The sequence below is a fragment of the Hydra vulgaris genome, chromosome 04 (assembly GCF_038396675.1).
Source record: "Hydra vulgaris chromosome 04, alternate assembly HydraT2T_AEP".
NCBI classification, from domain to species: Eukaryota; Metazoa; Cnidaria; class Hydrozoa; order Anthoathecata; family Hydridae; genus Hydra; species Hydra vulgaris.
This window is the reverse complement of record NC_088923.1, coordinates 50945247-51017335: the sequence shown is the minus strand read 5'-3', so window position 1 is coordinate 51017335 and position 72089 is coordinate 50945247. Positions and strand designations below refer to the sequence as shown.

The following is a 72089-nucleotide window of genomic DNA, read 5'->3' as shown; positions in this document are numbered from 1 at the left end:
ACAGTTTTCAAAAGTTCAATTATATTCACCGATGAAAAATTACACTCATTAACCTAAAAACATCCCAAGGAGAACCAGTCTCCCCTATTACTGCTAACATAAATTCAACTGCATTATCTATCCTTCACCTTAATATAAGGAGCCTCCAAAAAAATTTTGAGAAAATTAAACAGTTTTTATTTAGTGTCAAAATTAACTTTCAAATTATGCCTAACCGAAACATGGTGCCGCGATAAGGAAATTGAAAACAATTCTAATTTCCAACTTAATAATTATAAAGTTTTTTATCAAATTAGAGACTCTGAAAAAACAGGTGGAGGATTATGCATTTTTATCTACAACACGATTTCAAACTACGGAAAATTATTTTGCTGTTATGCATGATTTTGAATTGTTATCAATTGAAGTTTTAAACAAAGCTTGCAGTTGTACACGTCTTATAAAGACCGCCTTCTGGTAATAAAAAAGCATTTAACAAACAGATTAAAAGTCTTATTAAAAGCGAAGATTTGTGTGGCAAATGCGAGATTTATGTGGCAATGCAGACAAATGTGGCAAATGCAAGATTTATGTGGCAAAGATCGCTTACTTCGTTTTTTAGATTTACTTGAATACAAAAACAAAGACGTCAGAACTTTTTTCAATATTACGTTTTAAAATGGATTTATTCCAACTATAAATAAACCTACTCGAATTACAAAAAGTACTGCTACTTTAATTGATCAAATTATAATTAATAATTTCAAAAACATAAAAATTAAAATTGGAATAATTATTACAGACAATTATCTGATCATTTTCCGGTTTTTATAACAGCACAAAAATCGTTAAATCAACCTTCTAAAAAAGTAAAAACTAAAAAACGAGTAATTAAGGACGCTTCTCTTGTGACATTTATTAGCCTTTTATTGACAAAAACTGGGAATCTGTTATGAAAACAAAATATGTTACAAAATATGAAGCTTATGATAAATTTTATCATAATTTTACCATATGTCATGTCACTACAATAAAGCATTCTCAATAACAACTAAATTTATTAAAACAAAAACTTTACAAAATCCCTTGATAACACCCGGAAGCATATTTTGAAACCCTATACAGACTCAGAATAGGCAGAGATATGCGCAATCTGATTCGCTGATTTTGAAAGAGAGGCATTTTGCGCGTATGTTTTAATCAAAACAAATGTCAAAAAACATATTGAATAATAAAAGTGAATTTGAGTAATTTCATAAAAAACCAAATAATAACAGCAAAAAAAAGTTATGATTTTTCTATCCAATTTTGTGCAATATAATAAAAATACTTATACAAACCCTCACAACTCAAAACATCCGTAATTTTCAGAATTTTTTCTTAAAAATAAAGATTTCAAAAAATAAGTTTGTTTTTCTAATTGTTTTTCTAATTCTAAGATATAAAAAAGACAACCATTGTAACAAACTATAAACCAGATGGTGAAACTTGACTATGCTGTGATTCTCATACAATAGATTTTTTTAAACAGTTTTAAAATTTATTTACTAATATCAATAGACTATAATTAACTTGGTATAATTTTTTTCAAATTAAGTTCCCATTTATCCAATCATTTAGCAAGAAAAGTATTTTGAAACAATAGCCTAAATTCTTTTTAGAACTTTACACTTATTACTCCCATATATAAATTATATACAACACTAAAAAAATTTGAGAATATTGCTTATTGGTTGTTATAGCTAGCCCAGATGATTTGCAACACTCTTAAATTAAAAGCAATTGTAAGCAAGAGCAAATTTAGATATCCTTTGGTAATTTATAGTAATAAAAGATCACAAAGCATTGTAAGCTATTAGAAAAAATCTATAACCTGATGTCCACATGTGTGTTTTGATATAGGAAACTGATTACTGAAAAGCAATAACTCTCAACTTACCACACCTTTATGAAAAACTAAGTGTAAAAAGGTAGAAACAAGAAAGATTGCAAACATGCAATTTCATGTTGTTGTTTATTTCAATTTCAAAACTCAATACATTTTTGTTGATATATAGCCTTTAACCTGAACAAAATACTCATTATTGTATTCTATAATTAATATAAAATGTGTTTCCTTTAATAGCAACTGACGGTAAATAATATTAAATAAAGCAACAAACTTTGATAAATTTTATAAATTTATAATGCTAATAATTTATTTTACATTATATATTCCAGAAAAAAAAGAAAATATGTCTGCTCTAAAAAAATTAGAAAAAAAATCTTAAATAAAATGCACTTCATATTTACAATTTTTATTCATAGTTTTATTATGTAATTTTAGCCAATAAAAACAAGTGTTCTTTTTTTAAATTTCTGTTAATATCTCTTGTTTATTAATATAAAAACAGAGATGCGTTATGTTTTATTTTGATGTAATATTAATAACTTTTTTTTAAAACTTGCTACTTCAAATGTAAAAGCTAATTTTGATGAAGTTATTTTTATTACAAAAATTGCCATAATTCACCTTTATTTGGTTAAATTTTTTGACTTTAATACTCAGTACAGTTTTAATGTTCAGTGAAAAAACAAATATCACTTTTTTTGTTAAATTTTCCAATAGATTTTTATCCAATTTATTATTCAAATTATTTCCATTAGATTAATATCCAATTTTCATCCTATATAATATATATAAAGAAAAATATTGATGTACGCCTTATTAGCCTTCTCAAAATTTAGGTTGAACAGTAACTTCTTCAGGGTTCATAGATTTATATGGAACATGTAAGCTAGTTTGGCAAAACATCTGTAAAAATTTTCTTTTTCCAAAATTTTAAATGTTAAACTGTTTATAATTAGCAAGTTGGTATAAAGATGCAGTAACGAGCTTAGAACAACCTCTACCTCAGCTAGTTTTGCAATTAGTAAAAATTTTCTATTTTAAAAAACTCTAATTTTCAACTCTTTATAATAAACATGTAAATCAGTTTATAAATAAAGTTCTTCCCCAGTAGTCACATAAAACTTCACTTCAGTAGTCACATAAAACTGCATATAAACTTTGTATGCAAAAGTGCTTCACTATAAGTCTCGTACAACATAATTATATAAACTATGTATTTGAGAATGCTTTAAGGCCAAGAGCATATTTTAAGAGAAACACATTTGTAGATTTTTTCAAATTTACTTCAACACATTTTTTTTTCGTTTCTTAAAATTAACAATAGATAAAATCTTCATCACCAAGATAAACTTTATTGAAATTTTTACGAGTGAAAATTCTCTTGTACAAATAGATTTTGATACATTTTAAATACTCTGAAGAGTACTAAAAAAAAATGAATTTCCTGTGTTAATAGTAACACATGACTTGTATTGATAAACTTAGTATATCATAACTTTGAAATTTATTTCAAAAATCTGTTTGTTTTGATTTTCATTATATTTTTCAACAAAATCGCACTTGCCTCTCTTTTAAAATCAGCGAATCAGATTGCTCATTTTTCTGCCTATTCTGAGCCTGTATAGGGTTTCAAAATATGCCACCCGGAATCATAAAATCTTCGAAAAAAAAGCAACGATTGTATGTGAAGTTCATTAAAAAAAGAAGTATTAAAAATGAAACAAACTATAAAAACTATAATCGCCTTTTTGTGACGATTGTAATGCGCTCAAAAAAGTTTTACTATAGTAGCCAATTGCTAAAATACAAAATTGATATACAAAAAACTTGGAACATAATAAAAGAGGTTATAAGTAAAAAAAATATGAATATTCGTCGTTTACCAAAAAAACTAATTATAAATGACTGTGAAATTATTAACGACGCAATAATTGCTAATTCGTTTAACTATGCATTTGTTAGCACAGGTCCAAGTTTAGAATCAAAAATAAATAAAAGTAAAACTTGCTTCAAATTATACCTAAACTCTAATAATAATACAATGGACAATAATATGCTAACAGAAACAGAATTGCTTGATGCCATATACTTACTTAAACCAAATAAAGGTAGTGGAGTTGATGATGTAAGCAGTAATGTAGTAATTAAATCAATGCCTTATTTAAAAATTCCGCCTTTGCATATATTTACGCTCTCTTTAAACCAAGGAATCTTTCCCGATAAACTTAAAATTGCAAGGGTGATATACTAAAATAGTACTAAATACTAAATAATACTAAAAACCTATACTAAAATCAGGAGATGAGACTAGTGTCTCCGATTACAGGCCTATCTCCATACTATCATGTTTTTCAAAGTTATTAGAACACATTATGTATAAAAGATTGTATTACTTTTTAGATTTAAACAATATTCTCTATAGTAAGCAACTTGGGTTTAAAAAGAGCCACTTTACTGATCAGGCTATTGTTCATCTTGTTCATGATATCTTTAAATCATTTGATGAAAATAAATATACATTAGGTGTATTTATTGATCTCAGTAAGACTTTTGACACTGTCGATCATTATATTTTATTAACAAAATGAGAAAACTATGGTATTAAACATATAAATATTGCATGGTTTAAAAGCTATTTGTCAAATGGAAAACAATACATTTCTTATAATGAAGGTAAAACAACCAACATGAACATAACATGTGGGGTTCCTCAAGGATCTATATTAGGGCCACTCCTATTTCTTATTTTTATTAATGATTTAAGCAAAGCTTGTACTGAACTAGATACAATTTTATTTCCAGATGACACAAATCTATTTTATGCACATAACGATATAAATATTCTGTTTAAGTCAGTAAACAAAGAGCTGTTAATTCTTACTGAATGGTTTAATACAAACAAATTATCTCTAAATTTACCAAAACAAAATATACTTTTTTCCATCGTTTTCATGACCAAGATAAAATTCCTTTGAAACTTCCAAAACTTTGTATTGCCAATCAGGACATAAAAAGAGAAACCACTTTAAAATATCTCGGCATGCTTCTTAATGAAAATGTGACGTAGAGAGATCACAATATCTCGAAAAAACAATCTCAAGGAACATAGGCCTGCTATGCAGAGCTAAGCCTTTTTAAATCAAACTTGCTTAAAGCTTTTATATTTCTCGTTCATTTATTGCCATCTTAATTATGCAAATATTGCTTGGTGCAGTACAAATAAAAATAAAATAAAAAAACTATTTAATAAACAAAAGCATGCAATCAGAATCATTTCCAATGTGGGCTGTTATACACACTCCCAAGCATTATTTGTTAATTCAAATATAACGAATGTTTATTAATTAAATGTCTATCAAATTCTCATATTTATGTTCAAAATTAATAAAAATATATCTCCTAAAATATTCTACCAATTATTCAAAATAAATCAGTATAGGTATCTCACCAGATTTTCAAATAACAGTTATATTCAACCCAAAAGTTATTTTGCGCTGACCGAATTTTCAATCTCTACTAGAGGGCCGAAATTATGGAATAAAATATTAATTAATGAACTTAAAACAATTTCTACGCTTAATGAGTTTAAGAATTAATTGAAGCAAAAACTATTAATAAACGAAGTAACGCTCAGCTTTTTCTGAAATTTTAATGATTGTTATTGTTAAACTTATCCAACAATTAGAGGTTTGTCATTATGGGCTTGACGATCTTAGTAAAGGATTGTGCCATTTGTTATTGCCTAAATTCTTCCTTTTTTTTTTTTTTTTTTTTTTTAAATATATATAAAAAATTATGGCTTATAAGAATTATTCTCATATTTCAAGGTATATGCTGGTGTAAAAGGAAAGCTTCAGGATTATGCGTATTTGCTTGCTTGCTTTTTAGTAAAATAGTTTCTTTGTACTAATTCTTTTTTTTCTATTTTTTAATTTTTCTTAACCAATAGAAGAACAAAAAGTTTAAGTAGGACTTTAGGACCGATGATTTTTATTTTATTAAGCCTTTAGAAAAACGTTTTATATTATATAGTGTTACGTTTTTTAATTTTTGTTGTCTTATATTTACGGTATAGACTAAGGGGATTGGTGATGAGACCAATTATGTCTTCTTCTTGCCCCTGCTATTTGTATTTATATTATGCTTTACGACTTTAATAAATTTATAAGGCAAAAAAAAAAAAAAATTTGTTCAGATCATTATTCAAAAAAAAAAATGTTTGCAAAATTAAATAAATGATAAGGTTGAAATGCATACACACATATATAATTTTTCAGCTACTTCCATGTTATATATCTCCACATGTTATAAGTGTAGTTTCAATTGATGTTAAAAATGCGATATGCATATAACACTTTTTTGTTTTATGTTTATTGTCGTTTACTATTATATTGGGCCTTGAGCTTATCGATAAATTTATTTGATTAACTGATTTATATATATATATATATATATATATATATAAATATATATAAATAAATATATATATATATATATTTTTTTTTTTTTTTTTTTTTGTTCCTTATTTGTTAATGTTGTATTGCAAACTAGTTTACTTTTAAAATCGAAAAATATACTTTCAGAAAAATAAATAACATCAAGTCTCAATTAATTTACAAAAACCTTAAACGCGAAATGTTTTATTTTTGTTTAAAGATTTCCGTAAAAACGGGGGTAAGCTAAGATTTCAATAATATTGTTTATTTTTTATAAACACGACTATATTTGTACTTTATATAGAGAATTATTACATTTTATGTTTATATAATTTTTAAGGAAGTAAACAAAATCACAATTTTTAATATTTAAAGAAAAGTACATTGTTGTTATTCACATCCAAATAATTTCCGGAGGTTAAAAATCGATTAATGTTAGACCGTTTATACCATTTTAAATCATATTTGGCCTCCTGACATTTTTAACTTTTTCGTTTGCTCGAAAAAATATATTTCGTGAAGTTGTTGGGCCGTGGTTAGTTTTAGTTACTTTTTTTAGTCATACTTAGAGGAAATTTTTTATGAAATAAGGGCTCTAACAATACGTTTTTTTTTTTTGTTTTGTTTTGTTGTTGTTTTTTTTGGGGGGGTGTTCTCCCACCCACTAGCCACGGCGCTGTTTATATTGGAACTGTTTATATACATAGACTTTATTTTAAAAAAAGTACTTTACATGCGATGTTTATATATTTATCTAAATATTTCTTCAAAAAAAAAAAAAAAGGTTCTTTAGAAAAAAAAAAGAGGGGGAGGGCTCCGGCACCAGGTGTTGTTGACCCTGTTGGCTCTCTATATATGACATTCGGTGTAGTTTAGGTATTTTTAAAATATTATAGCGTCAGTGATCAGGTCTGTGAATTATAAAAATACGAAAAAAATTTAAAATGACAAATTTTGCGGTATCATAAAATATAAATGTTACATACAAAAAGCGAAAAAACCCAGACCGAACATTTTTTTTTTTTTTAAATTTTCTTAAAATCACAATTGCTTGTCCAAATTTGAATAAGATTTTAAATTAATACGTTTTTTAGGTGAAATGAACATCATTGTTTAACTTTTTCAAAAGATTTTAACTAAGTTTACATTAACGTCGATGAGCGAAATTGACTCTGTAGATTTACTATTAGGGGAAGTAAAAAAGTTTTAAAAATTATATAAATAAAAAAAGAAAAGTTTCTTTAAATATTAAAAAAACCTGAAGCAAAGAAAATTATAACATGTAAAGGGGTCATCCATAAATGATGTCAGTAAATATAGGGGGAGAGGAAGTGCTGGAAAGTTTGACACTAATTGACAATGGGGAGGGGGTGTTGAGGCCAAAATGATGTCAATTTAAATTAATTTTTTAGTTTTTATGAGCAGATTTAAACGGTAGTTACATCTACTAAAAGATATAGAAATGATGTTTTGTTTGTGGGGAAATTAATATTAAATGCGGGTGTTTGATATTATATTTTATTAAATTATTTATAATATAATATTCTAAATTATTATAATAAGTTTCCCAAAGACATTAAATAAATAACAACTACAAACGTAAAATAAAAATTACTATCGTTTTATTAATATACCGTTTGACTGCGAATCAAATTATGATAGAAATATTAACTCTTCGTATATAAAATTCACAATCGTTATTCGCTCCCTAGCGGATTATAAAATGTGGTTCAAAGTAAACTCATAAAAGTAAACTCATAAACTTGTCCTTTTTTGAAATTAAATTGTCATTATTTCAAATGCGAAACTCTAATTGCTCTCTAGTTGATTGTAAATCGTGATGCAATGCAAACACATAGAGTCTATTGAAAATTCGAAACGCTAATTTCTCCCAAGCTGGTTGAAGAAACTCTTTTAAAAAGCTTGCGCTAACGATGAGCAAAATCATTATTCTGATTGTGATGTAAACAATACTAATAAATCAATATCAAAATATGGATGGAAAATATGGAAACCGCATTACTTAACTTATTGATGGTCGCGTATGGAAATACTCATCCTGATTTAAAAAAATGCTAATATCCAGAAAGAAGTTCATAGTATATGGAATTCATTAAAAGAAGAAAAACTGGTGCATAAGGATCATAAGAATCAAGAGTAATGTATTTAATCAATTTATTTAATGAAAAGGCAATAAAGTTCAAGAGCAAGCAATTATCATTTTGGGCCAATACTCCAAAACAGTCTGCCCCAACGTATACTCCAAAAAAAATATGATTAAGCTCAACAGAAGAAACCTGAGAACTGAAAAAAGCTAGAATGAAGGAAATCTGCTTGGAGCATCCAGAAGTCAAAGAAAAACTAAATATCAGATAGAAGCCTGGTCGACCGCCATTAGAAGTAGATCAACCTTTTCTTTAAAAAGCGAATCTGGATATTGCTCTCCATGGTTCGTCCGCTGATGAAAGACGTCGGTCAGAGGTTCTTCGGTTAATGATAGCTTAGCTATGTTTGTTAATATTGTATTTGTTAGAATTTTACTTTTAATTAGTACTTGCACTATTGTAAATATCCTTGAGATGCAAACAACTAACTTCAAGATTTGATTTGAATATAATTTACGAAATAAATCCCGTTTTCTATAAAAAAGTTAATTATATCCAAATATATTTCTTTATTATTTAGAGCATTAAAACTCTCGACGAATTGACATCCGAGATGAACAAAATTGGATTTGCAATCAGCAAGAGCGCCCTCTATACTCGTCTACTTCCGAGAAGTTACGGAACATTAGAAGCCAAAAGGCACGTCAAAACAGTTAGATTGATCAGTCCTCAGAATTAATCTCATTTAAAACATGTTGACGGACTCTTTTGCAGTTCAACTATAAAATATGTGGAAGAAGTTTGTTCTAATTTAGGGCCAGATGAAGTGTGTTTCATTAGCCAAGACGACAAGGCTAGAGTGCCAATTGGAATCACAGCAGCCAAAAAACAGGCGCCGTTGTTGATGATGTTGATTTGGAGTACCGGGTAACTCTCCCGGATTACTACTGGGTCGTGGCTGCTAAATACAAGCCATCTGTACCATCTATACCATCTGTATACGCTGGAATTACGATATAAAAAGATGGTATCAGAAAAATAGATGCTGTTACTTATTCTGGACCTACCTACATTGCTGATCGATCAGGAAAACACGCATTCTCGACCGCCTTCGCTCATGGATTAGACTTTCAGCGGCTCTTGGATATCAAAGAATTTTACTCTATTACCAGAGATCCTCAAACTAATATGGTTAAGCCTATCGTTGTGTTTAGCGTCGATGGAGGACCGGAAGAAAATCCCAGATACACGAACATTACGGAACTCATCTTGATTCTCAAGGTAATTACATTGACAAAAGTTAATTTGTAAAAATATTAATATAATTTTTAACATAAAATAATAAACATATCTTTTTAAATCAGGCAGGACAATAGATGAAAATTTAAAAAAACAGAACTTTGGTTTTGCTGGACAGCCTTTGGCTGATATTTGGTCTACAAAATGACGGTTATCCAACCATTGCAGAGTATATTGATCCAGACAAATCAGAGCTTAAGTCAAGGAGCCTTTTATTACAAGCTCAACGTTGGATTGCCGATCATCTTCGTACAAGTCAATATTTTACTCAAATTGTGAAATGTGAAAATCGCTCTTGTTGTCGGACTATTAGAAGCTCTTACTTTACTCTAATTAGAGCAAGATTTCTTCCGCCACCTGTCCCTGTTAACCAAACGAGAGACGGGCTCAAAGCAGTAGATGTCTCAGAAGGAGCAAAAGAATTGTTTCCATCATCTTTATGCTCATCGCATCAAACATTGAAAGCAGTAGATGTCTCAGAAGGAGCAAAAGAATTGTTTCCATCGTCTTTATGCTCATCGCATCAAACATTGAAAGTATTCTTCCTCGTACTGCCAAAGGATTTCCAATTTTGCCGTATGATGCGTTTTGTCCATCAATTCAGTCTAGCCTAGCTGATAGAATCTGTAAAAGGTGCAATATCTACTTTGCTTCTCAAGCTATGTTGAAAAAGCACGCTTTTATCCATTCTTCTGCTATAACACTCCCTCTAATCAAAAGGGTCCAAGCCTGGTTGGCGCAGTTGGTTAGCGCGTCAGTCTCATAATCTGAAGGTCGTGAGTTCGACCCTCACACTAGGCAAAGTTTTGATATGTTTTGTAAAAGAATGTCTACCTAGTTCAATAATATTAATTAAATATCCATTTAATATCAATATTGTATCTATTTTAATAATAGCTTTAATAGCCAGGGCACAGTAATAGGAAAAATCAAAATGTATCATAAATTCCAGATTTGCGAAAATCCGGTATAAAAAGTTTTGTTTATGTAAAACCATAATGCAAGTTGATAATATTTTCATATTCAAGATTTTTTTTTATTGGTAAGCTGGCGCTTCTCCGCTACTGGTCAAAGTAGTTTTTTTGAAAATATATATCAATCGGAAAAATATTAAACCAGCTTTCAGAGTTAAATAAAAAACATTTCTTTAAATTACATTTCTTACCGTAAAATGTAGTGGAAAATAATTTTTAGACTATGATATAATAGCTTACTCGAACGTGTGTCATTACAGTCATTTTTAACAGTCATTTAGTTACAGTCATTACACAATGTGTAATACACATTACAGTTATTTTTACTCAATGCTAAAAATCAGGCTCCAATTTTATTATTATTTAATATATTCCTAAACATAAATGAAACAAAAATAAAAAAATAAAAATTAATTTTCAAAAAGAGATTTTTCCGAATAAAAAGTCGGACGGAGTGTGAACAAGTATGCAAAATTTTCATTTAATAAGAGTTTTAAATGACTTGAACTAATAGTATATTCTATAGTGACTGGTCAGCCTTTGCCATTGGATGAATTTATCGACTTCTATATCAACGCAATCTAGTTGTCGATTTAAATCAAATAATTCATGTCAAACCTTTTCGTTAACATCCTTACTTATAGTACAATTTTTAATTTGTAAAAGTTGCAACAACTCTTCTTTAAGTATAGTCTACATATGTTTTTTGAAAATCGTTTTAAAACAATACCTGAGGCTTCTTACATACTTTTTAAAACAATATCTGATGCTTAAAAAAAATATTTGTTCAGTTGTCAACCCTTAAAGTTTTTCTTGCATAATCTAAACGATGTGACATTAATAAAATTATTTTCAAGCATTTTCGCCCAAAGTTCCAACTAGCAAAATTAATTCAACCACAATTTGAGCTCCGTGAGTAAAATCTTTATAAACACGATTAGAATTTTTCAAATATTTCTCATTAAAACTGTTTGTAGACAATACCTAGGAAAAAAATTCTATAGAATTGCTATAAACTTTTGAAACATTTGGCCTTTAGAAATTCTTTAGAATTTCTTTACAATGTCAATGTCAATTAATTTCTATAGAAATTGCTATGAAACTTTTAATTTTTATGAAAAAAAAAGTAGAAAAAAAAGTTCTATGGGAATTTCTATAAGAATTAACAGAGATTCTATAGAAATTTTATAGAATTCTATAGAATTTCTGCAGGCCGTGTGTTTCAAAAATTTAAGAAATTCTATAGAACTTTTTTACCTGGGTAATTTTCAAATTTGAATGAAATTTGCCAAGGCAAAAGTATTAGTAATAGACTTTAGTGTACAATAAGATTTATATCTATATCCAAAATTTCTGATAACAATTTTGGATCAGAAAACGCTCGCTACTGGTTCAAATAATGATTACCGTAATTAGATTAACCAGTGCTGCCTGAATAGAGTTTGTGTAGATGTAAATTAATTTTTTTCCAAAAAAATCTTTTTTGTATAAGACTTTTTCGAGCTGATAAAAAATATTTACATATCTTTTTTTTTGCCTGCCGTTGCCTAATATCCAATTTATATGACAAATGAAGGAGATATTCCATGAAACACATCCAGCGATGAAGTATCCCAAAGAGTAAAAATCTTTTCTTAGTATTAAATAATTTCATTTTGTAACTTTCGATGAGACTCATTTCAGTATGTGTTGCTTTACACGACACGATCGATAAGATGATGTTTTAGTGATTTGCGCTTAAATTTTTTCACCGATGGCTGTAAATAAAGACCTTTTGATATTTATTTGATGACTGTATTGTAACAAAAAAAGCCAATAATGTGTTTTACTTCCCAAAACACATCTCAGTCATATTGCGACGTTAGAGTTATCTTGTTGACATTTATTGAGTTATTGACAGTGTTGTGCAATTCAGAATAATTTTTTTCTACTGTATCGAAACCTAAGTTATAAGTATAAAAGTTGCGAAGAAAACATAAGTCATAAAAAAAGTTGCGGAGAAAACATGTCATAAAAAAAGTTGCGGAGAAAACATAAGTTATAAAAAAAGTTGCGGAGAAAACACAAGTTATAAAAAAAGTTGCGGAGAAACATAAGTTATAAAAAAAGTTGCGGAGAAAACATAAGTTATAAAAAAAATTTTATATGCCGTCTCCTAAAGTTATTCTTTTACAAATTGTTTCATCTTAAAACTCAAAAATATGAAGATAGAACAAGATAGTTCAAAATAAGGAGATAGAATAAGATAATTCTAACGTCGCGATATGTTTAAAAGAGTCCTATTGTAACAGAAAAAAGCTAATCGTCAGAAAAAATTTCAGATTAATTGAAATGTTAGTTTGCACGCATCAAACTTTTGATTAAATTGAGAATAAAGACTGGTCTTTTTCTTTAGTAGTAATAATAGAGAATGTTCGCGCTTCTTGTGATTCTACTATTTTTGTGATTCTACTATTCTTGTGATTCCTCTTGTAATTCTTCTATTCTTTGAAATCTCTAAGAGTCAGAAGACTTGTAATAGCACATTTGCCTCCTTTTCGGAGATATCGGAGATTTCGGGTACTATTTGATCTACATTTTCTTTTAGATTCCAGAATATCACTGTAAAGCGAATAAATAAATTTACCTCTCTCTTTTCTTTCCAATCTATTTGCCATTTACTAAGATTCAGCAAAACCTTAATTAAATAGATGGGTAATGGTGACTGTTTGACAGGGAAATTATTTTTAAAAGTTTTAGAGCATATAAAAAAGTTAGTTAAGTGTTTGAAAAATGATCTGGTTTAACTCTTAATGGACAATCATGAATATCATTGTTCATTAGATGCCATTAACTATTGTTGTGAAAATGGAATAGTAGTTTTAACATTTCCTCCCAACTCCACTCATCGTATGCAAATTTTAGACGTGGCAGTTGATGCTTTTTTCAGGCAAAAAATTGTCTACGTGTCAAAATTATTGGCTTTTATCCAATCCGTGGAAACCAATAAGAATACATGATTTAGTTGGCACCAGCATAAACCACTATATATATATATATATATATATATATATATATATATATATATATATATATATATATATATATATATATATATATATATATATATATATATATATATATATATATATATATATATATATATATATATATATATATATATATATATATATATATATATATATATATATATATATATATATATATATATATATATATATATATATATATATATGTGTGTGTGTGTGTTTATGTATTGCCAGAAATATTATTTGTGGTTTTTCCACACCTTTTTTACGAAATGATTTATATATATATATATATAAATATATATATATATATATATTTATATATTTATATAAATATATATTTATATATTTATATAATTATTTATTTATATATTTATATAATTTATATATTTATATAATTTATATATATATTATATATATTTATATAAATATTATATATATATATATATATATATATATATATATATATATATATATATATATATATATATATATCTGTGTGTGTGTGTGTGTGTGTGTGTGTGTGTATGTATTGCCAGAAATATTATTTGTGGTTTTTCCACACCTTTTTTACGAAATGATTTCTGTGACAATGACTTTCAATGTGCCAAAGTAACTAATCATACTCTGACAGAGACATTTAGTATATCTAACTGTGAGGATCTTCATAACGTTATTATACATCAAGTTTCAAGCACATCTAACAGCGTAATTGTTAAAAAACAAGATGATATGATCAATGGCCAAAACTAAAAAGTCTCCAACAATTAAACCACACTATAACAACTGAATCCGTAAGACAATTTCTAAAAGCTCTACCTCGCAAAAAAACAATTAAAGGCAGGAAAAGTGATAAATCTAAGGTTCTCAAGAAGTCCGAAAGCACTTCAAAACAAGAAACTTCCAAAATCAAGCTAACACGAAAGTAAAAATTGTATTTAATTATTTTGGCTTTTCATCAGAATTATAAAATATAAATTTTAAATTTATAAAGATTATTATAAACCTTATTTAAATGTTTATTTTATTAAGTTAAAAGTTTATATTTTTACTAGCTCTAATAGTTTTGCATAAGTCTTGTTTAAATAAAACTTGTTTAAATTAAACTTGTTTAATCTATTCTAATCTAGTGATAATAACATTAGACTTTATATGAAAAAAGTGAACAAAAATTGTTACAAATAAAAGTCAATGAAGCTTAAAAATATAGTTATCCTTTATATCTTAAACTTCTTATATCTTAAACTTCACATCCTAAACTTCAGTTGTTTTAATTTATTGGTGATGATTCAAAGCTGCATCATCATGCATTATTTTATAGAACAAAATAATTTTACAAAATATTACTGAGGATTTTATTCATCAAAGTAACTACTTTTTTTTTTAATGGAAGCATAAAGAACTCATTTTTACTATTTAAGATTTAATAATATACTTCTAATATTTTTTAGTGAACTTCCTTTTTACCCTCTATTTAAAAATGAATTTATAAAAAATACATATTTATTATAAACAACTGTAATCTGGAGCAGAGTAATCCATGGCAAACTTTTGGTTTTTGCTTCGTAACAATTTGTTAATAGGTCTTTTTTTTAGTCTATTTGTTGAATTTGTAGAACAAATTGATCCCTACAAAGTTAAATTTATAAATTGTTAAAATATAAAAGGTTAAACTTGTAAGACTATTTAAAGTAAAATTAGAAATTTATTTCAAGGTACCCCTTCCATGGGGTACCTTGATACACACTTTGAGCATCATTAAAAAAATTATTTAAAAGTATAAATCATAGAGAAAAGACAGATTTTAACTTTAGACAGATTTTTACTTGACGCTTAAGAATGACACTTACGTTGTATGTGTCATTCTTAAGCGTCAATAAATATTGGCTTTGTATCGAATTTTGGATCTCCTTGTATTAAATTTAGATAAATTTCTTTAAAATTGACTGTAAATATTAAAAGAAATGATTTTTAGCATTGTTTATGACACAAAAAAGTACTATTCTAAACTTCTAGGGCCCCCCACAAATGCTATATCAAGTAACCCTTGCTTGGTAATAGGAAAAACCTCTTTATTTTTAGTATCAACTTGCTTTTTCAATGATTTTGTTTAATGAAGTAAAGAGCTTACGGATTGTAGTTTTCAGATAAATGTTAGTTACCGATCGACGCATTGAATACGATACCTTAAAACTTATGAGCTTTAAAAATTAATAAGTAACTTTGTTATCAAAAAAACGCAAATTTCAACCCCGCGCATGCCTAACGATGTTAAATGAAATAATTTTTTTTTAAATATAGCTAATGGTAACTGTTTCACTAAATGAAAGTGGTTGTCACAACTCTTAAGATGCCTCCACATTTACAATATTTCATGGTACCCCACGCTCCCCTTTTCTTACCTTATTGTATAGAGTAATGTGCTCTATACAATAAAAAGGGTTGGAGAACATCTATTTAGATAAAATTGTTTTCTAGAAATTTATCTATTTAAATAAAGTTGTTTTATAAATTTCACTCTTTAAGGTGCATACAAACAGAGAGCAAGAAAATTAGTTGAACCAACTTTTTTTATCAAACTTTTATACAATGGTGCAATTAAAACTTTTATACAATTAAAAAAATAATATGAAGCAACAATGTTTCCTGTGCAAAAAACTAAAGCAACCACAAAATGATATGAGTTTAAGTTTTAATATTTTTTTAATTTATTACCTAAAAATAAACAATACAATATCAAACAAGTTTAAACAAGTTTCTTATGATATGATTAAAACAAAATTTTTTTTAAAAAATAATTCACAGTCAATTTTGCAATATATGAAGAAAGTACTATTAAAATTAAACTCAAAATTTAAACACTATTGCAATATTTTGGGAGCATAAACTCGAATAAAAATGCTTCAATAAAAAGAATCTTAGGAACAAAAAGAAGCCGCACTAGTACAAATAAAGTTAACAAATCATACAATAAAAACAAGTTTTTAAAGCACAAGATAAAATGACAAAATTTTATAGTTTTATGATAAATAACTTTAGTTTTAGTTTTATGATTAACAAAAACCAACTTTGTATTAAATATAAGAACCAAAAATTCAGAGTTAATATTAAAAAATAGCCTCTTTAAGTAAGTGAACGAAGTATTTTTTAAATGTTTTTTTTTTGTTTTAATAATATATTATTTATTAATTACATATATTATATATATATATATATATATATATATATATATATATATATATATATATATATATATATATATATATATATATATATATATATATATATACATATATATATATGTATATATATTATACTTATATATACATATATATATATGTATATATATTATATATATATATATATGTATATATATATTATATTTATGTATATATATATATATATATATATATATATATATATATATATATATATATATATATATATATATATATATATATATATATGGCTAATATTTCATAAATAAACAAAATAGCTCTTTTTTGAATATCATGGTTTGATTCCATCTGACGAGGTTTGTGTCTTTACTTTTGCTAAAAATGTGTTTGCCAATAGAACAGTGCTGTCAAAAGATTCTAGACATTTCCGTAGACATTCTGTTCGTTCTGCTGCTGATTTCCGTAGAGATTCCGTTCCGTCAGTTGCAGATTTCCGTAGACATTCTGTTCTGTCAACTGCAGATTTCCGAAGACATTCTGTTCCGTCAGCTGCATATTTAAGTATTGACATTCCACTAGTACTAATTGTGCTTCCCTGCAATAAGAATTTTTGTTCGGACGTTACTATAAAATTAATCATTTTAGATTTTTATGAATACATTAAATAACTAGTTTTATTGTTAGCTTGAAGCGCACGCACTGCATTTTAGGAAATCACTTTCCCACATCAAAGAAAGTGACTTACTGTTAATATATTTTATTTTTAGATTTGTAAAATTAACAAATCACAGCTAGACACTCTCACAAATCATTCGCGCCACTTAAAAAGTATTGTAACGCATATACGTCACGTTAAAAGCATTGTACTTTTTTTATCAAGTTTTGTACACAGTATAATTAAATATTGTTTCTAAAAGGTCGTCCATAATTTACTTCACGCAATTTTTGACAATTTTAGACCCCTCTCATTCCCTCACCTCCTCCCTAGTAACAGATCGTCAAATTTTAATGACCACCTACACCAAAAATGTCGCAGTAAATTTGTACCTCCCCTCTCCTTTTAAAGTTGGTTTTTTGGTTTAGGTACAATTGTTATTTTAATTTTCTTGGCTGTTTTTAGTTATCTAATGAATAAATTATAAAACACATAAATTTTAATTATTATTATTTAATATTACTTATTTAGAATTTAAACTTATTATGTCATTATTTGTCCGCGCTAACAATTAAAAAGTTGACAAAAGTTCGATTTAAAAATGTTTAAATTTTCAATATTTAACATAGACATGTAGGTGTGGATGATCATAATTGCATATTGAGGCGCGGCTAGTAAAGGTTGAGAGTGCAATCTAAGGGTGCAATCTTTATAAAGTTCCCCCCCCCCCCCCTCAAATTGATGGGGGTGTAAACTTTATAAAGTCATAAAAGCCGATCTAAAAGAGATTATTGAATTAAATTTGAAATTTGTCGATGAATATAAATAAAGTTTAACATTGCATAAAAAAAAACTTTGACTCATTGCCCTCATATTTGGGGCTTGGGGGGCTAACGCTTTGGGGTTTTTGTTGTTCCCGGTATCTAATCACCGCAACTTTTTGCGTAGCATCCTCGTTCCTCATACATATGAACATACTTAAACATGGAGTTTTCTTTAGGTTTCAAAGTTGCTTAGCTCAAATATCAAAAAAAGTTGTTCACGGTCTTGCAGAACAAACAAAAAAAAAACAATTTATAAGCTGGAAAATGTGAGAATAAGGACGAATAAATGCATGGACGTTTAACGCATAGTTATAGATCAAAGGCCTTGCCAATTACTGATACGTCAGACAAATACGTCCTTGGTGAAATTAAATACCTTTCTGGTATTTACTCTCCCATATTTCAATTAAGTTGAGTCAGCGGCGGCTGGATTTTTTTCAATGTAAAGATTGTAAAAGAAAATAAACATATTTTTATTTTTCTTCTTTTTATAGCATGGCTTTTGAATACAGTGCCTTTTTTTTTGTTAACTAACACAGTTTTGTATGTTGCATATACTTTTCTATAACCACAACTTTTTTAGTTGCGGTGCATATAATTTTTTATTTATAATGAGAGTGGTTAGTATCTAGTTTTTCTGACGTACCTAGTTCCTAATTTTTTTTTTAAGAATGCTTTTAAACTTTATGTTCGTTTGTTATTGTTAAACAAATTGTAGTTTTAATCAACAACATAAATAATCAATCTAAATATCATCAGGTTGGACCATAAGCCCTAAATTATTTTATAACAATGCGATACTTATTAGTTGCAGATGTTTTATTGAAAAAAGTTCAGTGTCCAATCGAGAAACCTATACATTTTCTGGATCGGATAATGATACCTGAAAATAATATTGAGACATTCTACACTCGTTTGGATATTGTTTCTTATTCTGATTTTTTTTTTTTTTTATTTGGTTTCGTATGCAGCTAATTCTAAATTTAAAATATATTTTACAATCTTTGAATGAACACCTTGTTTAGGTTTAAAATAATCTTTGTTGCCCAAAAATGAATATTTTTAAAACATTTATTTTTTTTTGTGCATTGTGCAAATCAATTTAGCATATCCAGTTTAACAAGCACCTGGTTGTTACCAAGTATCTTTGTTAGAAATAAATTTAAAAAAAGTTGCTAGAAATAAGTTTAAAATAAGAATACAAGACTTACACAATGGCACCTGTCACCGCAATTACGATTATTTTTATTCTCTAAATTGGTGTTTGATGACTGTACTGCGGTAGTCGATGACAGTAGCACTCTGGTGGTTGACAACTGTAGTGATTCTTTACTTTCTAAATTGGCGGTAGATGGCTGTCTAATCGTGGTTGATGGCTGTATGATGGTGGTTGATGGTTGTAGCGCTTCTTTAATTTTATTATTTCCAAAGTGATTATGACTCGTCTGATTTGCATGAATCTCATTTGAAAGATTTTTTAAATTTTCTTCCGAGACCAAAATGTCAATTAACTCTGTATTGCTCTCCTCAAATTTGATATTATATTTTAAAGACCTTTCATTTAAAGGTGACATATTTGAGTAAAGGGCATGATCAGTTGTATTTGAACGTGAATTTAAAATACCGTCATGATTAACATTATTGCTTTTTGGTTTGTTCTGAGTTTTAATATCGTTGAAATTTTCATTTCCATTTAAAGCTTTTTTTTTAGTTTTACTTCTCCGTATATCATCCATCTCACGTCCAACCTGACCTAAAGATGCCATTTGCTGTAATATTAAAAGAAAAACTTTATTAGGATATTTTTAACTTTAACCAAAACTCAAAATAAAAATTTGACAAAGCGCAGAAAACTTACGTCAGCGTTTTAAAGGTAAAACTAACAGATTTAAACAAAAGCGTAATATGCTTTCATTTTAATTTAAAAAATCAGTTTAATATTCCCATTTGATTAATGAAATATTTTTTAAATTAATCTAAAATTATTATTAATTTAAGGATAAGTTTTATGTTTTTATTTTTTAAGATTTTAATATTTAAACTTTCGTGTTAAGCATTTGACGTTTAATGATCGACGTTAAAATTTCAAAGTTTTCTTTAAAAGTAACGTTTAATTCGCTACACAGTTTATCTCTTATTGTTTTCGCTTTAAATTCAGTCGTAATAAATGAACATATAAAAACTTTAAGCGTGCAAGAAAATTACAAAAAATATGAAATAACTTACTTTTGCAATAACGACACTGTATAATCGCACGTTACTAGCATAAATTTCTCTATATTCTTTGGATGATGTAATATCAATTGATTTCCTATTGGTGCGAGGACTTGAACGAGACAAATTTGGAGATGTTTCATGACTGGCAGTATTTTCTTTATTACAGTTAAAAAAAGAAATTCGTTTCTTTTTTCTATTCATAACCGGAGTTAGTGTTTTACAAGTATAATCGTCTTGAGTGCGGTTGCGTGGAGTTTCAAATAAATTATGGCTGCTTTGAGATAACTTCAGTTCAAAGTTTTTGCGTAGAGGGTTAGAGCATGACTGGTTTTCAAAATTTTTTAATAAGAACTCTGATTTACTTGCTGGTAACTTTTTTTTGGTTAAATCTCCAAAAGGTGGACTTTTCATTGTACACTTATTTTTTTCCAAAATTAAATCTTCGTCACTTTCATCAGAGCTGTTTGTGTCGTTGTGTTCATAATAAAGCCTGTCCTTGAAGCAATGCATCTAAATAAATCACAAACAATAAACAAAACGTTTGTTGAAGCAAATTTTTTTTTCTAAAGCAAAGGTAAATTAGTAGTCATTAAAAATTTTAATAAAAACATAACTAAAAATAAACCTCAACTGAGTTCTGTCTGATTGCTGCGTATTTTTTTATGAACAGATATGAGGGTAATTAAAAAAAAAACTGTTCACTGTTTTGTATTCTTTGATAATAATGGTCCTGCAAATAAAAAAACTAAATAACAGATGTGGAAAAATTTACTTAAACAAGTAAATATGTAAAATGAATATGAAAAGCAATAAAAAATAAAATAATAAAAAAATGAGATTTATTTTAAAAACATTTTTATATTACTTTATTGTTAACAGTTTTACTTATTCAATTTTATTTTCTTGTTTTTAAAAATGTCGATTTCTATTTTGCTCTGTGATAGTTGACCTGTTTAAATTTAAAATATCAATTTAAATCGATAATCCTTGTATTTTATTATCTGCTCTGAGTAAACCTTCTATGATGGTAACTCAAAGTTAGCTTTAAAGCGGCCCTTTAAAATGAGGGGGTTGTAAATATCTTTCATGGTTATAGCTTTCAAACATTAATAAAGTGTTTAGATTTATTTCAAAACCTGTTGATATATTTAAATTGAGTATAAGATAATGAAATATTTTGTTAATTCACTGCACTCACAATAAGGTAAAGAAGGGGATAAAATTTTGGGGGTATTTTTGATTTCAGGTTTAAATCGCATTAACTATTTCCAAAACACAATAATTCCACAATGCCCGAATGTGCTATATTTAAAACAACATAAAATCGTGTAAGCGCCTATAACTCCTTTTAGTTTTGTGTCGTCACAGTTTTATATATGGATAACTGAGATAACAAGAAAAAGTAACAAGACAATGGATAACTGGAAATGCACTTGGAAATTTTTGCAGCAAAATAGAAATAACAGAATTTAAATAGCAGAATATGATTTCTTTCAGATGGGATCAAAAGTTTTTTCAGAAAAAAAAAACGTCATTTAACAGTAGCTTGCTTAAACTCAATTTTAATAAAAAATTTCATAGTTTAATTTAACTAATAAATACATTAAATTTTTATGATTTGGTAATTTAAAGTTTCACCACAGTTTTTTACTTAACTTTTCATTAAATGAAACATGTCAAGGTAATTAAATTTTATTGATTATTTAAATATATTACCTCAAGTTGAAATAATATATATACAAAGTAATAATTTTTAATTTAATTTACATTATAAAAAATGTAAACCTTACAATAGATTTATAAACAAAATAACAGTTGCAGTTGAATCCTGGTGTACTTACCTGTTTTTTTATGGAAAATCAGTAATACTAGTTACTTCTTGAACGATCAGTTGTACCTTTTTCTTTTTTTTTTCTTCTAATTTTTTTTTTCTTTTAAGATTAATATGATCTAAATCAAATAAAATCTTTTAAAATAACCACTGCAGCATAAGATGTTACGTTTACGTTTCGAACATTTTTAATTGTTTTCAATGACATGCTATGCACATTAAAACATTTTGTTCAACATGTTTGCTTAGTTCGCTAGTGTTTTTTTAAACATTCATAAATTAAGCTATTCCAGACATAGTATTCCAATATACAATAAGCCGTTACAAGAAGCCGCCAATACATTATGAAGTCACACCGTTTTGCAAATAAGTTGTATTTAAATTGTTTTGTTTAAATTGTTTCTTTTCTTAGAGCTTATATAATACTATTTTTTTAAACACGTTTTAGTATCAACCATGTTTTTTAAAACACTGTTCATTTTTTTTCCGTGCATGATAACTTCAATAACTTTAATTCTTATATTACTATATATATATATATATATATATATATATATATATATATATATATATATATATATATATATATATATATATATATATATATATATATATATATATATATATATATATATATATATATATATATATATATTCTAGAGAACAAGGTTTTAATAAAGATTTTAAATGTTTAAAATGCCTTAAAAATAAATTTAAGTTAATTGTCGCAGCAAGTATTTATTTTTTATTTTATTTACACTTTGCCGATAAAAAAAAATTTACAGTCGTAACTTATAAAAAAATAATTACATGACCCGGGCTAGAAGAAGACAAATTTAGTCTTATCATTAAGCCCCAAAAAAAATGCGTCATTACTAGACAAAATATAGTTTGACAATAAAATAAAGTTTCAATGTATATATCTCTGATATATATTATAAAAGAAAATTTAAATATATCGCATATCGTTTAAAATTTATAGTTTTTCAAAAAATAAGATACAACAGTTGCCTTGTAAAATAAAAGAAACAAAATTTATTAAAATATTAAATGACAAAAATAACATTTAAGAATTGGTTTGAAAAATAAGAAGATATGATTTTATATAAAAACATTTTATTGGTAGAGCATTTTATAGTTTAACTTATTTAATTATATTTATAATACTTTTCATTGCCAATTAAGTAAAAGCAAATAAACAGTATAAAATAAAAGTAAAAGATTAATAAATAACGCAAAAATAAAAAATAAATTTCTCAAAAAAAAGATTATCATTTAAAATGATAAAAATATATGTACATTTATTGATTAATTATGTATTAATAATCTAAAGTAATTAATTAACTATTAATTATTGATTTCTAATATAAAGAAGTTTTATTAGAAAAAATTTAATTCATTTTCAGTTAACAAAAGTAATTGCTTAAGTTTTGTTTTGAATTGGTTTAGAGAATAATTAGTTTTCATTTCATTATTTAATATTATGTTCCACAACTTTGGTCCTCGGTTTACAATAGAGAATTTAGTAGCGGAATAATAAGTTTTGGATTGAATGTAGTTGTATTTTGAAAATCTAGTAGGGTATATGTGATTTATTTTTTCAAAAATTGAATAAAATAAGATTGGTAATATATTTTTATCAAGTTTGAACATGAAAATAAGAACTTGATAGAGGTTTAGTTTATATACATTTAGGATATTGAGTTCATTAAATAGTGTTTGTGTGTGTGAGTAGCGATCTACGTTTGAAATTATCCTTATAGCCTGTTTTTGTTTGCTAAGCAATTTTTTTATTTTCGTCGCGTTAGTGCTACACCAAGCAATGTTCGCATAACTTAAGTAGCAATGAATAAAAGAAAAGTAAATGTTCTTTAAACAAGATTGATGCAATAACTGCTTTGCTTTGTACATTATACCTAAATTTTTTGATATTTTATCTTCAACTACACCTATATGTTCCCTCCAGGTTACATTTTCGTCTAGAAACACGCCTAAAAACTTTATTGATTGCTCTCTCTTTATTAATTGATTGTCAATAAAAAGGTCCGGAAGTTCTAAGGGAATATCTGATTTTTTATGTAGGCGATGGAATAAAGTGTATTTTGTTTTAGTAATATTTAAAGATAACTTGTTTGATTTAAACCATTGGGTTAGTTTGTCTAGTTCTTTGTTTAATGTTTGGAATAATATATTGATATCTTTATTGGAATAAAACAAGCTGGTATCATCTGCAAATAAAATTGTATTTAAAATGTTAGAAAATTTATTTAAATTGTTTATATAAACAAGAAATAGAAGTGGCCCTAAAATTGATCCTTGAGGAACACCACATGTAATTGTCTCATAATTAGTTTTTCCTTCATCATAAACTATATACTGCTTCCTATTAGTCAAATAACTCTCGAACCAGGACAAGTTAGTATTTTTTATACCATAACTTTTGAGTTTCGATAGAAGGATTTGATGATTGACTGTATCGAAAGCTTTACTTAAATCGATAAGTAGAGTACAATACTTTTTGCTATCGTCGATCACTGTGTTAATAATTTACAATTAGTGTCATTACACAATTTTTTTTAAATTATATAGTATAAAACTGACAAATAAATAGATATTAAAAAAATAAAAAGAGCAAAATGAGATCATATGAACTAATAGATAATACTAAAATTAGTTCGATAAAATTAGGTAAAAAAGCTTTACAGATTGGTAACACCTAGACATTGCAGTTTCAGTATGGAGTCCGAGAAATTAATAAGGAAGATTCAATACCCGCAACAAAAGATGATAGCTGTTTGTCTATAGACATTGGGGCATTTCTAACACGTCAGGTAACCGAACAAGATAAATACCGAATATCGAAATGCAATTGGTTTCCTGGTCCAAATTAAAAATATCCATATTCTGTGCATTTAAAGAAGGGTAAGAATGCTAATTGCTTTTTGTCCGAGAAACGTATACATAAATTTCCGTGGATCATGATTTCGGAATGCCTTTATGGAATTTTTTGTAAGTTTTGCTTTCTTTTTGCAAAAGTTGGGGGTTACACGGTCAAGTGCAATTACTCAAATTAGTAACTTTACCTATTAAAAGTTATTCAAAGCTTTTGGGTAAGGATGGAGACTTACATGGTTGCAATGCGTATCACAAAGTTATTATATTGGCAGCATCAGATTTCATCCGAACATGTAAATGTCCGTCTACAGATGTACGTAATTTACTTAACGAAGGAAGACTTAAACAGGCTAAAGAAAAGAGAACGATTAAAGCCTATAATTGAATCTATAATATTTCTTGGTCGACAGAATATAGCTCTGCGAGTTCATCGCGATGATGGACAGATTTTTGAAATAAATCAAAACTCTTGAGTAATTAATGATGGCAACCTTCGGAACCTTCGGAAATTTCTTCGCTTTCGAGTGAGCGTTGGGGACAACGGATACCAGTCATAGTTCTTAAATGACAGTCGTGTTAATATATATTGGTATTAATACTTGTTAAATCCGTGAAAATTTTATTTTTTTGCAAACTGCCGTATTAAAAACATTCTAATTTTACTTATGAATCTGTATAAACTTGAGAATTGCTAGCAAACACAGTTGCTAACAAATTGACAAAATTTGGCTTCAATTTGATGGATTGTGTTGGAATAGGTACTGATGAATGCAGCCTTATGTTATTAAAAATAACGAAGCAGTCACGAAATTACAGAAGATCCAATGAAACGCAATAAATATTCCATGTTATAACCATGCTTTAAAATTATCAATTTCCAAATGTTCGTCTGTGCGAGCTTTAAGAAATACAATTAGCACAATGAAAGAAGTAATACCATTTTTTAAAGTTTCTCCGAAGCAAAGTAACGTTCTTAAATATATAAATAAGGCAATGCTTACAAGCTCATGCGAAACGAATTGGATTAGACGTCACTTCTGTGTTAAGCTTTAAATCTTGTTTAATAAATGTAGTAGAAACACTTGATTTCATATCTCAGTGGAATGAACAGGATTATTTAGCAAAGGCCGCATCACCAAAAAATGTAGTATCTGAGCCCTTATTTTTAATAACACTTTGTTCGTTAGCCAATGTGTTAAATACCACAATCTCTTTAAGTAAGGCTTTTTAAAAAAAAGGTATTGGATAAAGAATATGCCAAAACTATTCTTAAACATACCATAAAGATATTAAATAAAAGACGATAGAATAAAGAAAACTTTAATGCTATATATATGACTGCATCAAAGTTACTAGAAGACTTAGGTTTAAAAATCCAGATTCCACGAATTACATGAAAACAAACTAATCGCGCAAACCTCAACGCAAACGTCCTATGATTTAACCGAATCGTAAATTTCAATTTAGTACCGAATATGAAAAATTTATTAACAACCGAAAATATTCACGAAAAAAATTAGAAGCGAAATAATTTCGATCGAATTTTCGATCGAAAGTCATAATTGTATTTAGAAACGAAAAAATTTCGATCGAATTATCAATGAAATGTCATAAATAATTTTAGAACCGAAAAAATTTCGATCAAATTTTCGATCAAAAGTCGTGAAATAAAGTTTTTAAATTAAATTAAAATATAAAAAGAAAGGATTTTGTAATTCGATCCAAATTTTTTTGGTTGTAAAATTCGGCGCAAGAAAGGATTTTGTAATTCGATCCTGCAATGAAAGTATACTTTTCGGTTCTAAATTTTTCGGTTGTGAAATATTTCGGTGATATTTTCGAGGATTAATATTTTCGGTTCTATCATGTGACCAATGATCCTTTAACTTACTATAGAGTCAAAGTTTATTTACCGTTACTTGATAGCATACTTCTAGATTTACAGTTCAGATTTTCTAATGAAATTTTGAACTCTATTGAATTAAATGTTGCAATACCTAGAAATTTATTAAATAAAACAAAGACAGAGTTAACAACATCCATAACTAATACATTTAGTTTTATGAAAGGGCTGCCTAACATAAATGCTGTTGACGAGAATGTTCATTTAATGAAAGTTTTTTCAGAGTTTAAATTTTGGGAGCTAATATGGAAAGACGCAATCAAAAAGCAACAAGACATACCTGAAAGTGCGCTGGAGGCATACAAGCAATGTGATGGTAATGTCTTCCCTTTAAATGTATTTTGCAACTGCTATGCACCCTTCCTATTAGCGTTGCTTCGGGAGAAAGAAGTTTCTCGGTTTTAAAAATACTTAAAACTTGGTTAAGATTCACTATAGGACAAGAACAATTAAATGGCTTAGTTATAATGCATATCCATAGAGATTGCATCATAAATGTTGAAAAGATTATTGATAGTTTTTCATCTTCAAAAACTAGAAGGCTCAATTTAATATTGTAGTTTGTTAAATTTATAAAAGCCTTCATTAAAAAAAGATTATACTAAAGATATTATTTTATTTTTTGTTACGGGGTCAAGTTTACCTTTGGCAGACAAGACTGCAGCCTGTGCACCATGATTTCAGCAAGCTCAATTTTCAAATGGGGTATCGTAGAAAAACAATTGTGGTATTTAGAAGTGTTTAGGGCCCCCAAAGTTTTTTCTGCCTAGGGCCTTCAAGGATATAAATTCGTCTCTTATTACAGACTAAATATTTATTTTCAACGTTTGATTTTTAGATATTTATATACTGATACATTCAATATATTCATTAGCAAACTTTTCTAAAAACATTCAAAATAATCAAATAAAAAGTGGTTTACTTGAAAGAAAAAAAGGCGGATTTTTTTTGTTGGTCAAATTACCCCCCTAGAACAATGACCTGGATCCGCCACTGGTCCAAGTAATAAAAAAAAACGGCAGTGACTTGGATAAAATTTAAAGACGTGCAACAAAACTAGCACCTGCACTAAAACATTTAAGTCATCGTAAGAAATTTTTAAATTTGGGTTTCACAACACTTAAAATATGACGTATAAGTGATGAACTTATTGAATTTTACTAAATAAACACTGGGATTGATAGGATTAGGTGGTATAAAGAGCTTCATAGGGTTTTTAGAAAAAATTGTATCTGCAAAGGCAGTAAACTCCTTCAAAGCTAGGCTAGATAAACGTTTATTAATGGCTAAAGTATAAAGTTAAACTTTATAAATAAAGTGTAATGATGAAACTTTATGCTTTGTGACAACAGGAAGTTACAACTGGAAAAATACGATTAGTCTTCAAGATACTTGCAAAGAAATTTTTAATTTTTTTTTTAATATGGTATATCTTTAATTGATTTTATCTTATTGATCTATTTTTAAAGAAACTTTTATAAGAAGATAAATCAAAATCTGCGCATACCCGGTGGAAAATGAGCTACCCAGTAGCACGCGACTCAAAAAAGACGTCTTGTGAACGTTCAAAAGATGTTCAAAAGACATCCGAAACGTTTAAAAGACGTCTTTTTTTTTGTCCCGCGCCCACTGAGTAAAGACAATCTAGCTTTTTATTGATTTTTTAGCGGGGTTTTTTTCTCTCGCATTACCATTTTTTTTTTTTTTTTACGTCAAAATAAATTTGATTTTTATTATTGGATCTAATATCTTTCAGGGTTTTAGTTTTAATTATATATTTATAGTTAGGCAGCCTTACTGTTAGGAATTTACACCACCATCTGTTTAAAAAAGATTTTACCATTATAATATTATTTTAGCAAACTTAATATTAAAAAAGACATAAGTACGGTTGGTATAAATAGAAATTTAGATTTTATATTAATATTGCAGGTTGTTTCAACTTAGTTTGTTTTTTTGTTTTTTTTTTTTTTTTTTTTTTTTTTTTTTATTAAGGTTTTACAATAAATTGTGTAGGCATAAACTGCCTGTCAACCTAATTATATAATACTTGACAATTACAGAGTTTGTATAACTAATAGAAAATAAAATGTGGATTAGTCATAGAGAAGCCATTCATTTTTTAGATGATTGTCTAGAAGCAGTTTAAACGTTTTTAAAGATAACGCTGATGCAATGTGATTAGGAAGAGAGTTCCATTTATTTATTATTCTTAGAGAAAAAAAATTCATACGTAAATTTAATCGCGAAGATTGTTTTTTTAGTTTATATATATGACCACGAGTAATAAATTTACTATCTATTTCAAAAAAACTTCTGTCACTATTGTTGTTTTTGCACCATTTGTAGACGTTGATTAGGTCTGCACGAAGTAGCCTGTATTTTACAGTTGTCATATTTAATGCCAACAATCTTTGTTCATACGGTAGATCCTGTAATCCATTGATTCGTTTCGAAGCTCTTCTTAACACATTTTCTAGTTGCCGTTTGTCTTTGAGAAGTCCAGGGTTACAGATTGATCCACAGTATTCTAGGTGAGGGCGGACTAGTGCTGAAAATAGTTTTTTGAAGGATAATAAGTCTGGATATGATGTAAATGTTCTTTTTATTATTCCTATTATTTGTGTGGCTTTGTTGACTTGAATAGTTGTGTGTTTGGAAAATAATAAGTTCGAATCTATGTGAACACCTAAATCTCGTTCGCAATTTGTGGTTTTAATGTTTACTCTTATATTTTTTTCTGGATCATGCATATTATAAGTATGGGATTTGTTGTTGTTTCCTAAGTGCATTACAGAACATTTATCAATATTAAATTTCATTCCCCATTTTTGAGACCATGTAACAAGAGCGTCGATGTCATTTTGTAATTCTTGCGCAGATTGAGTATTTTCAATAGAACGGAAGATTTTGGTATCGTCAGCAAAAAGAGCAGCTTTTGATTTGATTACTTCAGGGATATCGTTGACATATATAATAAAAAGTAAAGCTGAAAGGACGGAGCCTTGGGGAACTCCACTTTTAACGGGTACCCAGTTTGAATAATTTCCATTAACAACAACTCTTTGTCTACGGTTTTTCAAAAAGTTTTTAATCCAATATAGTATTGATCCATTTATACATTGATCCATTTATATATTTAGCCGTTTGCGAATATTGTAAGTAAACAAGTTTATAGTAAATATGTATTAATATGATATATTAATTAATATTCTTATAAATATGTAAATATGTAATAATCTCTTTCATAGATATAATCTTTTTTTCGTTAAAAAATTTTTTCAAAATTGTTAACGTAAAAAAATTGACTGAAGGAAGCAGAAGACGATAGTCATATCATCTTGCCCCTTTAATTTCAGTTTATTTTACAAAAACAAATTATAAGATATTTGTAGCACATAAATATAAATATATTTATAAATATATATAAATAAACTCGCATAATTAAAATAGTCAAGTAAATGTAATTTTTCAAATATAAACACAAATAAATGCATTTTTATAAATGTAACCATAAACATTTCCAGCTATTGTCTAAATGAAAAAAATTTTGAGACGTGTAAAAGTTTTTTTTTTATTAATTTTTTCGTTCTTTAATCTTTACAAATTCGTAATATATAATAGAATCTTTACAGAGTAAGTAAAATTTAAAAAAAAAATCATAAAGTTACGTTATACAAAAAGTTTATAAAATAAAACTGTAAAGTGTTAGAAATTATCACAAAGAACGCGGAAAACTTGCAGAAGACCGACGGTCTTGTCATCAAGAAACCGCTATGCATTACTAATATTTTTGGATACTTCAATTTAAAATAAGTTTATATGTAAAAAAAAAAATGTTATCAGTTTTCGGCAGAATGAAAATAAAAATCCAAAATGCAAAAAACAAAGAATACAGACAAAAAGAAGTTTTTCATTTTTTTAATTTTATTTCAATACACATAAATATTGATAAATAAGCCTATTATTTGTTTTTGTATTTTTGTTATTGCTGTTGTTTTTGAGTTATTTAGAGTTTTTAGAGTTATTAGAGTTTACATCGGTTATACATAGTTTTAAATGCTTTGGGGTTAATAAAAATTCATAAAATTGTTAGTGTTTAAAATGAGGTCTTTTAGTAACGTTTTTAGAGTATTTAAGTTATTCGATTTTTCCAGTTGAGTATTTTTGGATATTAATTTGTTATATAGACAAGAACCACGGTAAGAAATGGAGGATCTTGTTTTTTTTTAAAAGGTACGTTGAAGTTTCCAGTTCTTCTGGTGTGGTATCTATTTTTGCTATTTTGGAAGAAATTTTTTGAAAAGTGAGAAGGAACAAGCCCAAGTTTATATTTGAGCATAAATAACAAATTTTGGAATTTATTGATTTGATATACATTTAATGCTTTCAAATTTTTTAAAAGTGGCTCAGCATGCGAGAATCTATCCTTATTAAAAACTTTGGATCTATGAGTACTCGCCCATGCAACATAAGCGTATTAGTAGTAGCTTTGTATAAACAAGAAGTATAGGAACTTTAAATTATCAGGAGACATTGGTATCCTCTACAAAGCTAGTATAGAACTAGCTTTGTAAGGATACCAGTTTTTTTTTATATTTTGGTATTTATTATATCTATATGTGATTTTCATGAGATGTTCTCATCAATAAGTATCCCAAGAAATTTAGTTGCTTGGGTTTTTAGTATTGTATTTGCCGATTGAAAATAATTTACACTCGTAGTTTATAAAAACAAATATTTACATGACTGGGGCTTGAAGAAGACAAAATTCATCTTATCATTAAGCCCCCCCAAAAAAAAATGCATATTCATCAAATAAAATGTTTTAACAAAATGCAAAAAATAAAATATATAACGTTTAAAATATTTAGTAATTCAAAGAGTATTTATATTTAAGAACTGATTAGTAAAATAAGATGATATATAAGTATTAATATTACAAAAAGAATTTACAATAACTTTTTTTAATAAAAATTGAAATTATAAAATTTTACAATATTTTTAGTAATTAGTATTTCAAATAATAAAACTTAAAAAAATCGTTTGTAAATTCAAAACTTCTTCTCTCTATTTCTTTAGTATCTATATTAGCGAAGGTAAATCGGGTGGTATTTTTTAAGGTTAGAATGGAAAAGAATGTATTTAATTTTTTCTGTGTTTAGCGATAGTTTGTTAGATTTTAACCAACTGTTTATTTTTTCAAGTTCAGTATTTGTAATTTCATAAAGTTCTGTAATTGATGAGGATGCATGAAATAAATTGGTGTTGACTGCGAACATAATGACATCCAATTTACTTGAGGCTTTAGGAAGATCGTTTATGTATATTAAAAACAAAAGAGGTGCAAGAATGGAACCTTGGGAGACAAAATTTTTTTTCATGAGTAATAACGCATTGTTTTCTGCCTAGTAAAAAATTTTTGAACCAGTTTAGTGCAACACCTTTTATCCCATATTTTTCCATTTTCCTAATTAAGATAGCGTGATCTACTGTTTCAAACGCCTTAGATAAATCAACAAAGACTCGAAGGACGTATTTTTTGTTTTCCAAGGAGTTATTTATATTATTTATAAGATCAAAAGATGTTTGTTCGGTTGAATGTTGCTTTTGGAAGCCAAACTGTTTTTCATTTAGGATTTTGTTATTTATTAAATATTTATACAGTTTATTGTATATTACTCTCTCCAAAAGTTTTGAAAATACAGGAAGAACTGAGATAGATATGTAGTTATTTAGTGTAAATGAATCTCCGGTTTTTAATATTGGTATTACCTTAGCTATTTTTAATTTATTCGGTACAGATTCTGTAATAATTGAAGATTTAAATATTTCATAGATTAGTTGTTTTATTACCGGAAACTTATTTACAACTATATAGCTACAAATGTTGTCTATCCAAGGGGCCTTATTCGTCTTAAGCAAGTTCATTGCAATTTCTAGTTCTTCGTGGTTTAGTCCAGAGAAAATATTTAAACAGAATTGTTGGTTTGTGATATAGGTTTCGAAGGAGATATCAGGGCATTGAATTTTTGAAGCCATGTTAGGGCCTATGTTTGCAAAAAAACTATTGAAGTTTTCAGCGATAGAAAATTTGTCGATATATTCAGTTTCGTTAACGATAATTTTATCGGGTAAATTATTTGATTTATTATGGTTTTACCTATTATATTTTTCAATATGTTCCAGGTTTTTTTAATATGACCTTTTTTTTTATGTAGTTGTTTTGAATAACATATATTTTTTTTGAATTCTTTCTAATTTTTTCAAATAGATTTTTGTATTCCTTGTATGTAGTTAAGTTAGTTTCAATTCTGTTTTTTAAATACTTGATATAAAGTTTTTGCTTTGTTTTTGATGATTTTCTAATCCCGTTAGTTATCCATAGGCATTTTAAATATTTTAGCTTTATTTTTTTCTCATCAACAGGAAAATGTTTATTGTAGTGACCTAGAAATATATTTATAAATAAATTGTATGCGGAATTTGTGTGTCCAAGGTTACATTCTTGATACACTCCATCCTAATTTACTACCGATAGCGAGTCTATAAAATTTTTTATAGATTGATTGATTTTTCTTTTATAAATATCGGTTTTAGGATTGTTATAGGTTCTTAAATCTTGAGATAATGAAAAATAAATATAAAATGATATGATAATTCCTGGTTTTAAAGAAGTTTCTAGAAATGTATTTGTTAATATATTGTCTATAGCAGAGACGGAAGTTGGGGTTATCCGAGTAGGTTTGTTGATGATTGGATTGATGGAAGGATGCACAATTGAAACAGATTATAAAAAAAGAGTTAAGTAACTACATTTTCCTTGTAGTTTAGACTGTTAATACTTAAATTCCATATAAAGAAAATATTTTTTCCCATGTCATTTATTTTGAGAATTCATTTAAAAAATTTGAAAACTTATTTATATCACCTTCTGGAGGTCTATAGCAAGTGGAAATTAATGATATAACGAATTTAATGTGATAACGAAATGTGTCTATTGCAAGTGGAAATTAATAAGATAACGGGTAAGAAATCAAAAAATTATATTTTTTGATTTCTTACCCGTTATCTCAATAGTAATGACTTTGCTATCAGTGTCAAAGATGGAGAGGCCTTATCTTAGTTTAAACACTTGATTATCTCGGATATACGTTGCGATCCCTCCTCCCCCTTTTTTTTTTCAAAAGATATTAGTTTATAATTTGGAATTTGAAAATTCGAGTTCGTTTTATTTTTAGATTTTTAGATTTATCAGATTTATTAGATTTTTAGATTTATCAGATTTATTAGATTTTTAGATTTATCAGAACACCACGTTTTGGTTATGCAAATCATATAAAATGAGAAACTGCATTCTAAGCGTTTTAGTGTTTGCAATCTAAGCGTTGTAGTGAAAGTGTTTAATTTATCAAAAATTTTATTTATACTTCTTACATTTATGTGTATTGCAGTAAAATTATTTATTAAAGCTTCAAGTTCAATTTTAAAAGTTTCAAAGTATTTCGAATCAAAATTAATTCCGTGAAAAACTTGCGCATCTGAGTCTTAAAAGTCATTTAGTAAAATATTAGTAGTAGTTTCGAAAACGTTGCAACGCAGCGTTTCAAAATCTTTTGTTTTGTTTTCGTTTTCGTTAGTCGTTGAGTAAGGTGCGGTAAATTAAAACGTGCAAGCATAATAAAAAAATGTGCAGAACTAATTCACATATCTCGATTAAGTACTTTGTTAAAATTAAAGTTATTTACAAAAATCTCTGACGAATATTTTATCTTATTTGATAATAGCAAATTTACCTTCTTTTCGAAATCTTTTAACATCTTCTCAAAGCTTTTTTCTTATTTTTCCATCGTTTCGTTCGCGTAGTCTTCATTAATGAATATTCCGGTTCCTTTGAGATTTTTTGATCGCGTTAAGATTTTATTTTTATATTGAAAGTCTAGTAGTTTAATAATTATAGCTCTTGGAGATTTATCTTCATTTATTTTTTCCAATGCGGTGAGCTCTTTCAATTATCACGTCTTCAGAGATTCCCAGTTTGTTTCTAAATAGATCTTTAACTTTCTTTGCACAGTCGTTCCAAGATTCCATGGGCAGCTCAGTTACCCATCAATCCTTAGGTTATTACGGCGTGAACGATTTTCAAGGTCAATACTTTTTTTTTTAATACATAATTTCCCTGGTCATCCGACGGTTAGTTTCCGATATTTTTTTAAGAAATTTTCTTCCTGAAAGTTGATGCTTTCCTTTATATCGATGATGACTTTTTCAATTGTTATAACAATTGATTTGCTTTTATTGAACTCGTTTTCAAGTTTTTCAAGCCGATCTGTTATTATTTTTAGATTTGCACTAATGATATCGCTAAATAAATTACCTGTTTTTTTAAAAGGTTGATAGTTTCACTAGGAATACCTTTTTTTTGTTCTTCCAGTTTGGTGATTATTAGTTTTTCAATATTTATCATTGTAACTTCCATATTGTAAATTTTTTTGATAAACACGTCTTGCTCTTACCATGCCGCAGACCTACCCTCAATAACTACTGCATTATTAGGATATTTAATTCAACTTAGAGGTGACAAACTTTGTTTTTGATAAGGACTCTAAAACAAAATTATCCTGTTATCCCTTTGGTAGCTTTTATTAATTAATCGTTATCTATTGTTGATTATAATAACAGGTCATTATAGCCTACTATACTAATTGTTAAATTATTTAATTATACAATAATTAAATTTATTATATTGCTTATTTTTGTTATTTTAAGAATATTAGATTGTTTTAGTAATGTTCAGGTCAAGTAACTGTTGTTTAACGCATTTAAAATATTGAATTGAGTTTATCGTTTTAATATCATTTGTGAGAAATGAGTTCAACAATTGTGGTTCTCTTCTACGTATTGAAAGTTAGGGTTGTCTTAAAGACATTTTTGGAATACAGTAGTTTTGCATAGAACATTATGTTTCGTATTTGTGATCAACAAGTTGGATGTAACTATAGAATTTTTTTATAGTTACTTCCAACTTATTTTTTAATTTAAGGATAAATTGAAGGAGTGCTATAGATGTTTTGTTCATAAACATTAGGAAGTCTCAGTTCTTCTAGCATATCCATTTGTGAATATGCAGTTTCTGAATAAGATGTTCGGACCAAGTGTAGAATCTATTTATATTTTGGATTGTAATTGTCTTTTGGTTGGTTACAACGCTGTTAGAAAGCATAAGATCAAATCCGTAATAGCCGATAAAGGCTCTTGGTGTAGTTGCTTTTTCATTGTCTCCTTCAACGTCCGGAAATCTCAAAGCAATCCGCCCACTCCGGAGGTTATATGGAAATAAACCATTAAGTTGCAACTTTGGCCTAGTGGCAATAAATTATTCCTTCAGTGAGCCAAACACAGAGCTTCGGCTCCGACAAACACTGCCTTTTAGGGCCCTGCATAATTTTGGTTTCAGTTAGAAGTGTCTCTAGCTGGTCGGTAAAAAAAAAGTAATACTATTTCATAATAGTAGTAGAATAACATAATACAACAAGTAATAGAAAAACGTATTAAAAATTTTTGCTAGCTTTTCTAACTAGCAATCTTTGATGGCAAATTGCAGTCTTTATTGTTACGACTTGTATTTAGCTACTTACTAGCTTATTCAGCTAGCGATCTTTGTGGCCGAAGGGCTGATTATTGTTACCAATATTGCTAACTAGTCGGTAGCCGATTTCCCACTCGTCCCCACTTTAAAATGTGTTTCAATATTTTTATGCAGATAATAAAGCATGAAATAATCTGCATATAAAATAGGATTTAATAGTTTGATGTCAAAGATAAATATTCATGTATAAATTCCTGAGGAACTTTTTTTTCTCCAAAAACTTGGTTGTTTCTATATTTTCATATTGTACGTATAGTTTTCTGTTCGACATGTAATTTTTATACTAGTGTAAGTTTGTATCTTTTATTCCGTAATTTTTCAGTTTTTTTATTAGAATGTAATGATTTGCGGTGTCAAAATCATTGGACAGATCAATAAAAACTAAATCTAAAAACAAACTTTTTTGAATTCATTTTGATGCTATTATATATAAATGAATAACTAACTCTATTACTGTGTAATCAGTTAAAAAAAAATTTATTTAACCAAATTGCTTACTAAACGACATTTTGTTTTCAATTAAATAATAAAAAAAAAGTCTATTGTACATTTTACGTCCAAGTATTTTTGAGAAACCAGATGAAAATAGAAGAGCCTAAACTCCAGCCAGGGCTAGGGGGTGGGGAGGTTACTAATTTTAATTATCTTTAGTTTTTATTTTATGTTGTGTTATTTTTTTGCAAATTTAGTTTTTAATACTATTACTGAGATTTAATATTGTCAAAATATAAAGAATAGCAGTTTACAATTACTCCAAAATGCAGTTTTTATTTTTTTATATTTTATTTTTTTTAACTTGCAAATAGTTTAATTTTGAATGTATTATTGTATTATTGTATTTATTATCATTGTATTTAGTATTATAGTATATATTATCATAATTTTCATTCTATAAGGTTAAATTGCTAAAAAAAAATTAATAATAATTATGATAACAATGTAACATAACAATGTAACATAAACGTTAAAAATAATGTAACAAAATAACAATGCCCTAGCATCGATATGCCAATTGTAATAAATAGCTTTTATAAAGCGTTCGAATGATTCTTCGAGTAATATTTTCTCCACTTATTTTTTATTTTTTTCGTTTGCCGTATATTTATAATAATATTTTAATAGATAATAATAATAATATTTTTACAATAAATTTTGTACATATACATGAAATGGTTGAAGCGAGGATATTTAGTATCTTATCACCATTTTTTCATTGTCGCTGTAAGTTTATTTATATAGCTACGTAGTTTATATTATATAACTATTAAAATTAATGTTTTATATAACTATGGAAGTAAATTACGTAGCCTTCCCTTTAAACTCCTTTTGATAGGTATTCCGTATTTTCTGGTCTCAATAGGCAATCCTATATTCTTAATATGCAATGCTATATTCCGTATATTATAAAATTTCGAAGAGGCAATTTATGTGTGATACTTATATTTGCTCCAAGATAATCATTCTCATTTATATTTAATTTAAACTTGTTAATAAAGTTTGTTGAAGAGAGATTATTGCTAATCCGATCACAAATATCAAATGTTTATTGATATTTTTTTAAATACATCTATCATTTCCATTTCTTTCACTAAAGTTTTAGCATGTTTGCAATTTTTGTAGGCTATACATTTTTTTGAGTTTTAGTTTTTCCCATGATATCCCATTTCCCATTTTTCCCATGATAAATTTGCATAGCTGATAAAGCAACGTACCGATCCAAAGTATTTTAGTTTTAGACTTAATTAAGCGAACTCTATACATCATACTAATAATTCTAACGATTTTAGAATTGGTTTATTTTATTTGAGTTAGAAATGTATATTCATCAACAAGACTACTTAAAAAATCTTACACAGGCTAATTTTTTAAATAACTTATTATTAAAGATAAAATGAGGCAACTTAAGTGGATGATTAACTTCTTGCTCTTTTTTATGAAAGAATAAAATATTTATTTTTTCAACATTAATTGAGAGTTTGTAAGCCCTAAACAAAGTATTTTATTTAGTTCAATATTCATATCTGCGTATTAGAGTATCCTAAAAATAAACCAAATATAGAATTTTGATATGAGGAATACTGCATTTGGCAACATTTTAACCATAAATACCAACAACAAAAAAAGTCTCTCGTGGAAGCGGATGTTCATTTAGATGAGTTTACTTTTATTTTGTTAAATAAATTTTAACTTAAAATTTCATTCATATTATTTACATTACAATTAAATAAACAAACAAAAAATTAATGGTGCGTGTCAAACAAATAAATTTACTCGTCGTTATATCTTTAAATAAATTTCATTACCAAACAAATCATTGATTTTAAGGTGGAAAACCCCTCTCGGAAAACCGCTAAAATTTGTTTTAAATGCAACAAAATAAGCATTTTAGCAAATAATTTAAAAAATTTTAAAAGCGCTGAAAATGTCAACTTCAAATTTCAACTTCATAGTTTCAACCATGAAGTTGAAAAAAATGAAAGTTGACAGCCAACTCCAACTTAAAACACCCCCTGCCTTGGGGGTCTTGGTTGAGTAAAGACTAGAGATTGTGTCTCGATAAAAATACTCATCTTGGGCAGATGTTAAATGCATCCAGCTACTGTCTTGTAGAAGTCCTCCAAGGCAAAGACTTAAGAGGTAAACAAATTCTATCTATTGACCAGCCTCGCACCCTTTTCATCTATTAGCCTTGGCGCAGATGTATTTAAAAAACATTAATTCCAGTTTAGGATGTTGAATGTTGGACATTCTTGACTCAATGCATATGTTTTGCTTATGCCTCTGTTTTTGTGACTAGGCAACTCATTTTATTATCTCCTAATGAGGGTACAGCTCTAAAACTCAGTTTTATGGTTCTGAGACCGGTTGGTAGTCAGGTTTCCTGAACTCTGTGGTAGCTCTCAGAGAGGCTGATTCCATCAACAGCTGAAAAACATCAAAGTATTAATAGTGTCATATTGCGCATGGATGGTGTCTCTGCTTGTACTTTTGGTTTGCATTGTCAAGGTCACATTTGGAACCCTTTGTTTCGGCTTAAGATTTATTAACAGTAATCAGATAATTGCTTGGGCTATTAAACAGTGTACTGAATACTATCTATGCTTTGAGTCAAGTTAAAATGACTAAAGTACCAAAAACTATAAAACACAAAAAACTCATCATAAACATTATTGTCATCACCAAGTTCTCAAAAGTTCTCAAAAGTTCTCTAAACCTATTATTCACTAATATTCATGCTCTTCGAAGTAACTTTTCTTCTGTTGAGTCTTATCTCTTGCAAAGTTCACCAGACCTATATGCTCTTTGTGAGACTAATTTAAGTTCAGCTGTCTCATCTTGTGATCTTTGTGCTGATGTTTATCTTCTTTTAATTTATAAAGACTAAAATTGTGACATGCTTGGACTGGGCATTTAAATTCGTAAGAATTCATCCATTTGTCGGGAAACTAGATTTGAATCCACAGACTATTCTTTTATGTGCTTTCGTTTAGCACCACTTCACTCTATCGCCTTTCTCTTTGTTCTATATTGCTCTCCTTCATCTCAAGACTGCACTCTATTCGATGTTGTTTCTGATCAAATTGACCAAACTCTCTCTCTCTTTCTTCAGCCAATATCGATGTTGTTGGTGACTTTAATGCTCATCAAACCGAATGGCTTGGCTCTAGTGTCAGTGATTCTGCAGGCCCGCAACTTTTTTCTTTCTCAACCCCTAACTCAAATAGTCAACTTTCCAACTCACTTTTTAGATAACCCGAATCATTTACCTTCTCTACTCAACTTATGTCTTATTTTTGATCCTAGTCAGTGCTTAGTTTTTCCGCATTCACCCTTCGGTGCTTCTGTTCACAGTTTGATCTCTCTAAAACTATTATCCCATTCTTCTTCATTATCTGAATCCCCTACCATTGTACCTCTTACAACTACCTTCAAGCTGACTGGGACTCTTTCCGTGATTTTCTTCATAACGGCCCTTTGGTAGAAATCTTTCGTCTTCCTGCTGAAAAATGTGCTTCTTACATAACTTCGTGGATTCAGGCTGGCATGGAATCTTTTATTCCCTCTCGATAATTCCTGGTCAAGCCTCACTCTTCTCCATGGTTTTCCTCACACTGCCGCTGCGATTGCCAATCGAAACCGTTACTTCCATTTTTATCAGCAAAACAATTCTCCAGAAAACAGACGTCTGTTTATTACTGCTAGAAACAATTGTAAAAAGGTTTTGTCTAACGCCAAAACCCGCTATTCTCAGGTCATGAAATCTCGTATTTCATCTCAAAAAATAGGTTCCCGTGACTTCTGGAGAATCTTTAATAACATCAATAATAAGGGTAAATCTTTAATTCCACGTCTCTTGTATGGTTCAGACTTTGTCACCTCACCTAAAGACAAAGCTGAATTGTTTGCTAAAAACTTTTCATCAATATCATCTCTTGATTCCACTAGTTTCGTTCTACCTGATATTGTCAACAAACAAGTTGATCTATTGCTTGACATTCGTATCACTGCAGATTTTGTATCTAAAGTAATTGTCTGCTTAGACTCTTTTACAGCTTGTGGCCCGGACAACATACCTGTTATTGTCTTGCAGAAGTGTTCTCCGGAGTTGTCGTCTATACTCTTGAAACTATTCAACAAGTGCTTATCAGAGTCTTGTTTTCCAGACTGCTGGAAAGCAGCATCTGTTACACCTATCTTCAAAAATTCTGGAGGGCAATCTGATTTGTCTAACTATCGTTCCATTAGTCTTCTTCCTATAATAAGGTTTTTGAATCTTTAATTAACAAACACTTAATTTCTCATCTTGAATCTAATAACTTACTTTCTGACCATCAATAATGTTTTGATCTTCTCGTTCTTCAGCTGATTTGCTTACAGTAATAACTGATAGGCTTTATTGTGCATTAGATAAAGGTGGAGAGGTTAAGGCTATCGCTCTTGACATTTCTAAAGCTTTTGATAAAGTTTGGCATGCTGGTCTTCTCCATAAGCTTCCTTTTTATGGTGTATCTGGTAACAACTTTAAGATTATTGAATCCTTTCTTTCCAATAGTAGTATAAAATTTATCCTCAATGGACAGCACTCTTTTTCTGATTCTGTATCTTCAGGGGTTCCTTAAGGTTCAATCCTTGGCCTTATACTCTTTATAATTTACATTAACAATCTTCTCCATCTAAGGTGGTAATCCAGATATTCTCATATCTAAGATGGCATTGTTCGCTGATGATACTACCATTTTTTCTTGTCAAGATAAGAAGTCAAAACTCTCTCATTGCTTGGATGGGGCATCTGAGCATAAAAAGGATCTCACTTTTGCTACAGCATGGGGCTCACAGTGGCTGATGAACTTTAATTCAATGAAAACATTTTCAGCCAATCATTATCGTAATATTTTAGATCATCCTATATTTATGAACGGTAATGTACTCGATGAGTCATCCACTCTTCATCTTCTAGGATTAACTCTTACTTCCGACCTTTCTTGGAAACCATATATTATATCTGTTGCAAAAATAGCATCAGCTAAAGTTGCATCTCTTTATCGAGCTCGACACTTTTTTACTTCTGATTCTATATTCTATCTCTATAAATCTCAACTCCGGCCTTTTATGGAATACTGTTGCCAAATCTGAGGTGGTTTTTCTAATGATGCCTTTTCTCTTTTAGACAAAGTGCAAAAACGCATTGTAAACATAGTTGGACCTGCTCTTGCAGCTAACCTCCAATTATCACATCGTCGTAATGTTGCTTCTCTTTCTCTTTTCTACAAATACTATAATAGGCACTGCTCTAAAGAGCTAGCGTCTCTTATGCCATCTACTTAAATTCATTCTCGTGTTCCTCGCCATTTAATTAAGTCTCATTCTTTTTCTGTGACTGTTCCTAAGCACTCCAAAAACTCTTATTCGTCTAGTTTTTTTCCTCGAACACCAGTTCCTTGGAATTCGCTTTCTTTATTTGCTTTCCGGATTCATATAATTTGCAAACTTTTAAGTTGCCTGTCAATCGTTATCTTGCTTTACAATCTTCGTCTTTTCTCTTCCAGTAACTTCAAACTCTAATTGGTGGTTGCTTGCAGCCTTGTTGGAAGCGCAGATGTTAAAAAAAAAAAAAAAAAAACTAATCGAAGTTTTTGTAATAAATAAAATAAGTTTAGAGACTTTGTTTATCATTTTCTTTTAATAATCCAGATAATATTATATTCTAATTGTTTATTTTATTTAAGTATTGTAATATAATATAAACTAATATTATTAATTCAAATAGCATTAAACTAAATAATTTTAAGATCTTTCTTTGTTGCAATATTTGAAATCTTTTGCCGGTTTTTCTGAACTCATTTTTTGAACTACCTATTTTCAAAGAATGCAACAAAGAAGAATGCACGATGAGAACAGGCATTAGGATACTCACCCGGTATTTTGTTATAATATATGGAATATATACGGGATTTCCTATTAGTTATTAATAACAATGATTTTTTTGCGCAATTTATAAATTTATAGATAGGGGAGATGGGGGCGCATTGATCGCCGGGGCAGTATGATCTTTTGGCTTTTACTCGTTCATTTTTGCCTCACTAGAAGTGAGGTTGCAATTTAATTAACCATTATGCTTCCCTAATTGATTATTCGTAATATTTTTTCATAAGGTTATCAGCGTCAAAAAAAATAAAGAAATTATTGTTTTTCGTCATAAAAAGTGATTTTTTTAAATCGTACTATAATTCAAATATATATTTATTTAGATGTCTGTATGGGTTAACAACAATTTTATTTTAAATTTGTAAGTGTTAGGTGTATAATATAATATATAATTTTTATTTGGCTGCAATTTATACAGTAGATATTGCTATCAATATTGGGGTACATTGATCTTTGGGGTACATTGATCTTTGACTATGCATTGACCTATTGGGGTACATTGATCTTTTACTATGCGGGGCCCATTGATCGGAGGATCAAAGTGCCCCATAGAAGACGAAGTGCCCCATGTTTTTGTTTATAAGCAATACAGTTAAACGAATGGAATTGTATTTATAATTTTAAAAAAAAACTATATATAAACAAACAATAGCTTTTAGCATTTCATTTTTTAAATCTACTTATGTTGTAAGCTAGTAGTAATAATACTATTATTTTATAATATCAAAAGAATAATATTTAACATAATAATTAAAAAATATTTAACATAATATTATTATGTTAAATATTAGCATTTATAAAAAACATACGTTTTTATTGATATATTTTTTTACAGATCTTAAAATGGTTAGAAATAGAATTAAAAAAACAAATAAAGTTGCTATACCAAGTGAAACAATGAAAGTAGCTGTTAATAAAGTTTTAGAAGGAACACAACTGAATGTTGTAGCACGTCAGTTTAACATAGATAGAATGACTTTAAAAAGATATTGTCGTAAAAAGAGGCTTAATCCAAATGAAGCTTTCAAGCCTAACTACAACAATAGACAAGTTTTTACAGCAGAAGATGAAAAAAGTTTATCAAGTTATTTACTAATTGCATCAAAAATGAACTATGGCCTTTCAACTAGGTCAACGCGATTATTGGCATATGAATTTGCTTTAAAAAACAATAAGATATGCCCATCATAATGGATCAAAAATAAAATTGCAGGCATTGATTGGTTGCAAGGTTTTATGAAAAGACAACCAGAGTTGTCTCTACGAACACCTGAAGCAACGAGCTTTGCTCGATCAACAGCTTTTAACAAACACACTGTAAGAGAGTTTTTTCAAAATCTTAAAACGGTAAGAAATCGATATAAATATAATCCTAACTGTATATATAATGTTGATGAAACTGGTTTAACAACCGTTCAAAAGCCGGTAAAGGTTTTAGCTGGTAGAGGAAGCAAACAAGTTGGAAGAATCACATCTGCAGAACGAGGAACATTGGTAACTGCATGTTGTGCCTCTAATGCTATTGGAAATTCCATTCCTCCATTATTTATTTTTCCTAGGGTAAAGTTTCATGATTACATGATTAAGGAAGGACCTCCTGGATGTGTGGGATTTGCAAATCCTTCTGGTTGGATGAACTCAGAAATTTTCATAGAATGGATTAAACATTTTGTTAAATATTCAAACTGTTCTCAGGAATCTCCAGTTTTGTTACTTCTCGACAGTCATGAAAGTCATATTTCTGTTAAAGGCTTGGAGCTTGCAATTCAACACGGAATTACAATGATAAGTTTTCCTCCCCATTGCAGCCATAAATTGCAGCCATTAGATAGAACTGTTTTTGGACCATTGAAAAGGTTATACAATTCTGCATGTGATAATTGGATGGTTTCAAACCCAAGACCGATGACCATTTATGATATTGTTTCAATAGTTCGAGAACCGTATACAAAAGCTTTCTCACCATCTAATATACAGACAGGATTTAGAGTAGCTGGCATTGAGCCATTCAATTCTGAAATTTTCAAAGATGACGAATATTTACCATCATCAGTTACAGATAGAGCTGCTCCAGATACAGTTACTATCACTCCTGTCAACAACATGGAATCTGAAATGATACCAGGACATGTTAATCACATAGAGTCTGAAATAACTATAGTAAATATTGAAACAAGTATTTTAAACAAAGTGTCAACAAGTGTTGCTTCTATAATCTCACCTGAGGTTTTAAAACCTTACCCAAAAGCATCTGCCAGAAAAAAAAATGTTAAAAGTAGGCAGTTAAAAACAAGGATCTTGACTGATACTCCTGTCAGAAATGAAATTCGTTTGTCAAAAGAAAAGAAAATTTTGAAGCAAACCAAAAATCAACAAAAAGTCTCCACAAAAGATAAGAAAGAAACTAAGAATTACTTGCTTAGGAATAAAAAACAATGTAAACCAAAAGCTGCTTCACAACTTGACTTTCACAAATGATGAAATATTCTTAATCAAAATATTGTACTTTTAAAAAGTTTTGTAAACTTAAAAGTTGTATTCTTATTTCAGTCTTTATATTTCAGTTCTTATAAATTTCAAGTTGTTGTAAAGTTTTAAACGTATATAAAGCGGGTAGCTTATAGCTGCTGTGATTTATACATTTTTTAATTAAAAATTAGACTAGTGGGTTTAACTGCTATATTTAAAAAATAATTAAAAAATTTAGATGTATTATATGTTATACAATATTACCCTTTGACTAAATTATTTACAAGATTTAGTTATAGAAGTGTTAAACGTTTAGATAATATTACGCATATAAGATCAATGTGCCCCAAGTCGGAGATCATAGTACCCCATAGTTTGGGGTTCATTGATCTTTTGAGAGGGTTGTTTAAAAGTTAAAATTATTCATGTTTATCATTTTTTTAAATCAAAATATTTATATATTCCAAAAGCCAGATAGTTCTACATGTGTTTCGTAGTTAATAAGTTTTTACATCTCTTTCAGGTTCTGCGCAATTTTCAAAACACTGCTTCGGCGATCAATGCGCCCCCATCTCCCCTTCATAAGTTTTATAACAAAATTTTAAAACAAAAACACTAAATTATAAATTCATTAGTTTTACAAAAAAAACAACTACCTACACATCAACGATCATTAGTATTAAAACTACTAGAAAATCCCATTTATAGTCCGTCTCAATGAAATCTTAACTTAATGAGTTTTTTATAAGTTTTCCTTTTACATTTTCAACAATGGTCATGTTTAAATCATTTCAAGAGTCTCTATGAGACATTCCAGTAGAGCTAACTGAAAAAACCTTTCCACTAATTAATGCCTTGTCTGAGCAATGATAAAAACCAATCCTTTGCACTAAGAAGAAAAAAAAGGGACAAATTTAGAGTCTTTTTTAAACAATTTGTCTTTATTATTTTTAATGTAATTTTACCTAAGTCATAGAATAAAGTTTCTCAATTTAACTCTGGAGAAATCTTTATTCTATTATTTATAAAAGAATAATTAAAATTTGATACTTAGCTTTTTCTATTTAGCTATTGCAGCTTACGCGTTGATTGGTTAAAAATCAATGCGCTTTAACCTGTTTTGATCAATTTTTTTGGATGACTTGTTTTAGCTGATGCAATTTTTTTTTCAATACACGATTCTCTGATTTGAGTTTAAGCGCTGCGCACGCATGTTTAATGACATGCGCAAACCTAGCGGAGGTAAACAAACATTTATTTATATAATTTGACTTGAGTTACTGCGAGAAGGTCAAAAAATATATAAATGTCTACTCATTGTGCTGTTAAAGATTGTAAAAATGGTCAATATAGACTTATTAAATGGAGACAGGAAATAAACATTTTGTTGTAAATGTCTAAATCCAAAATGAAATTGCTCAACCATTTCATATAGCTGCCGTAGTCTAGTGGTTAGAGTTTTATCTCTAGAACCTTATATGTTCTTCCTTACCAATAATGCCTTATTGCATTATTGGTAAGGAAGGTATATATGCATTAATGGTAAGGAAGGAGCCGTGAACTTCCTGGTTAATTCCTTTCCCGTAGTGCACTGTGATAAGACCGCAAAGACTTCTTGGAGCACCTAAACAACTAAAAAATTAAAAGAAAATCAAGGTATTTAAATATCAGCTTGCGTATTCACCAAACTTTCGTAACTGCGGTAGTGGTGTAGTGGCCCCCCTCGGGTCTTGGGTAGGTGAATAATCTAAACAAAAACAATATTCCATTACCGAGGTTTCTTTTGCTCCATTGAATACAATAGAAGAAGCTGAAATAAAAAAAATACATAAAAATATATAAATAAAATAAATAAAAAAAGGCAAACTTGAAAAAAATATAATGAATGGAAAGGTGTTACAACTTATAAAGGTATTCCATTTACAAAGTCATATAAATTAGTGTTTTTAAGTATATTTTTCCACCTTTGCCCTTCATATCCGTGGAGGCCATAAAGTTTGTTCGAAAAAACTCTGAATTTTTAAAAGGTAATTTAACTGTTAGACAGGGCTGTCCCAAAGTGGTCTCTCATGGGGAAGGGGGGGGATCGTATGTATTTTTTGCCAACTAGAGACACACACACACACAAAAAAGGTCCTCAATATTTGCAATTAGCCAACTTTTGTTCAAAACTTGCTAAATGTGTCAACTTAAATGCTTATATGACAGCTTTTGGGGTGGTGGGACACCCCCTACACCCCCCGTTCAGGACGGCCCTGCTGTTAGATGATTATTAATAATTTTTTCAAATATTTAATTTAAATGAAACCTTTTTTCAAATAAAATTAATAATCAAAATATTAAATTTTTCTAATATTGAAAAGTAATTATCGGGGTGGCCACATAAAATTTTCATAAGAAAAATAGGATTTTAGAGGAGATTTTGCACCAAATATAGAGGATTTATTTTGTTTTAATTTAAGTTTAACGCCCATGTTTTTACACTTATGGGGCTTGGACAGAGGTCAATAATGCAATAGCATGCATTTGCTAAAGCAATTTTTAATAATCCCTTGCACTTTCAGGGGAATATATATATATATATATATATATATATATATATATATATATATATATATATATATATATATATATATATATATATATATATATATATATATATATATATATATATATATATATATATATATATATATATATATATATATATATATATATATATATATATATATATATATATATATATATATGTATATATATATTAGTAGAAAATCACTTAACAAAATTTTTTTCATTTTACACTGAGTTTCATCAATAAAGACTCATCAGAAATGATGAGTCTTTATTGATAAAACACAGTGTAAAAGCATTTCTGATGAGTCTTTATTTATGAAACAAAATGTAAAATAAAAAAAAAATTTTGTTAAGTGATTTTCTACTAATATATAACTGCTCTGTTCTTTTAAGAACATTGAGCACTCTATTTTGTAGAATACATTTAAAAGTTTATATATATATATATGTGGTAGTGGTATATATATATATATATATATATATATATATATATATATATATATATATATATATATTATATATATATATATATATATATATATATATATATATATATATATATATATATACATATATATATATATATATATATATATATATGTGGTAGTGGTATATATATATGTATATATATATATATATATATGTATATGTGGTAGTGGTATATATATATATATATATATATATATATATATATATATATATATATATATATATATATATATATATATATATATAATATACGCGGTAGTGGTGCAGTGGTAGAGCGCTCGCTTCATAAGCGAGAGGTTCCGAGTTTGATTCTCACCACGTCCCTGGTAGTACCGCGCTCAACTTGTTTCTCCGCGCAGCGGCCTTGTTCGTCAAGGTTCGTGTTTCGGAGTTATAGAGTAGAGAGAGGGTTATAACCACAATTCTGTTTGCTTTCTGTGGAATTGAAATAGTTATATGAATAGTTATATATTTTGTATCAACAAAATAACTCTTGCTAACAAAATCATTTAAAAAATAATAATTGTAATATATAGATGTAATACCTGAAGAGAATTTAGTTTTGATTTGTGGAAAATTAAGCCAATTTCTCTCAGCATTTTAGTGCAGTCATTGCTTTGGTACCTGGAGGCCAGTAAACAGTTTTATTACAAATCCAATTAGATGGAATTACGCCTTCTTCTCCTTGTAAATCTTCATTCCAAACAGCTCCTTTCCACATACATTATTTTGAAAATATTATATAAACTAATAACAAAACGAAGAAACCATAATATAAGTGTACTAACAGGCCTAGTTAAACGAGCTAAATCTTGACATTTTATAACCACGATACTTGCTAAACAATAATATTAGTAGACATTATTAGCAAAGATAAGATTTTCTTTATTTTATAAATTTATTATATTTTAAATTCATTTTTATGAATATATTTATTAATCTATTAATCTGCATAGTTCTGAATATATATAATTTAAATAACTCAAGGCATCAAAGGAAAATAATGAAAGAATCCCAGGTTGCTAAAACATAATAAACTACATAAGAGTAATATGGAATATTGAACAAAAATAGATAATATTCATTATTAATACAAAATATAACATAAAGTTTATTATAAAATATCACACAACAATTACTTAGTTTGATTGAAAATATAAAAGCAACAAAAATTAAAAAAGAAAACATCTCAATAAATAATAAATTATCATTCAAACAATTTTGAAGACCAAATAATAACTTGTAACTTTTTTTTTACACATCTTCATCTAATAAACATTAACATTAATACCAATTTTTAATACCACATCATTAGTATTTTTGTTTTTATTAAAAATAAAAATATTATATCAGTTAAGCTTTTCTTACTTTACTAAAAACATCAACTCAATCCAACATTTTTTCATAACTGAAATTTTTTTTTGGTAATGTTGAATTAACACTGAAAACAAAATACTAGTAGACAACAAGAAAATACTTCTTTTTTGAAATATATATAAATATTTATAACAATCAATCTAGTTTCCTTTCTTTTCTGCCACCTTTTTGAAATGGAGCGTATTTTAAGAAGTCAGACAAAATGCCATCATTTAAAGTTTAGTCGCTTCATCGTATTCAATAGAAGAAGCTGTAAATAAAAATAAAAAAGTTTTATATATCTTATAAAGGCATTCTTTTCATAGCACCATATACTCTAGTGAACTTCTGTTAGTATAACAAGAAAAAAATAATCAGTCCTAATCTGATTAACAAGTTAACACCAGGAATAGCATCTCGTTGGAAAAATTGCCTAACCTCGCTCATAATGAATTATAATCATATTAATGAAAATGAAACTGTAGACATTTAACATTAATTGCCCTTAAACCATTGAAATCATACTACCAAATAAGAAGCCATTGTTCTAATATATACAGTTTTAAGTTTTTATAAGTTTTGACATAAAGCTGTTGACATAAAATTAAAAAAAGTTCTGAAACTAAATGATATAACTATTTAATAAAGTACTTATTATAACTCACACCTGATGATTGTATTTTTTTGGTCATTTAATATCTTGTCCACTTCAACAAATTTAGCTACCGACAAAATAAAACTTATTTGGCTTATAAATTCACAATTATAATCAGGCTTTGTCACTGTGTTTTGGGATTTCTTATATCAGTAAGAAAATATAACACTCTCTTTTGAATTCTCTATAATTTAAAATAGTTTCACAAAACAACTTTTGTTGAATATTTTTACAAACTTAATACAATTAAACAAAAATTCACTAAAAAATAATTACTAACATACTGCCTTCAGCCATTGAGAACTTATCAACGTTATCTAATTTTAGTACTTTGTTTCCTTTTTTCTTATCCTCACTGAAAGATAAAAGAACTTTGCTTCAGGCTCCAAAATCAGTTACTGTCGAAAGCAAGTGTGGTGGTCAATACTGTTATTTTGGTCTTGAGACTGGTATACAAAAAGCTGCTTCTGCAGATAGCATAAGGCTTCTGCTATCAGTATAGCTAACAGCTCGTTTACTTATTCACGTGAACAGCAGTGCTCTACTGCCATTTCGCCAGTTTATGATTAAAAGAAACATCGTCTTTTTCAATTTCTTCCGAGAAAAACGCAGTATCATTGTCACTGAGACAAATAATCATAAAGAAATTCTTCACTTTCATAATCGCTTTCCGAATTTTTTTCTTCTTCTACTCAACTAATATTTTGTGTAAACTTTGAATTGTCATTATTTTTTTCCACTTTCTCTTCTTTACTACTAGAAGATGATTCTGCCAGAGCTAGATCATTAGAGTGGCATTTCCGCCAGTTTCTTAAATAAGCCATTAATTTCTTTTGTAAGAACAAGTAGAAATTTGAATACTAAATAAAACGTTTTCGAAAATTCAAAATTCAAAATTTCACACATAAACACTCTCTGTTTTGCACATTATACTAAAATATTGCTTTATTACTTTTTCGCTTTAACTATTTTTACTTTAAGCACTAATTCAATGGATGGTTTTTTATAATTATAGTTTTTTTTGTCAACGTTGAAACAACGTTAAATAAACAACATTTAAATCGTAACGTTGTCTTAACGTTGAGACAGTTGAACAACGTTGAAACAACGCTTTAATCAAATTTCATCGTTGAAACAACGTAGAGATGCCGGCTGGGTTGTTTTCCTACCATTTGATATTTACCAATTTTTCGCAGCATTTGCGTAAATTTAGGGTTGCACACAAGTTGTGTTGAACTTAGGGATCGTCCATAAAGTACGTACGCTCGGAGAGGAAGAGGGGGTCTGCAGATGGCGAAAATGAGATGGGAGGGCAGTAGGTTGATTATATATGAATCGAGACTCTTAATTTAAAAAAATATCATAAAATGTTAGATAAATAAGTTAATAGCGTAGATACTTTGAGGGAGGCGAAGGGTACTCAAAAAAGCGTATTGCAAAATGCGCGGGGGGGGGGGGTCGACAAAAAAAAGCCTACGTACTTTATGGACGACCCCTTACGCAAAAACTTTCGCAAATAAAAATAAAAAACGGAGTTGATTTTTTTTTTTAATAAACCAAGTTTTCGTAACTTTATAAAACAAACTTTTCTAATATTGAATTCATATAATTTAATGATTGAATTCATATAATTTCTAACATATTTATTTTTGGGATTATTATTAATTATTATTTTTTACAGCCTAATAAAATGACTTCATATTTTTATAAAACTTTTTTTAAAAAGTAAATAGATATTTTGAATTGAATATTTATTTAGTGAAAAATATTATTATAAAAATTAGGAAACTAACTTTAAGTAGGAAGAGGAAAAGAGGGGTTCATAATTACAAAGTTACCTGCCCTTTGTAACCTTACAAAGAGGTTTTAAAGGGCAAGTAAATTATGACAATTGTTTAATATACAATTAATTGTCATAAAAACTTTCAATTTCATTGATCATAAATATCTTGAAAACAGTGTTCATTTAAATATTTAAGGAGTACTGAAGTGCTCCACCTCTTTTTTGACCTCCAATGGTTTTTGAGATGACCAAACCATTGCTCCACATCACTGCCTAACTGAAGGTGAACTTTATTAAAATATATTTCTCTGGTGTAGTGGCTGATTAAATGTTGCAATCATGACTGGTAACAACCCGTATCCTGAGTCTGCAATAAGGAAACCTGCCTTAGGATCATATTTTAGTGTCTTTTTTAATGCAAACTATATACCAATTACTCTTCAAAAACTCCCAGAGACTTAAAAGCCTCATTGATCTTAGCAGTTTTGATTCTGAAGAAATTGGGTTGCTTCTCAATGTGATTGGTGACACATCATTGTTAATGTGTTGCTAATATATTTATTTATTTTTAAACAAAGGAAATTTTTGAACATATTCTACGTCAGAGTAATTATTTAAAGAAACATGCTGAGCCTAACGTCAGATTCGATCTTGACCAAATAAAACTAAATTTTCAAAGCTATTAAAACAACTAAATGAAATATGATCGTTATATTTAATAAAATATGTACCACTTAACAAAAAATTGTGAAATAGAATATTTATAAAGATATAGCTTTTTTTGTTTTTTTTGTTAATATAAAAATTTATTTAGTAACTTCACAAATAATATTTCTATTATTTTATATAAATAGATGTTATGTTGCATTAATAATATAATAATAACACCTTAATATAAATAAATTAAAATTATTATAACGTCATTATGGTTGCCTTAATGATATTTTTTATTTGAGGAAAAGTAGAGGCAAAACCAGGCTGCTTCACTATTTGTGAACCAAATGAAATGTGGTATTTATTTATAAAAAAGGTCGACGCATATTTCATATACTTAATATTTTTTTATATAAATAAAAAATAGTTTAATTTTAAATTGTAAATCCTTGTTTATCTTTGAACCACAGCTTCTATAATAATCATTTGTCACTCTTAAAATCAAAGGGTCTTTTAAAACGTTTATCAAACTACCCTTACTGAAAGTTTGAAATAAATAAATAAATAAACGCACCCAAGGTATTGTTGTGAATATCCAAATTTTTGAAGTGTTGTTACCCTTAGTTCGCACATCCAAATTTTAGTTTTACATTTATATCGAAACTGCAAGTTTAGAAAATTTTCGATTAAAACGGTACCGAAATACTTTTTTTTTCGAAATCTATAAAAACTTATGAAAATAATCGAACTAGCCAAATTAATTTCGGAAATAAAAAAGGAATTTCGAAATGTAAAATTAATTTCGAAATTAAAAATTGAACTTCGAAAAGTGAAATTAATTTCGAAAGAAAAAACAGAATTTCGAAAAGTGAAATTAACTTCGAAAAAAAAAAGTGGATTTCAAAAAGTGAATTTAATTTCGAAAAAAAATAATAATTTCGAAATGTGCAATTAATTTCGAAAAAAACAAAACAATATTTGATAACCTAAATTAATTTCGAAAATAAAATTAGATTTCGAAAAGTTTATTTAATTTCAGGAAGAAAAAAAAAGAATTTTGGAAAGTTAAATTTATTCCAAAAAGTAATTTTAATACATTATATTTTATTTGCATAATAATATTAAAATAACCGGGCGCCTAAATAATGTATCACAGGGTGTTTCAGCAGGTAGACCTTTTATTATATATATATATAAATTTTTATATAAATATATATATATATAAATATATGTAAATAAATATATGTATATAAATATATGTATACAAACATATATATATAAGTATATATATATATATATATATATATATATATATATATATATATATATATATATATATATATTTATATATATAATTTTATTTATATATATATATATATATATATATATATATATATATATATATATATATGTATATATATATATATATATATATATATATATATATATATTTTAATATATATATATATATATTTTAATATATATATATATATATATATATATATAAATGTGTATATATATATAAATATATATACATATATATATATATATATATATATATAAATATATATATATATTATATATATATAATTTGGTGCCAGTATGCTTAGTATGTAATAAATCTGTTTTAGTATGCAAAGAATATAGTTTAAAGAGGCACCATGATTCAAAAAATCTAAAAAACTTAATCAGTTTCTTAACGAATTAGGGTAAAAAACAAAGAAACAAATTTATAATTAGTTCGTTGGACAACAATATTTGTTAAAGAGGCACTATCTTAACAGTAAATGCTAGTGTTGCAAGCAATGAAATTAGTCTCTTTAGTTACAAAATCTAAACCATTCAGTGACGGGGAAAGATTACTTAAATTTAAAGTTATTCACTCTCCTTCCCTCCTCAATGCATTTTTTGTGCATTTAGTCAGAAAAATTTACCCTTTTAAATAAGCCGGCAAATGTAGACCTTTCAGACCAGTCAGTCGTCGAATTTCTAAAACCAAGGACCTTTTTTTTTACTTAGCAAAAATTTTATTTGCACCCCACCACGTGACACCTACTAGCACCTGGCCTGGTGGCAGCTCAATGATTGAATACTGATGTTTTTTCCAGACAGGAAATGAAAATAAGGACTGGAAAGAAAACAACTTGTCATTAATTAAGCTTTTTGTAAAAAAGCTCATCAGATAAACAAAAAAGAATACAAGTGTTTTAAGTTATTAAGAGTTATAAGTGAAAACAAATTTCAGTTCAATTCGAACTCTTTTAACATTATTTGATAAAGAAATCTTTTTCATTATTTGTTTTCCTTAATAAAAACTAACTGCTTCAATAAGCTCGGCGCCAGCCGGTCCCGTAGCTCTGTATTTATTAAACCGGTTGAACTTTATAAACATTCTGATTGTACCGATGTCGCTGGAACTGAAAATATTACCCGTGCAATTTGTGTCAAAACCGGGAACAATTTTTGATTAGTATGTAAAAATTCGATGGCACTATTTTCGTAGCTCTGAAAGTATTGCAGACTGTAATCGTTTATTTCTTTTTATTATTGTTATTCCAGTTTATTATTGTTTTCAATTAAATGACAACATGATTTATCTGTTACAAGTTCAATTAAGTTGATTGGCTTTCGTCTTTTGTTGTTAACGAAAGTAGTAGTATTTGTAAACGGTGGCGTTGACGATTGCTGAAATGTTTTTATTGTATTATCAGTTGAGCTGTTTGATGAGTTTAAAGTGTTATTTAAACAATTTGTTTCAATTGTTATATCGATTTCTTCGGATTCTTTTAGATGCACTTCATGAAATGTTTTATAAACATTTTTGACTTTGTAAGGCATTCATATCTATCGATATCATTTTTGATTAACTCAAATTTACGAAATTTGAAATTAAGAAAAAATAGCTGCTAAGAAAAAATCATTAGCAAAAATTTTAAATTTTAAAATTTAAACGCCCTTTTAGAGACCTTAATAATTCCTTTTGAAAAGTCTAAACTAGTTCGATAAAAATGGGTTGCGATTCAAGTATTCCATTTAGTAGAGAATACAATATCGGAAACAGAAATGTTACTGTAACATATTTCTTTCCGCTAAGAATTTTTGTTAGCTCTTTAATTAGGTGTAACAAATCATATAAATCCTCCAGCACATAAATTCATGAGCAGCGGGAAGATAGTCTTTTGTATTTTGGTATTCGATGCTTATCATATCCAACACAGTTTTATTAGTTAATATAGATTCAATCATATCGAATTGGCTATTCCAGCGAATAGCCATATCCTGTACTAACTTTATTTTAGTTTCATATCGAAATGTTTCTTGAACTTCTCTTAACTTTTTTTGTAACATCTCCGAATGGTTAAATGAACCAACAATGTGCCTACAGGATGAAATTACTTTGGCGATTTCCAATTTGCCTTCGTTAATTTTTTCAATTTCGTTGACTTCACTTTCTGTAATTTCTTTATTAATTAATTTTCCATTACCGTCGTAATCCTTTACTTCGTAACATTTTAAACCATTTTTTAATTTTTTTTTACTTTTATATCTCTCGTGTTTAAAAGATCGTTAACCACAAGATTCAAACGATGACCAGCACATGGAATCTAAAGAACATTATCATCAAATTTTTTACTGCAGAGAAAATGTTTGCACCTGAGTCAGTAACTAGTGCAAAAATCTTATTACTGGTAGACCATTCACTGAAGATTTCGCTTAACGTATTAAATAAATATTCAGCTGTTTTCACTTCAGACATAAACCTAAGATCCAGGTTTCGGTCAACCAGAATCATATTTTTGTCAACAAAATGACAAGCCACACCGAGGTAGCTGTTTTTACTCAATGATGACCAAACGTCACAAGTAATTGTAATGAAATGACATCCCTTCAATTCTAGCATTAAAATTGATCTTAGATTGTCCGTAATTGATGGAATTAATTTTTTGCTCACCGTATTTATGCATGGCATTTTGTAGCTTTTGTTTAACTCACTAACTAAATTTACAAAATTTGGATGACGTACTAACGAAGTCGGCTGATCAGTACCAACAATAAAGTTTATCAACAACTTGTTTAATTTTTTATGACCAGTCTCTTCAAAACTTTTTTTATTACCGCTCTCAATATCGGATATATCGTCATCGTTGAGTAAAATTGTTGATTTTTTAGATATTTTCGAATTAATGCAATGATCAATTGATAAATGAGATTGTATTGAACTGGTCGAACTGTTGTATGGTAAAATCTTATAACATATACTTTTTGTTTGATTCTTTTGGTCTTTTTCAAAATATGTCCAAACGAAACGTTGTTTTCTTATTCCTTTCTTAATAACAGATTTATTTGTTTTTGACATGTTTATTCAAACTAAAAAGGAAGTAGTTTTTTTACTCGTACGCATACAAATATTAATAAATTAGTATCTTATGTTATTAGTAAATGTGTAACACATGTTACTTCACTGAGGTTACCGAGCGATTAAGGAGATTATTATAACTTTAGTTACATTTTAGAGTTATGTAACAAAAAGATTGCTAAGGTATGAATATAATTGTTTGAAATCGTTGTAAATCTCATCTAAATAACCACAAGAGAGTAGTTAGCCGTTTACGCTGCAACAATGATTTCATAACTTGCGTTAGAGGCCCTTAGGGAATTGCACATTATAACTTTTAAACGTCGTAATTATATCTTTTAGGAAATGCGCACGAACTTTTATGTAAATTCTAAATCCAAGGTTTAAACTTACGTTGTGCAAATTTAAAATTTAAAAGTGTTTAAACTAGTGTTGCTATCGACTTTGACTAAATCGGCTAAAAGTCTACTAGTCGAAATTAGTCGACTTTGAAAAATCTAATAGCGGATCTAATCGACTTTGGATTATCTACTAATTGACTAAAAGTCGATTTAGTCGAATAATAGTACTTATACGTGCATTTCTAATATCTTTTTATTTGATTGAACATTATAAATCTTTTTAATTTTATTTTGTTTATCGAAAGCAAATATGACTGTTGAATAGAATGTAGTTTTTTCAGAGCCGGAATATAATATTTGCCCCCCCCCCTTCCTTTCATATTAAATTAAAAAATTAAAATATAGTATGTTCCTCCATCCCAACAACTTCTCTCCTAATCCAGCACTAAGTTTTTTGTTTACTCTGTTGAAGTTCTTATAAGGGTTTGAGGATTTCAGCAACTTTCAAAAAAATTACTTTCAGTTACCGGTACCGGTATCTGCGGTCACTTGAGAACAACTAAAAGTACTCAAGAGTAACTTATAATACACTGAAAGTAGCTTCACAACGTCTTCAGGTAATTATGTATGGTAACTAGAATTAAATTCCGCCTAAGTTAACAATTCGTAATGTTAACAGTAAGTAACTTGCCGAATCTTAGTTCTAACATAGTATCTAAAAAATAATATACAAACAACCAGGCCTGAAAAGAGGTTGGGAAAGATTCATTGGGTGTGTGTTTGTAAAAATAATATTATTTTCATCTTACACTATTTTTGTATACTTTTTCTCTATTTTTACTATATTAACATTTTATTTATATTATTTTGTCATTTCTTCAGTATTTTTATAAATAATAAATAATCAAAATTACAAATTTCTTTTTTCGATATCCCAATTAATTTAAATCCAAAATATTGTTAGGTAGCTTCTGTATTTCTGGGTTTACGACTGATCATTTAACTAGGGCTCGCCAAAAAATGATTTTTCCGCATGCTTTTTGGCATTTGCCTTTTTATAGTCCAAAGATTTTTCCTGACGGCCCTACATTATTAAACAACTTCATAACATATGACAATAATTATTATATTAAATAACTTTACAGTTCTGTGTTGTTGTTATTTATTTTTTTTTTTTTTAGCAGTCTTTAGTGATTATTAAAAAGATTTCCATACAATATTGATACGATATATAGTGCTGATCCGTTCCGTTCTTTAACTAGGGCTCTAAAGATAATTAAATTGTGAGACCTTTCATATCTAAATAGTTTATTTTAAAACTTATATTTACTTTTATTTTACTATTTTAGACTTATATTTGTTTTATATTTATCAAGAAATCAAAAGGACTTTTCCACAATATTAAATCTTTTAGACCTAGCAAAATTTATCCTGCGTGGCGTTCATATTGTTTTGTTTCATTAATATTTAAGTTGTATTATTCAAAAACATATAAAACAGACGTAAATTACTTGATTTCTTTTATTACTTCCCCCCCCCCTCCCTCCACACACACACACTTCGACCAAATCGACTTTAAGTCGACTTAGTCGATTTTAAAAAAGTGTTAGTCGTTCAAACTATAATTTCACAATATAATTTCAAAAATTTTAATATAAGTTCAAAAGTCGACTTTGGTTGACTTTTGAAAAATATTAGTCGACAGTCGAACTTTTTAATAACATCACTAGTTTAAATATAGTTTAACCAAATATAGTTTTGAATTTTATTTTGAATTAGGAGTTCAAGTTTTTTTTATTCAATATTGAATGATGATGCTTTTAAGCATCTTTATTCAATAAATAATAAGTAAACTTGAATAAGTGAATTTAAAAAATAATTAATTAGTAAAAACTTGAATAAGTAAAAATTTAAAAAATCATACGTTCAAAATTTACAATTTAAATTGTAAACAAAAACACTTAAGAGGCTTTTGCTATAGGTAGGTTATATTCACTTTGAGAGAGCTAATATTTTATATGAAACAATTCACCGTTGTGACAGCGCAAAGCGCTGTCACAACGGAAAAAATATATTTATAGGTCATTTGCAAGTTATGACACGCAAAAAACATTTCAGATCCCCCTCCTCCCTTTTCCACAAAATGTCACAAAGTATCAACCCCCTATCTTATCCTGAGGTTTCTAATCCCTGCAAAAGAACCGGCGGGGTTCTAATCCCTGCAAAAATATTTCGAAGTAAATTTTAGAATTTTGAAAGTGAAAAGTTGTTTCGATATTATTTTTAGAATTTCGAAATCTCAAACATATTTCGAAGCAAATTTTAGAATTTCGAAAGTGAAAAATTGTTTCGGTAATATTTTCAGAGTTTCGAAATCGCAAAAATATTTCGAAAGAAATTTTGCAATTTCGAAAGTGAAAAATTGTTTCGGTAATATTTTCAGAATTTCGAAATCAAAATAATATTTCGAAGCAAATTTTTTTATTTCGAAATGAAAAAATCGTTTCGATACAAAATTACTTAGTTTGAAATTATTTCGAACTTACCGAAACAAAAATAGAGTTTCAAAAACTTTTTTTTTTTTTTTATCGAAAATTCAACTTTTGCTTTCGCGAACAACCTTAATTTATAACTTTATACTTGTTTAATACACTCTAAGGTTTATTTTGATATATAATTTGTTAATAATATGAAAAAAGTTTAGCAGAATAAACAGTAAATAAGAAAAAAAAAAAAAAAAAATTGGAATCCAACTTTTCATAGCGTTTCCAAATATCAAAAATCACACCTTAAAAATTGCATAATTTTTCAAATACTTGACTTACAAAGATAGTTTTTATTTTTAAAAAATTCAAAGTTAATTTAAAATATTTAAAAAGTTTATTTAAAAAATATTGTTCTACTTTGAAATTTCAAATTTTTCTTACGTCCCGATATCACATCATAATGCATAAAATTTAAATATATTAAGATCCTATTTTATCCTGTTTTATTATTATCATAACATATTAAATTGATACACAAATATAACAATATCATTATGGTATTATATCATACGATATTGTATTCAGTGACGGATTGAGGAGGAAGGGGGTATGAATCCCCCTTGCCCTCTCCCCTTAGAATCCTAAAGTCTTTTAATATCTTAGAAATGGAGGACCTTTTAATTCTAAGAGCCATAAGTGTGATATATACTTAATGGACCATTAGTGCAAGCCTCCAAAAATGGCTAGCCGTTGATTAGCCACTAATAACCCTAACCCTAAACTTAAAGTTTCTAAAAAGCGAACATCATTTGTTACTACATATAACAGTATAATTACATATTGCAAATGAACTTGTGCATTTACAATATGTAATTATATTGTCAGTTTATTTGCCATTTATTGGGTCAAATTATTGACCCAAAAAATCAATATTTATTGGATCAATTTTAAAAAGTGACCAAATAATACATACTACTTGAGTATAATGATTAAAATTACAATTCGGTAAGCTAAAAATAATTTTTTGTTATCCATAAATTTTTGTTTAAATCAAAAAATTTTCGTCTTATTTATTTTAGTTTTTATGTACATAAAAATATAAAATAATTTTATGATTTTTGATTTTTTGTTTTGTTTCCAGGCCTAATAACTAACATGTGCTAAAAAAGTTGATAAAAAAGATGATGAAATAATTTGATAATTTTAAAATTAAAAAAGTTTTAATCTTTGCAAAATAGCAATCTCATTTTTGATTTAAATAACAGACTTTCAACCGGAAAGATGGTGTTGCTATGGGTTCCCTACTAGCTTCTATTTTTGCTAATTTGTTTATGGGTCATTTTGAAGAAAAATGGCTAAAATCATACAATGGAGTCAATCCAGTATTTTACAAACGTTATGTTGACAACATTTTTGCCGCATTCCTATCAGAAAATTATGTATACCATTTTCTTGACTATATCAATAAAAAACATATTTCAATATCTTTTACAACAGAAAAGAAAAGGAAATTTAAAATCTTTTTATTGAACATTAATATGGCAAAGTAAATAGTTCTTCATGTACTTCCATTTTTCATAAGGAAACGTGTTCAGGCCTTTATATATCCATTTTTGTAGTTTCATTTCTTTTTTATAAAAGGTAAATTAATTATTTTTTACTCTTTTTAATTCTTGGCTTATAAATGAAATTTATAATTCTTATCTTACAAAAAAAACTTTTCCTACTAATCAGTATGAATCCAAAAACCAAAAAGTCATGAAAAACTAATTTAAACTTCCTTATGTTGGTAATGTATCTGTTCAAACCAAAAAGAGTTTAAATTTTATCATTAAAAAATATTGAAAACCTATAACTTTTAGTTTAATTTTTACCTCTTTCAAAACTTTAATTATATTTTTACCAAAAGATTCTCTTCAAAAAGAGTTCAAATCATTTGTTGTTTATAAATTTGTATGCGCAAAATATAATTCCTGTTATATAGGCGAAACTCCTCGCCACCTCAAAACAAGAATGATTGAACACTATAGGAGAGAGACAAAAATTAGATTCTGCTCCCAATAAACTTGAGCTTAAAGCAAAGAGAAGTTTGTTCATTGAATTTGAAAAATCCAGATATAATCAAACAGTTGAACCATTATAAGGTATTTCTTTTCATAAAATAGTTACCATTTTTGAAGTTGTTTTTTTAAATTTTTGTTTTTGCTAAATAATTTAATATCTTTTATCTATGCTAAAAATACAAATAAAAATATCTTTTTTATTGTATTTTTAGCTATTGCCTATTTTGTCGTAACTAATAAATATATTTATATAGTTTATACTTTATTAAGTTTTTTTAACCCAAATGAAGATGACTTTAAAATAGTCGAAGTGATTAGCAATAGAAGAGTGTATTGTTACATATAGCAATTATATAGTACATTTTTGATTTTTTTCTTAATTCTGCAGACCAGAACTTTAAAAAATATTGATTGACCAGTTACAATTGTTTCAACACGAAGTCCACCGAAAAAGACAATAAAACGGCCATAATGAATTCTTGAAAAAAAACAACCTCGGTAACCTCGAATAAGCCCGAATCATCTTTGTTTTAATTATCACCTGAATTGGTGAGCGATATCAGGTTTTATAGATTGCACGTTGTTTTGCGCAACATTGTATAAAAAATATTTTTGGAAATGAAGCAAATAAAGTTGAATATCCTATCAGAACGTTTTTTTTTACGTCCTTTAAAAGCCATGAAACCATTTTAGAGCGTCTAACTTAAATATTTTTTGAAAGTGGAGTTTAGACATCTTTTGAACGTCTTTTTTCAACGTTTTTAGTAATTTCATCTTGATACCTTATATGAATCAGGTATCAATGTTTCGATCTGATGTCTTTTGAACGTAAAAAAGCCCGCTGGGTTGGCAGCATGGGTAAGTTGACAAAGTGCCTTTAACTTAAGAATTTTTCACTAAAATGTTTTAGAAATCATATAGAATCTTCTTAAATAAATTTGCGCATGCGTGTAGAGTTTATAGCATACATATGTACAAAATATTTTTTTAAATTAATATTTATTTTTAAAAATATTACATTAGCAACAAGCTTTTAAAAATATTTAATTTTTGGATTAATGGAAAAAAAGTTTCTATTTTAAACTTAATTTTGCTTTAAAAAAATGGGCCGTAGAGCTCAGAGTAGTAACAGAGGCAACTAGCCTTGGTTTCTATGGGCAGATGTATAGGGAAGGGGATTCCCCCTCCTTTCTCTTTACATGATTTAAAAAACTTTTTTTTTGTGAATAATATTCCTTTATAAAAAAAGCATGCAATTCCTTTCGTTTGCATTCTTTTATAAAAAAAGCATGCAATCTTAACTGAAATATTAAAATATCTTGAAGTAATTTAAAATTATCAATACACAACAATTTGACAAAAATTCAAGATTTTAGCTGTTTAATTAAATGTTTAAAACTTGATTTGTTGCTTATGTTAACAAATTCAAAATTTAACAACTTTGAAAAACTGTCAATCACGGTTTCAACATTTACTGAAACTTCTCTGATACATATTAAGTAAAATCGACCTGACTATGTATTTTTTGACATTTGTGTCCTTAGACAACTTTCAGTTCTTTGCAGGGTTGATAGGCTACATTTAGCACTGGCAACACTTACAGTGCATGACCTAATAATTTAAAACATTTTGCGAGTGATTTGATATTGCACCTGATAACACTAATCAAAAACGACAGAAAGATCAGTAGACATTAATGTCATTCCTCCCATCCTTCATCTTTCCACATTTAAGCTGCCATAATATAACTTCTGATGTAAAATCAGATTCAGGTAAGTTCTAAATTCCAAGTCCAAGAATTACGCCATAGAAGTTACTGATTGCAGAAACAGCTTCAACAATATCTTTTGATTCATTGTAATAAAGTTTTTGACATCAAAGAATAAATATGAAGACATTGCAAATTTTTATTATAAAAACGTATATTTATGTCGTTTATTAGTGCTGTTACAATAAGTTCTCAAAACTTAAAAAGAACACTGCATACAACTAATGTAAGTAGCAATCCAAAACAACTTGTGGAGAGAATTGCACTTCCTAATGTTGTGAAGAGAATTGCGCAGCACTAAAGTTGGACATAAATATACACTTTCAAAATTGGACAGTTGCCCCGGACACATAGTTTAACCATGGTTTTACCTCTTTTTTTACCGGTATGAGCTTAGCTTTGGATTGTTCTTAACATATTTTTAAAAAATCGCCTTTAATATTGCCTTTAATATATAAGGAATGGGAATGAAAATGTCATCATATAGAAATATAAATATTAGCTTTTTAGAAATGAAAATATACACTTTAAAAACACTTTTTTCAAATCTGAAGTCTTTTTGTTGGAATTAAATGAATTACTAAAATGGTTTAATTTATTATATTAAATTTATTATTATTTATGTAAAAAAAATTGCTCATTTTAAATATGTAATTGCATTAAGCTGTCCGAAAACACCCTCCGTGTATTCAATACCACCCGATCATACTTCATTCACAAATACTAGTTACAAAAGCCAGTGAACTAAAGTGTAAAACGAATTTTTTTTTTTTCAAATAAATATTGTAAAGGAAAATGTATTTTTAATTAATAAAAAGTTACTAGTTTACATAAAAGTTAGATATATTAATATGTGAACCATGTATTATGATATCGTTCAACTGGAGGTGGGAAACAATATCTTATGATATTGTTTCCCACCTCAAGTTGATAATATATTATGATATTTTGCGCATACCATATTTTCAATCAAATACTTTTTTTATATTATCTTAAATCACATAGCTTCATTAGTTTAAGCTGTACATCAAGTGCCCGGAGTTAACCGCCGTCCGGGGCTACCCAACTTTTTTCTAATTTCTTAGCCCATTGTGTTTTGCAGACTTAAAGAAGTTGTAAATTTAGCATATTCTATATAATAAAATTTCGTTTTGCAAAAGCATGGATAAGATCAAAAACTTCGCCAATAACACCAAAATACCACCAAAATAATTTCTGATATTGAAACAAAAATTAAACTAAAAAGTATATGATTTTTAAAGTATATGATTAAGTTAACTAAAGTATATGCGTTGCTAAAAAAAACCTAAAAATTTGCCACCCCCTAACTTGATAGCTTGGATCTGCCCGTGCCGGTCTTCCTGTTTCGAAAATATATTTTTAGAACTTAGAAAAAAATTTCAAATAAAAAAATTAATTTCAATAGTTATCAGTTATTACTTGAACTCTTTTTTTCTAAATTTGAAAAAATTATTTTTCTTATTACAATCACAAATATAAAAGATAACAAAATAAACGTTAAAATAAAAATATTACATAGAAATGAAATTGTTTACTTTTTATTCGTATTAGTATTTTTAATTAATTCGTTTATTCTTATTGCAAGTTGAATTTCGTGTTTAATTAATTTTAGTGCAAATTCAAAAAATTTAAAAAGAATTGCAAACAATAAAACAATAAACTTTAAATTGGATTTTTTAAAACCAAGAATATTTACTTAATATTTTATTAGCAATATATTTTTTGATATTTTGTTATGAGCAACTTCTTTTTCATTGAATGTTCATGAAAAAGATTTTTTATATTTATATGTATTTTTTTTAGTGTATTTTTTTTGTTGTAGTTTTTTTTTTTTTTTAATAAGTTAAAAAGCGTAAACTATAAAATTTAAGCAAACCAATAAAACGAAGTTTTATTGCAAGTATGCGTACATGATAGTACGCAACTTGCGTACATGATAGTACGTGACTTGCATACATGATAGTACGCAAGTCAAATACTTGAAGTTAAGTGAAAATGTAATTTGTTTTTATGTGTTTTTATGTTGTTTTTATATTTTTATTTGTTTTGTGTGAATTTGATATAAAACTTGTATGAAATATTACGTATATTTTAAATATATTTAATATGTGTTGAGTAATTTATTTTTAACTTATTCAATTTATATATTGAAATGTTGTTATTAAATATCGTTTGCAATAATAATAATATTATTATTAGAATTACAATGTTTGAATTGTGTATAAAATAGTAAAATTATGTAGGATATGATACTACAATGTTATAAAGGTTTAAAGGAAAATGATCATACAAACATTTTGGTTTTTTATCACAACTGCATATGGAAGAACTGATAATCAATGTCAGCAAAAAAACTATGTTTTAACCAATCAGCAAGGTTCCGTTCGGCTCACTAGTATTCAAAAAGGGAACTATACTATTCAAGGAATTCTCAAGTTTTCAGATGATGATTTATGTTCAAGAGTGAGCCTTTACGGCTTGATAAATGCGTACGCTTTTCAATACGCAATAGATTTGGCAAACAATGATGAAAGTTTAACGCAATGGGCTAATATTGGTATTCGGCTTGATGATAACTGTAATAATTTGCCTTTAACTATGGCATTAGCAATTGAATATGTATCAATGGTGCGTCCAAATTCTGTTTGCAGACCAGAATTTTTACATTGTATGAACCAGACATTTACTGAAAATGTTGAACCTGCCAGCGCAATTGTGGGAACTGATAGAAGTACTACAACAATACCATTATCAGGTTTGATGTCACTGTATCAAATACCAACTATAAGTCATGCTGCCTCTAGTCCTGTACTTAGTAAAAGCATATATCGATCATTTTTCAGAACTATCCCATCCGATGTTCATCAAGTATCAGCCATGTTGGACTTAATAAAGTATTTTGGCTGGACCTATATTATCGTGATTGGTTCAGATGACGACTATGGTAGACTTGCTGTTGCTGACTTTCAAAATCGTACCGCTAAAAGCAGTATTTGTATCGAGTATACATCTTACATACCAGTTAATTCTGCAGATACTAACAGCTCCGTATTAAATGCAATTGATAAAATAAAAACACTCAAATCCACAGTCATTATTTTATTTTGCTATGTTTATAATTTAGGAGAAAAAGTTTTGAATAAAGCTCAAGAAATTGGTTTAAACCGTGTTTGGTTGACCAGCGACGCATGGTTTCCTAGTGCGGAAAATTTAAAAAATTTAAACAATCAGCTAACAGGAATAATCACAGTTTCTATACGTAATCGAAACATGCCAAAACTAATTAATTTTATAAAAAATAATATTAGGACAAAATTTTTATGCAACATGTGGCTTAAAAACTACCTAAATAATACTTTCAACTGCGAACCAACAAATATTTCTAATGACAACGAAACTCTCTTTGGAAAAAACAATTGTTCAGTTGAGATTAACAATTTACTTCGAAACTTATCGGCTCTCGGTGAAAAAACAAGTAACTTAGTAGATGCAGTGACTATTCTTACTAGAGCCATTCTTAAGTTTTTGCAAATGAATTGTGTTCAAAAGAAAAAGTGTTTTATTCAAAAAATTGATCCAATAATATTGACTAATATTGTAAGAAATATTTCTTTTTGGAACGATGAACATGAGCTAATCCAATTTGACCAATCAGGCGATTCTACTTTTACCTTTTACTCAATCGAAAACTTGCAACTTATAAATAACACTTTAAAGTTTGTAACAATTGGTAATTGGAGTAAAAATCGGATAAACAGCCTCATTCTTAATTACGAACAAATAAGATGGCCAAAGTGGTTTGAAGATCCGAAGATAAAACAGCATCCTAGTTCCCAATGTTTTAAGAATTGTGAAAACGGACAGTATACTATTAGAACACCCAATTGCTGCTGGACGTGTGAAAATTGTACGGGAAAAAATTATAGTAACACAACAATGGCAGAAAAATGCAGCACGTGTTCCATCGGTTATCATACAGTTGATCATATTACATGTATCAAAACACCTGTAAAATGGTTAACTTTTCGTGACGCAGAAGGGAGCGCAATTCTTTTCACAAGTTGTTTTGGATTGCTACTTACATTAGTTGCATGCAGTTTTCTTTTCAAGTTTCGAGAACTTATTGTAACAGATGAATCATCTCCGCATATAGTTTCCTTATCATGCATTATGTGTTTAACTTCATTTTGTTTTGGATTTATTCAAATAGTTGAACCATCAACATCACTATGTCACGTGCGAAATGGAATGTTTTTTTTATTATTTATGGGTTTTTCATCAGTTTTAATAATTAAGACTAAATATTTCAAGAAGTACCACGAGACCAATGCTAAATATTTTTTAAAAGGACGGTTGTTTATCACACAACTAATAATTGTTTTATTTCTTTTAATTGTGGAGTTATGTACAATTACAGCTTGGGTTAGCATTGATGGAGATCGATTGTCTTTAGATAACAAAGAAAATCAGTCATTTTATCTTATTGAGAAACGCTGCGTAATGGAGTTGACTGCCGGCAGATTAGTTTCAATTTTTATCCCTTTTATTTTGATTATTGCTGCAACATTTTGTACTTTACGTGAACGGAATAAAGAGCACACATTTTACGAGCCAAAATTTTTAAGTTTTGGAAGTATTGCTTTGTGCATTGTTGTTGTTGCATTCTTGCCCACTTATGTGTATGTGAGCGATGATTTCCGAGGCGTAGTGATGGCTTTTACCACGAACATTTTGGGTTTTACATTTATAGCGTGTTTAGTTTTGCCTAAAGTTTATGTTGGACAAGCACGTTTTCGGCACGGAGCATCCATTTTACAAGTTAAACCAGGAAGAGTAAAAAAGCCTAGAACTGAAAACTCTGTGGAACCAAAAAAAACTGTAATAGATGGTGATGCCGAAACTTCTGTAACAAAAGTAACGTCGGGTATTAATGAAGGATTTTCGAAAGACTAAACAGCAACTTAAACTAAAATATCTTTATTGGCTTTTTGTGAAAAAAAAGCTTGTATTTAAAAAAATTCTGCCGTAAACTAATCAATTGTTTTGTTTAAATAACATAACCTATATTTCTATTTGGGTTGCACAATCGTTTTAAGTGACTATACAACACTCGTTTGTGTGATAGCTTTTTGTTTTAAATAGAAATCTTAATAACTTTATGAACCATTAAGTGATAGAACATTTTGTTTGTGATCTTATTTGTATATTAATTATTTTATTAAAAGGATCAAGATTCATTAAGATTTCTTTTTTCTTAATGAAAACTTTTTAAACACTTGATAGTAAACTTTTAAAAGGTAAGAATAAATTGCTACATCATTTAATTTAATTTTATTTATTTTTTATTTATATACTTTTTTTTTTTGTACTTTAATACATTTTAAAACATTTCGTTTGTATTTTATAAAACTTCCAAGCTAAAGTATAACAATATAAACTATTACAAGTAAAGATTTTTTATCCATATAAAAAAAAGAACGCCGAGACTCATAGAAGACCGTAAGGTCTTGTCGTCGAGAACCGCTATAAATTGACGTGTTAATTATTTTCAAGTTTAATATTTCACTTAGTAAATGAAAAATTTGTGTTTTTTAATAATAAAAGAATAACATGTTTTTAAATAGAGATAAAAAAATTTAAAACTTACAAAAAATTTCTTCAAGACAATATAGACAGATAATTTATCCATTCTTGTGAATATTATCAACTAATTTTAACAATGGATAGATTAAAAGGAAATGAAACTTTAAAAACTATTGATCTAACTGTAATAGTGCGTGCACAACAAGAAATAATAGAAAAGTTATTAAAAAGAATTGAGGCATTTGAAGCAAAAACCATACCTGCCCGCTAATGGGCAGACGTTGTTGTTCGTAGAAAATATATATATTTTTTAAATTTAAACATCTTCGCTTCCAACAAGGCTGCAAGCAACCACTAATTAGAGTTAGAAGTTACTGAAAGAGAAAAGATGAAGATTGTAAAGCAAGATAACGATTGACACACGACTTAAAGAATTGCAATTGATATGAATCAGGAAAGCAAGATGAAGGAAGCGAATTCCAAAGAACTTATGTTAGAGGGAAAATCTAGACGAATAAGAGTTTTTAGAGCACTTAAGAACAGTCACAGTTAAAGGATGAGACTTAATTAAATGACGAGTAACGCGAGAATGAACTTTAGTAGATGGGACAAGAGACGCTAGCTCTTAAGAGCTGTGCCCATTATAGAAATTGTAGAACAGAGAAAGAGAAGCAACATTATGACGATGTGTTAATGGTTGGAGGTTGGCTGCAAGAGCAGGTTCAACAATATTTACAATGCATTTTTGCACCTTGTCTAAAAGAGAAAGGGCATCATTAGAAGATCCCCCCAGATATGGCAACAGTATTCCATACAAGGCCGGATTTGAGATTTATAGAAATAGAGAATAGAATCCGAAGTAACAAGAGTGTCGAGCTCGATAAAGAGATGCAACCTTAGCAGATGCTATTTTTGCAACTAATTGAATATATGGTTTCCAAGAAAGAGCGGAAGTAAGAGTTAATGCAAAAAGATGAAGAGTAGATGACTCATCGAGTACATCACCGTTCATAAATATAGGAAGATCTAACTTATTGCGATAACGATTGGCTGAAAAAAATTGAGTTTTATCTGTATTGAAATTCACTAGCCACTGTGAGCCCCATGCTGTAGCAGAAATGAAATCCTGTTCAAGCTCAAATGCCCCCTCCAAGCAATCAGAGAGTGTTGGCTTCTTATCGCGACAAGAATAAATTGTGGTATCATCAGCAAACAATGCCACCTTAGACGTGAGAATATCTGGAAGATTGCTAATGTAAATTAAAAAGAGTATAGGGCCAAGGATAGAACCTTGAGGAACTTCTGAAGTTACAGAATAAGAAGAAGAGTGCTGTCCATCGAGGACAAATTTTATACTACGATTGGAACGGAAGGATTCAATAATCTTAAAGATGTTGCCGGCATGCCAAACTTTATCAAAAACTTTAGAAATGACAAGAGCGATGGCCTTAACCTCTCCACCTTAATCTAATGCACGATAGAACCTATCGGTTATTACTGTTAGCATATCAGCTGTAGAACGAGAAGATCGAAATCGATATTGATGGTCAGAAAGTAAGTTAGTAGATTCAAGATGAGAAATTAAGTGTTTGTTAATTAAAGATTCAAAAACCTTGCTTATGATAGGAAAAAGACTAATGGGACGGTAGTTAGACGAATCAGATCGCTCTCCAGAATTTTTTAAAATAGGGATAACAGATGCCGCTTTCCAGCAGGCTCGAAAACAAGACTATTATAAGTGCTCGTTGAATGGTTTTGAAAGTATGAATGACAGCTCTGGAGAACATTTCTGCAAGACTATAACAGATATGTTGTCCGGACCACAAGCTCTAGAAGAGTCTAAGCAGACAACCATTTTAGGTACAGAAGCTGGAGTGATACGAATGTTAAGCAATGGATCAACCTGTTTGTTGGCAATATTAGGTAGAACGCAACTATTGGAATCAAGAGATGATATTGATGAAAAGTTTTTAGCAAACAATTCAGCTTTGTCTTTAGGAGAGGTAACAAAGTCCGAACCATACAAGAGTGGAATGAAAGATTTTTCCTTATTATCGATACTGTTAGAGATTCTCCAGAAGTTACGAAAGCCTAGTTTTTGTGATGAAATACGAGATTTCATGACCTGAGAACAGCGGGCTTTGGCGTTAGACAAAACCTTTTTACAATGGTTTTTAGCAGTAATAAACAGACGTCTA

The 72089-nt window shown here is 28.2% G+C and overlaps 4 protein-coding genes and 1 non-coding gene across 5 annotated transcripts; 2 read left to right on the top strand and 3 right to left on the bottom strand.

Moving 5' to 3' along the window:
- The first annotated feature begins 10437 nt into the window (after positions 1–10437).
- On the top strand, positions 10438–10511 carry trnam-cau (transfer RNA methionine (anticodon CAU)). Its single transcript has one exon. It is a non-coding gene; the product is annotated as a tRNA-Met (tRNA).
- Positions 10512–17186: 6675 nt separating this feature from the next.
- LOC105844996 (probable myosin light chain kinase DDB_G0279831) lies at positions 17187–22687 on the bottom strand. The gene is made up of 5 exons (XM_065796574.1): positions 22430–22687; positions 21214–21318; positions 20598–21098; positions 19583–20140; positions 17187–17487 (listed from the first exon to the last, which is right to left on the bottom strand). The coding sequence occupies exons 3-5, from the start codon at positions 21096–21098 to the stop codon at positions 17224–17226; spliced, it is 1323 nt and encodes a 440-aa protein (XP_065652646.1). The 5' UTR covers positions 21214–21318; positions 22430–22687; the 3' UTR covers positions 17187–17223.
- Positions 22688–29313: 6626 nt separating this feature from the next.
- Positions 29314–30348, bottom strand: LOC136079501 (uncharacterized). Its single transcript, XM_065795239.1, has one exon. The coding sequence runs from the start codon at positions 30346–30348 to the stop codon at positions 29314–29316; it is 1035 nt and encodes a 344-aa protein (XP_065651311.1).
- Positions 30349–56386: 26038 nt separating this feature from the next.
- On the bottom strand, positions 56387–57629 carry LOC136079500 (zinc finger BED domain-containing protein 4-like). Its single transcript, XM_065795238.1, has 2 exons — positions 56927–57629; positions 56387–56772 (listed from the first exon to the last, which is right to left on the bottom strand). Exons 1-2 carry the CDS (start codon positions 57627–57629, stop codon positions 56387–56389), a joined length of 1089 nt encoding a protein of 362 aa, XP_065651310.1.
- Positions 57630–66588: 8959 nt separating this feature from the next.
- Positions 66589–69067, top strand: LOC100213237 (extracellular calcium-sensing receptor). The gene is made up of 2 exons (XM_065795237.1): positions 66589–68991; positions 69059–69067. The coding sequence occupies exons 1-2, from the start codon at positions 66589–66591 to the stop codon at positions 69065–69067; spliced, it is 2412 nt and encodes an 803-aa protein (XP_065651309.1).
- Positions 69068–72089: the final 3022 nt, after the last annotated feature.

Excerpts from the sequence above, each read along its gene's own strand:
- LOC105844996 (XM_065796574.1), bottom strand. The coding sequence starts at position 21,098 with ATGCATTGCTTCAAGGACAGGCTTTATTATGAACACAACGACACAAAC. Across the intron at positions 20,141-20,597 it reads ACAGTGTCGTTATTGCAAAA|CAAATGGCATCTTTAGGTCA; the intron begins GTAAGTTATTTC and ends TTAATATTACAG. Across the intron at positions 17,488-19,582 it reads GCGGTGACAGGTGCCATTGT|GGAAGCACAATTAGTACTAG; the intron begins GTAAGTCTTGTA and ends TTCTTATTGCAG.
- LOC136079501 (XM_065795239.1), bottom strand. The coding sequence starts at position 30,348 with ATGGATCAATGTATAAATGGATCAATACTATATTGGATTAAAAACTTT.
- LOC136079500 (XM_065795238.1), bottom strand. The coding sequence starts at position 57,629 with ATGTCAAAAACAAATAAATCTGTTATTAAGAAAGGAATAAGAAAACAA. Across the intron at positions 56,773-56,926 it reads TGCACTAGTTACTGACTCAG|TAAAGGATTACGACGGTAAT; the intron begins GTGCAAACATTT and ends AATGTTACGAAG.
- LOC100213237 (XM_065795237.1), top strand. The coding sequence starts at position 66,589 with ATGATCATACAAACATTTTGGTTTTTTATCACAACTGCATATGGAAGA.